Source organism: Hyperolius riggenbachi, chromosome 3, assembly GCF_040937935.1.
Source record: "Hyperolius riggenbachi isolate aHypRig1 chromosome 3, aHypRig1.pri, whole genome shotgun sequence".
Classification (NCBI taxonomy): Eukaryota; Metazoa; Chordata; class Amphibia; order Anura; family Hyperoliidae; genus Hyperolius; species Hyperolius riggenbachi.
The window spans coordinates 167,661,503-167,733,591 of NC_090648.1; the positions used below are offsets into that span (position 1 = coordinate 167,661,503).

The 72,089-nt window shown below is 44.5% G+C and overlaps 1 protein-coding gene across 1 annotated transcript; it reads left to right on the forward strand.

The window, feature by feature from the left end:
- The first annotated feature begins 16,617 nt into the window (after positions 1–16,617).
- Positions 16,618–42,448, forward strand: LOC137561216 (ras-related and estrogen-regulated growth inhibitor-like protein). The gene is made up of 4 exons (XM_068272472.1): positions 16,618–16,824; positions 17,247–17,300; positions 25,947–26,023; positions 39,414–42,448. The coding sequence occupies exons 1-4, from the start codon at positions 16,677–16,679 to the stop codon at positions 39,840–39,842; spliced, it is 708 nt and encodes a 235-aa protein (XP_068128573.1). The 5' UTR covers positions 16,618–16,676; the 3' UTR covers positions 39,843–42,448.
- The last annotated feature ends 29,641 nt before the right edge of the window (positions 42,449–72,089 follow it).

The window sequence follows — 72,089 nt, forward strand, 5'->3', positions numbered from 1 at the left end:
GTGGGTGACATTATAGCACAAAGTGGGTGATGGTGGTGCAGATAGTGGGTGTCAGTGTAGCACAAAGTGGGTGATGGTGGTGCAGATAGTGGGTGTTGTTATAGCACAAAGTTGGTGATGGTGGTGCAGATAGTGGGTGTCGTTATAGCACAAAGTGGGTGATGGTGGTGCAGATAGTGGGTGACGTTATAGCACAAAGTGGGTGATAGTGGTGCAGATAGTGGGTGTCAGCGTAGCACAAAGTGGGTGATGGTGGTGCAGATAGTGGGTGTTGTTATAGCACAAAGTGGGTGATGGTGGTGCAGATAGTGGGTGTCGTTATAGCACAAAGTGGGTGATGGCGGTGCAGATAGTGGGTGACGTTATAGCACAAAGTGGGTGATGGTGGTGCAGATAGTGGGTGTCAGCGTAGCACAAAGTGGGTGATGGTGGTGCAGATAGTGGGTGTCAGCGTAGCACAAAGTGGGTGATGGTGGTGCAGATAGTGGGTGTCGTTATAGCACAAAGTGGGTGATGGTGGTGCAGATAGTGGGTGTCGTTATAGCACAAAGTGGGTGATGGTGGTGCAGATAGTGGGTGACGTTATAGCACAAAGTGGGTGATGGTGGTGCACATAGTGGGTGTCAGCGTAGCACAAAGTGGGTGATGGTGGTGCAGATAGTGGGTGTCGTTATAGCACAAAGTGGGTGATGGTGGTGCAGATAGTGGGTGTCAGCGTAGCACAAAGTGGGTGATGGTGGTGCAGATAGTGGGTGTCGTTATAGCACAAAGTGGGTGATGGTGGTGCAGATAGTGGGTGTCGTTATAGCACAAAGTGGGTGATGGTGGTGCAGATAGTGGGTGTCGTTATAGCACAAAGTGGGTGATGGTGGTGCAGATAGTGGGTGTCGATATAGCACAAAGTGGGTGATGGTGGTGCAGATAGTGGGTGTCGTTATAGCACAAAGTGGGTGATGGTGGTACAGATAGTGGGTGTCAGTGTAGCACAAAGTGCTGGTGGTGCACCGGGCTGGCCCTACACTTTTTGCCGCCTGAGGCAAATTTAGAAAAAATTGTCGCAGACCCCCCCACCCCCCGCCGAGCCGGAGGGGTAGCGGGTAAGACGGGGGTATTGGGCCTAGCGGTGGGGAGGGGGGGTCGGACCCCCTTTCCCTCGCCTGGGTACCCCGATCTGCGCTCCCCTCCAGCTGTAAATAGTTAGGAAGCAGCCGATAGTAGGAGGCACGGGCAGGGATCACTCACCTTTTCCGCGTCCCAGCGTGCGCTCCACTGACGTCACTTCCTGCAACACCACCCACTGTATTGTAAGTGGACGGCGTTGCAGGAAGTGACGTCAGTGGAGCGCACGCTGGAACGCGGAAAAGGTGAGTCCTCCCCGCCCGTGCCTCTTACTATCGGCTGCTTCCTAACTATTTACAGCTGGAGGGGAGCGCAGATCGGGGGACCCAGGCGAGGGAGGGGGGAGTCCGACCCCCCTCCCCACCGCTAGGCCCAATACCCCCATCCTGCCCGCTATCCCTCTGACTCGGCGGCCACCCCCCCCCCCCCCCCCCCCCCCCGCACCCATGGACGGGCGGGTACCGCCCCTAGAAGTTTGCCGCCTGAGGCAAAAGTTTCACCCCGCCTTATGAGCGGGCCGGCCCTGGTGGTGCAGATAATGGGTGTCAGCGTAGCACAAAGTGGTTGATGGAGGTGCAGATATTGGACAATGGTGGTGCAGATACTGGCCTACAATGGTGCAGAGAGTGGGTGATGGTGGTGTGCAGATAGTGGGTGGTGACGGTGCAGAAAGCAGGATATGGTGGTGCAGATATTGGGTGACTCATACAAAATGAGGATGAGTCTGCATATGGGCATGTAGTGGGACAGCTTCCTTCCTGCTGCTGCAGCAACAACTTGGAACTCGATGCTCTTAAAGGGAACCTAAAATAAGAAGAATACAGATTTTTTCTTTTAAAATAATACCAGTTGCCTGACTCTCCTGCTGATCCTGTATCTCTAATACTTTTAGCCACAGCCCCCCAGCAAGCATGCAGATCAGGTTATCTGACTGAAGTAAGACTGGATTCTCTGCATGCTTGTTTCAGGTGTGTGATCCAGCCACTACTGCAGCCAAAGACACCAGCAGGACTTCCAAGCAACTGGTATTGTTTAAAGCCTCATCTAGCCCTCCCCCCCCCCCCCTACACACACACACACAACACCTCCCCATGATTATAAATGGATCTACAGTGACGCAACTAGAGTCATTCAGATTTCTTGAGTCCATAGTCAACAACTTAAAGCTAATGGGAACCGAAATAAAAAAAAAAAGTAAAATACTCACCTAAGGAGTAGAGTTGGGCCGAACGGTTCGCCGGCGAACGTGGTTCGCGCAAACTTAGGTGGTTCGCGTGCGGGTACCGCACGCGAACGTTTTGCGGAAGAAGTTCGGTTCGCCCCATAATGCACCTGAGGGTCAACTTTGACCCTCTACATCACAGTCAGCAGGCCCAGTGTAGCCAATTAGGCTACACTAGCCCCTGGAGCCCCACCCCCCTTATATAAGGCAGGCAGCGGCGGCCATTACGGCCACTCGTGTGCCTGCATTAGTGAGAGTAGGGCGAGCTGCTGCAGTCTCTCATATAGGGAAAGATTAGTTAGGCTTAACTTCTTCCTGGCTGCATACCTGTTCTGTTCAGTGAGCCCTCAGCCCACTGCATACCTGTACTGTGATCCTGCCACTGCATACCTGTTCAGTGATCCTGCCACTGCATACCTGTTCTGTGAACCCACCCACCACCACTGCATACCTGTTCAGTGATCCTGCCACTGCATACCTGTTCTGTGAACCCACCCACCACTGCATACCTGTTCAGTGATCCTGCTGCCACTGCATACCTGTTCTGTGAACCCACCCACCACTGCATACCTGTTCAGTGATCCTGCCACTGCATACTTGTTCTGTGAACCCACCCACCACCACTGCATACCTGTTCAGTGATCCTGCCACTGCATACCTGTTCTGTGAACCCACCACTGCATACCTGTTCTGTGAACCCACCCACCACTGCATACCTGTTCAGTGATCCTGCTGCCACTGCATACCTGTTCTGTGAACCCACCCACCACTGCATACCTGTTCAGTGATCCTGCCACTGCATACTTGTTCTGTGAACCCACCCACCACCACTGCATACCTGTTCAGTGATCCTGCCACTGCATACCTGTTCTGTGAACCCACCCACCACTGCATACCTGTTCAGTGATCCTGCTGCCACTGCATACCTGTTCTGTGAACCCACCCACCACTGCATACCTGTTCAGTGATCCTGCCACTGCATACTTGTTCTGTGAACCCACCCACCACCACTGCATACCTGTTCAGTGATCCTGCCACTGCATACATGTTCTGTGAACCCACCACTGCATACCTGTTCTGTGAACCCACCACTGCATACCTGTTCAGTGAACCCGCCACTGCATACCTGTTCTGTTCAGTGGACCCGCCACTGTATACCTGTTTAGTGAACCCGCCACTGCATACCTGTTCTGTTCAGTGGAGTTTGGTGTGTCAGTGTGAAGCAGTACCTTAATTACACTACCTGATTGATGTATACACATGCAAGATGTTTTAAAGCACTTTAGGCCTGTCATTTAGCATTCAATGTGATTTCTGCCCTTAAAACGCTGCTTTTCGTCAAATCCAGATTTTTCCCGGGGACTTTTGGCGTGTATCCCACTCCGCCATGCCCCCCTCCAGGTGTTAGACCCCTTGAAACATCTTTTCCATCACTTTTGTGGCCAGCATAATTATTTTTTTTTTTCAAAGTTCGCATCCCCATTGAAGTCTATTGCGGTTCGCGAACTTTAACGCGAACCGAACCTTCCGCGGAAGTTCGCGAACCTAAAATCGGAGGTTCGGCCCAACTCTACTAAGGAGAGGGAGGCTCTGGGTCCCATAGAGCGTCTCCCGGTCCCCGCTGTTGCGCTGGCTCCCCCGTAGCCGCATTTGACTGTTTCTGTAAAATACCGCAGTTCCCCCGCATAAGGGAGGCTTCAGAAATGCTTTGGGAGCCCAAGTACTCCCGAAGACGGGCTGCTCTACACTGCGCACACGCGAGCGCCCTCTATGACGCACTCACGCATGCGCAGTATGGAGCCGCATGTCTTCGGGAGGACTCAGCTCCCGAAGACTTTCGAAGTCCCTGCAGCAGGGGAATTGAACGGGGGAGCCAGCGCAGCACCGAGGGCACCGGAAGAGGAAAGGGAAGGCTCCATTAGGATCCGAGCCTTTCCTCTCCTTAGGTGAGTATCTGCCTTTTTTTTTGTTACATATGGATTCCCATTAGCTTTAAAATGGGATAAAAATACTGTGGCCTTCATGAAGAAAGAGCAACAGAGGATATACCGCCTACCACAAAAGATAATGGCGCAGTTCTATACTGCAATCATCATTAGATAATCGATCATGACATCATCTATGACTGTCTGATTTGGCTCATGTTCCGTACGAGAAAAGTTGAGATTGCAGCGCATCATCGGATCAGCACAAAGAATAATTGGCTGTAGTTTATCATCCTTGCAGGATCTTTATGCTAGCAGGTGCAGAGAGGGAGTGATCAAGATTGCCTCTGACCCCTCTCTCCCTGCTCACTCCATCTTCCAACTTATGCCTTCAGGGGTGAGATACTGTTCGGTGGAAACAAAAACTTCCAGGCATAGGAACAGCCTCTTCCCACAGGCAGTAGCCATGCTTAATGTGGAACCACGCTAAAACTACTAGGACTGGAGAGCATTACAGCACAGAATTGAAAATTAACACTTCTCGGCCTGCTAACTACTGTCCTTGACTTGTAATATCTACATTGTGTGTCCTTTTATCGTGTTGTCTGCGTCCGTTGAGCAACTGCCTAGTCAAATTCCTTGTAAGTGTAAACTTATTTGGCCAAATAAAATTGATTCTGAGTCTGAGAAAGTGGGTGGTTATAGCACAGATGGTGGGTGACAGCAATGCAGAAAGTGGGTGATGGTGGTGAAGACATTGGGTGACGTTAGTGCAAAACGCAGAGAAGGTGGTGCAGACACTGGGTGACAGTGGTGCAGTAGTGGGTGATGGCAGAGCACAAAGCAGGGGATTGTATAAGATCAGTTTCATGCAAGCAACCAAGAGGCAGTTAATCTTCAGCTGCTGGGGAGCTTAACCTTGCTTCAACCCTCTGTGGGAATGTAGCCCTGATTGTTTAAAACAGAAGTGTCTTTTGGTTCAAAGGCAACAGAACAGGAGACAGCATCAGCAGGTCCTCCAATCACATCTAGGCAGCATTTCTTCAAAATAACAAAATTAAGCAGGTATTTCTTCCAAATATCAGCCCCCTGTAACAAATAGCTTCAATAACTGGCTGTATAACTGGGACTTTCATTGTTGTCCTGGTCCATCATCTTTGTTGCTAATGGTTGTAGAAGAGTTGCATCACAGAGCCAGCTGGACTTCAACACCCTGGAACACTGTGTGAACACTGAAACCAACTTAGTGCAGTCCTTTTTATTTTAGTGCAGTCCTTTTTATATTATACAGTGCGCTATTTTGTTTAATTATCCCCCCCCTCGCATCATTTATACTATTTTTCATGCTCTAAAGCAGGGGTCCCCAAACGTTTTTGGTCAAGGGCTGGGTCAACCCACTTCAGACTGCTGGGGGCCCAGAACGTACATAAAATGATGTTGAAAAACATTGCATTGAATCTAGGTTTTGATTTCCCCTTCTCATGCCTAGAGGAGAACTCCCAGCAGCAGCCATTCAGTCATGCGGCGCCAGAAGAACCTCTTTGTGCACCAGACAGTGAAGCATGTCCAGATGACAATCTGCCATCCAGGTGAACAGCAGTGTCACCTGATGCAGAATTGGAAGCTAGTGAATGACTGCTCGCTGGCTTCTGCAGTATGTGGATTGGTGGTACCAGCACTGCTATTCTATATGCGGGCCACCAATATTTAAAGGTGCTGTGGCCCACATCTAGAAGTTATACATTTTGTGTTTGAGGGCCGGTAAAAATGCCTCTGAGGGCCACATTCGGCTCACGTGCCTTAGTTTGAGGACCACTGCTCTAATCTAAAGTATAAGAAATATAGAATTTTGCCTCTAAAATGCTCCCATAAAAACTGTGTGGGATTTGTCCGTCATCTTCCGCTAAAAAAACGTGGTTGTAAATCTTGGTATCTGTGGGCAATGGACAGTGGGGTTGTTATCATTGTCTGTGATGACCCTTCTCAGCTGGCTGGTATCTACATTGCTGTCCTAATACCTGGAAAATCTATGTGCAGAGCAAAGCTGAGTACTCACCACCCAACAGGTCCAGCGACGTCCCCTTAATGACGAGCGTTCAGCGACTCCTCTTCCTGTTCGCAACGTCACGTGACGACAGGCCTAAACGTGAAGCCAAGCGATTGCGGTACTTTGCACAGAGTCATCAGAATCTCAAAAATCTGCCATGACGGTTGTTATCGTTGTGTATCGCTAAATGTCGTTCACGTGATCGCACGCCTGTACTCACGTTGCAAGATCGCTGAAAATCACATGGTGGGTACAGGCCTTAAGGTGGAGCAGATGACCATCAAATGTTATGAAACCCCAAGGTCATTAGTCATAAGTATTGTTTATTCCAATGACAAGGACATCAGCTATGTAGACTTGAGGCAAAGTTAAGACCCCCACCCCCACCCCTTCCCTCATTCAGCCACACATGTAGTGGAATATCAACCTCACCTCATGGAAGGGCCAGCCATTCCATAGAGGACCACACATAATCCATATTTGCCTGTTGTAGATGTTTATTTTATGCAAGATCTTCTCCCTCTCTCTGTCATTAGGTGTGTTTCATTGGGGCAGCTCATCTATTTTTGGGAAGCTTGTTATATGGTGAAGCGGCAATTATGTTGTACCCATGAGCATTTAGGAAGCCAAGCTTGACAAGTTGATTGCCTTTTGCTTGTTTAAACTGCATTCTAAGGAATGGGAGCTATGCAAGCCTATAATGAGTTATAATAGAACATACAATGAGTGCACTTACGAGACCCCCTAATACATATGGAACATAAAAACCAGAGAGTTCCAATCTCAGAGCAATTATCTGCTCCTCATCCTTTTGCTTTTGTAATGAGTTACCATAAACACACAGGGCTGAAGATTTATAAAGATAGGCTCCATGCAACTCAAACAGGAGCAGATAGTTATGTTCGCATGGCTGCTGAGGTGCAAGAGAAGCACTTATAAAGGACATTGTTGGAAATGTCTGTAAATTGCTTTTCTCAGTACACGATAAAAGTGGAGTATTAGCCAAAAAACGTTTTAGATTTTTTTTTAACTTTGAGATAGTAAAGGGAATGGTAGCAAATCGTACATACCGGTATTTTAACAACTTTTTGAGATTCCATTTAAGACATATCTCATTATTTTTTTCTAGTTTTCTTCTTCATCCCAAAAACCTTCTGGTGGCTAAACTGGCCTCTAGACTATAGTAGGAATATCAGACTGTGACTAGGGTAGGAACGTTACATGGTGAGTTACTCTATGTACTCTGTAATGAGCTGCCGAAGATGTCATTGCTGTATGAATGCATAATACTAATAATAAATACCTGTTCTTGGTGACCTTGTCATAGGAAATTAAAAGTGATCAGAAGCTTATCAGCAAGCTTAGACAGCAATAATAATAAATAAAAACTTGGTCTCTGGTGCTTAAAAATAGCCCCGTGACCGACGCGACAGCCGAAGGGACCAAGGGGCTATGAGAGTCTGCTCCTCCTCCCATCCACCATGCAGAGTATTAGTGATGTGCTATGTGCATATAATGACATGATCATGCTGCGTCATGTGTGCTCTTCCTCCTGACAGCCACTCGCTCTGTGCTGCACGCATGATCTTGATTTCATGGCTCCTGATGACTGGAAGCTGTGCATGCAGCACAAATCGAGTGGCTGCTGGGAGGAATAGGACACACGAGGTGAAAGGGTATACAGAACAACATGTCATTCATAAGATATGGTCAATATAATAATCGTGAACCACTCTTCCCCCTTCCCCCCCAACAAAAGAAGGGACCACCATCAACCTAAAAAAAGAATATTCCATGCCGCATCCAATTTCCTAGGCCCAGAAGTTTCCCCCCGATCTCAGAAATTTCACTGGGCCACAGGGCACATAGATTCGTAATACCTTCAGAGGGAAGTGGGATAACCATAAATTCCCAAAATTGCCCTTCAAAAACATTAGTTAGAAGAGCCTGCTTAATCAACCACATCTAAACATCCCAGGGTCCCGCTATGCGTTTAAATACCATTTGGTATTTTTAAAAGTAGAATATTTGGTATATTTAAAAGTAGAAAGTGATATAGGTCAGGGGATAAATGGTATCATCCTGAATCAAAACTTCTTGCGTATACTGTATTTAAAAAGGTTCCATAACTTCTAATAACTCAGTTCGTATGGTGTAGTGTTTAATGAAGGGGGCCCATATCTTAAAGAACTTGGCTGTGGACTTAGATTTGGACTGCTCTGCATCAAACTTGGCTACATACATTAGCTTTCTCATTATAACCACAGTTTTGGTGCCTAGGAGGGATCGAGTATACCCATTGCGTTAGGATACATTTCTTCACTGTCAATAGTATAAAATGCTCTATGGGCTTAAGAGGGCAAATAGTGGACAGCGAGGTAGGATCTAAACAATGAAATAAAGCACTCTAGGGGCTAGATGTCCTGGACAAGGAGGTCACACACGTGCACATGGTTCATACTCTGGTCCAAAAATGCTGGATCTTGGGGCAAAGCCAGAGAAGGTGATATGGGTCTGGGGATGTTACTCTGCATTTTGGGCATGCTGACAAATAATCTATTTTTCCAGTGGCACCCTAAAATTAAATGCATAATAACCCTTGTATATTATTTTAAGTGGCATCTCTCTCCAAGTCTCCCAATTATTTTTTTCTTCAGATCTACCCACCCGTCTTTCATATGTGGACCCCTGTCTTCACAAGTGGCTGAACATATTCGCCCAGTAACTAAGGGGACGTTGTCACAAGCCCCCTAGTGGCCAGACCGCACAATGCCTTCCAATCGGCAGACCATGCAATCTGTGGTCGCAATCGGTGCGCAGAAACCGCTGGGATTTTGGCAGCAGACCGACTAGAAGGGAGCTTGTGAGTTACTGTACTACAATTCACACACAATTTCAGGGTATAACTGCCACCACCTCTGTTACCATGGGACAGAGGAGCCCACTGACTGGCTGACTCTAGACCTGCAAATAGAAACGGTTAAACACGCTCTATTTTATCTAGCTATCCACAATAGTAGCCACTCTTCAGAAGCCAGGGTTCCGTTTTGTGTTGCTGAATAATAGGTGTAGCCGAATAAATAAATGACGTTAGCATCGTTTATTATAAAAGCAATATAAATAATTAATATATACAGAAAATCGTTAAAATCAACAATTATAGAGACAAATAATAGCACAGTATGGAAAATAAAAATAAGGGAAGAAAATACTTAAGTTCGTGGAAATATGTCCATCCTGAGAAAAGAAATGCAAAGTCCTTGGTTTCAAAATCATAGGCCTTTAGGCATATTTTGTAATCCAAGCAGATGTTATGGTTCCAAGATGGTTGCTGGGTGGTCCTCTGCCCAGCAGCAGGTCTAGTTGTAATACAGATAATGTTAAGATAGAGGACTGAAGTCCGCCTGCTGGCAATGTGCTTTAGAAGAAGCTGGTTTGGGGGTGTGGCAAGGCCTGCCCCTCTCTGAATTACCCACCAATGACAGCCCACCTCCTCCTAAGGGAATTTTGAGCTTAACTTGTAAAACACTGTAACTTATAAATGATAAATGTCATATTTAGGCGGACAGCGGATCCATAATTCTCAGAAAATACCGATTAATATGACATCTTGCATGAGTGCGTTAGGCTGTCTTGTCCCCGAGAAGGGTCGTACACCATAACTGGACGGGTTATTGTTAGGAATTTTATATCAGCAGATTTTAACTAATAAGACTATATGAATTTCATAGCTGTGCTCTACACGGTTTTCATTTAACAGACAGAAATCATAACCCACATGCATTTAAGTCTGTTCCCCAGCGGTGCCCCTGTGTCTGAGTTCTTCAGTGGACCCCTGTGGAGCTAGCTTCCTTTGGCTTCCCCTAGATGAAAGCCAACTTTTGGTGTGTTAATTATCATCTAAGCATGACCAGCTAGAACAACCTTTGAGTATTACACCAGGATTCCAGCTGGGGTTTCACACCTCTGATTAACAAGTCACAGGCAAAAGGCTTCATGAGCAGACTTCCTCTAATAGCTATGAAAGCTAGATTTTCAAAAGAAGACCCCAGGCTGACTGCCTGGTATCCATATACATAAGATTCTGATATGGCACGTCAACGGCAATCGGTGCAGAAAACCGAATTCGAGCAAAGCGGCAATCTCTACAGGCCTTACCCGGGAGGCACGGGGGGAGAGCCCGTTAATTACTCTGAATGCTGTACCAAACCGCCATGTTTGTGAGTACTTTTATGGAATAAACTTTTTCTACTTTTTACGGAGTTATGCTATGGAATGTTTATTCTTTCAATGAGGTATACAGTGAAACATATTCATATTGGAGACATTATCCCATACGGACAGCATACGGACAGCACGGCCTGGGCAACCAGACGGACCGAATGTGGAGGACTTTCAAAACTCTATTGACCAGTCTAGCAGTGGTCTTCCAGGACGGGTGAGTGCGGTTCCTAAGGGGACAAACCACTTTTCATCTACATTCACTATTGTGGAGCGCTACCTTATACAGAAAACTTGCAGAAGGGATTTGCTACATCCTACAGAGAAGCGCATACACAGAGACTTTTACTAGAACTGAAGTGGAACTATTTTCATAAACATTGCAGCGCTATTTGATATAATCACTAGTTTCCATTTTGAATGCGTTCGTAAAAACAAAGGATTCTTGGACTCCCGCATGGACTGGACCATCATCATTAAGTATTAATTTTCTCTGTTTTCCCTTTTATTTAATACTGTGGCTACTGTCTTCACAATTATTACTTATAATAATTTTCTGTATATGTTAATCTTCTATAATAATCCCCCTGTGTCCTCCTTTGTCCCTGTGTTTGGCTTACCGCACATGCACGGCACACGGGCAGACGTTGGGACAGCAGGACAGGGGCGGGCATGCACGTTGCGTGTGCGGGTACGCATCACAATGCTCACACGGGCATGCATCAAGGCCATGCGCGTGCAGGCGTGCTGACCTGCAGGCGATGCAGCGGCGACAGGGGCAGGATGGGAGGGGGGTTGTGATGGGAGAGGCCTAGCGCCCTTAGGTCTAGTTATTTATATTGCATTTAATAAAACAACTTAAGGTAATTTTTACAGCTATGTACCTGATTTAAGTACCGCAGAATGAATCCTAGCCTTTCCGAAGATTCTCTGCCTGAAGTATTGTATTGTTTCAGTCAGACTGGAGCGTGCTAACCATTTTATCTGCAGGCTTAGATTAGTCAAAGGTTTCTCTCGTCCCTTATAATCAAGGATGGTGGCAGCCTACCTGAAAATTGTCACGTGGTTGTGCCGCTCGTATGTTCCCTCCTGGCCTGTCTGTTTGCCCGATTCCATCAGTTTCAGCACATCGATCGCATCCATGAGATTGGATGGTCTGTGGGCTGAAGCAGATGGGGAGGCATTGAGTGATCCGGCCAGCAGAATGCATGTAACAGGGGGCACATTTGACATAGGGTGGGACAGTGCCGGTGGTTTAGTTGCCCGTCCCAATATCGCTCGCCATTACTACCGCGCACCCGATCAACCATGATGACCCGACATCTTGCTGCATGTCCTATTGATACATGCAACCAATTTTGGCCTGAATGTAGTTGCATCGTCAATTGGACATGCTCTTGGGGGCACAAATTATCCTCTGATTCGGCAATAATAAGTAAATAAAAAAGGACTATAATATACATAGTCTAGATATCGTCCCCAAATCGTAAATTTTGCGCAAATTTTATGTCCTTCAAAAAATCACCTCATTAAAGAGAATCTGTAACGACAAAACGGCCCCTGGGGGGTACTCACCTCGGATGGGGGAAGCCTCCGGATCCTAATGAGGCTTCCCACGCCGTCTGCCGTCCCTCGGGGGTCTCGCTGTAGCCCTTCGTACAGCGGTGACGTAATATTTACCTTCCTGGCTCCTGCACAGGCGCTCTGGCGGCTGTCGGCTCCGAAGGAGGCAGAAATACCCGATCGCCGTCGGGCCCGCTTTACTGCGCAGGCGCAAGTCTCCAGCGCCTGCGCAGTAGAGCAGACCCGACTGACATCGGGTATTTCCGCCTCCTTCGGAGCGAAAGCAGCCACAGCGCCCCCGCTGGAGCCTGCAAAGGTAAATATTGAATTGAACAGTCGGGCATGTCGCCGGCTGTTCGGAGGGCTGCAGCGAGACCTCCGTGGGACAGAGGACGGCGTGGGAAGCCTCATTAGGATCCTGAGGCTTCCCCCACCCGAGGTGAGTACCCCCCAGGGGACGTTTTTGATGTTACAGAGTCTCTTTAAGACACAGGTGTCTGTGCCCACCTGTGTTCTCACATTTTACAATAGAGGGAATAGCGCAGAGGGTTCTTTCACAGTCGTTGCTCCAGCTGATAACACACGCTGTTACTGCTGTACACCTGATCGAACAACTCGGCTCGACATCTTGCATACACCTGGCAAATTTTGACTTAAAGATACTTTTATTCAACCAGCAAGTAATTTTTTGATGGGAAATGACATAGGTGTCTCCCAAAAGATAATAAGATGATGTACAAGAGGCATTATTGTGGAAAAAAAACATTTCTCAGCCTTTATTTTCATTTGCGCAAAAAGTGTCCAGTCCAAAATTATTCATACCCTTCTCAATAATCAATAGAAAACTACAGCAATCAAACGCTGCCTATAATTGCAGACCAGCTTTTTGCATATCTCCACAGGTATTTTTGCCCATTCATCTTTAGCAATGAGCTCCAAATCTTTCATGTTGGAAGGTCTTCTTGCTATCACCTGATCTTTAGCTCCCTCCACAGATTCTTAATTGGTTTCAAGTCAGGACTCTAAACCACTCCAAAACGTTAATTCTGTTGTCTGCTAACCATTTCTTCACCACTTTTGCTGTGTGTTTTGAGTCATTGTCATGCTAAAATGTCCACTGGTGTCCAAGGACAAGTTTCTCTGCAGACTGCCTGATGTCATTGAAAATCCTCCTGTATTGCTCTTTTTTCATGTGATTAGTTTCCCTGGTCCATTGGCTTAAAGAGAACCTGAACTGAAAATAAAAAGTCAAAATAACCATACACAGGTCATACTTACCTGCCGTGTAGTCTACTCCTCAATCTCTTTCTCCTCTCCTGTGTCCCATTTGTCCACTGTGATCAATGGAATTCTCCATCCTCCATTTTAAAAGTGGCCAATACCCCATAACAGCTTCCTGGTCAGCACACTGTTAAACTGTAATATCACCCACTTGAGCTATAGTGAAACATGGACATTACCTTGCACATTCAGTTGTAACTGACAGCTGCTAATATATAACTGACAGCAACTGGTATATTCCAGTTATGACAAAATATTGTCAGAACTAGAAGAGATCACCGTAAGAAGAAAACGGTGAGCTTCTGAGAGGAACTGACGGCGTATGTATGTAATATTCATATGCAGCTACATAGCTACATCATGTATTTTAAATAATTTTACTCACTTAAAGGGAAGGTCCAAGCAAAAAAAAAAATGAGTTTCTCACACCTGGGGCTTCTACCAGCCCCATGCAGCCATCCTGTGCCCTCGCAGTCACTCACTGCTGCTCCAGTCCTCCGCTGGCAGCTTTCTGACCTCGGAGGTCAGGGCCACATTGCATACATTTTTACGCATTCCAGCTAGTGCAGAAACAAAAATTTACGAGTTGCACCACTAACGCGTAAAAATGTATGTGTTAATGTTCCTGCACTGGTGGGAATGTGTAAAAATGTACGCAATTCAGCCCTGACCTCCGAGGTCAGCAAGCTGCCAGCGGGGGACTGGAGCAGCAGTGAGTGACTACGAGGGCACAGGATGGCTGCATGGGGCTGGTAGAAGCCCCAGGTAAGTGAAACTCACTTTTTTTTTTTGCTTGGACCTTCCCTTTAAGGATCCCTTTAAAAACACCCCCAAAGCATTAGGTTCCCACCACCATGTTTGACAGTGGGGATGGTGTTCTTTGGGTTGAAGGCTTCTCCTTTTTTACGCCAAATGAAGGAAACATCATTTTGACCAAACAATTCAATTTTTGTTTCATCTGACCATTCCACAGAAGACCAGAAGTCTTCTTCTTTCTCCGGAAGAGCATTTGCAAAGGCCAAGTGGGATTTTGTGTGCCTTATCTGGAGAAGTGGAGTCCTCCTTGGTCTGCATCCGTTGAACCCAGCAGTGTGCAGTGTCCGTTGGATTGTCTGCCTTGAGACATTGCAACCAGCAGAGCCCAGATTGCCACAAACAGAGCCCAGAATCTAAGAGGACCACGTCCTCTGAGATTTTCCACAGTGTGGAACATCTTGTAGTTTTACAAAAATACTTTGCACTGTAGTCACTGGAACTTGAAAACATTTAGAAATGACCTTGTAGCCTTTTCCTGACTTGTGAGCAGCCACAATGCACAGCCGCAGGTCCTCACTGAGCTCCTTAGTCCTAGCCATGACTATTCACAAACCTACTGCAGAAAGCTGCTGTTTTTCATCTATTGAGTTGATTAAAACAGCTGTTCCCAGTTAATCAGGGCAAATAGAATGCTTTAGAACAGCTTGGACTATTTGGAATGGTATAGAACTTTGGATTTTCCCACAGACTGTGAAAGTTTGTGAAAGGTGTGAATAATTTTGGACTGGACACTTTTTACTAAAATGTAAATAAAAGCTGAGAAATGATTTTTTTTCCCACAATAATGCCTCTTGTCAGGCCCATTTCTAGGGCCGTGCAGCCATGCGGCCACCCTGAGCGCTATTGGGAAGGGGGCGCTGTAATGGAGGGGGGAGCTGCAGCTGCAGAGAGGGCAGCCCGACCTCTCCCTCCCTTCCTCTCCCCGGGCCGCCCTCCGTGCTCCCCCCTCAGACTGCAGAGTGAGCACACAGGGAAGCGCTGTAAATTTAATTTTAGCCTAGAAAGTGCACTGCCTCTTGTACATCGTCTTATTATCTTTTGGGAGACACCTACCTATGTCATTTCCCGTCAAAAAATTATTTGCTGGTTGACTAAAAGTAACTTTAAAGAGAGCCAGAGGTGGGCTCAAAAAATAAAAAAAAACGTAGGCTACCTGATCCGCAGGGCTGAGCGGATCAGGTAGCCACAAAAATCGCAGCTCCCCACCGCTCCTGTGGGCCGCAATGGCCCACTTTCACTTGCATGAACCCTAGGTTGTGGACTGGACGGTGTTGTCTCTCATAGCGTGCAGGGAGGCAGGGGAGCGGCAGGAGGCGCAGCCACAGGAGAGAGCTGCCCAATGGCAACTCAGGAAATCCTGTAAGAATGCCCCTGGCGGGCGTTTTAAACAGGAAATTCCTCTCCCCTCTGTTTACCTCCGAGTTAGCGACAAATCTTGTCGCTAAACTTAAGGGGCTATGGGGGAGGGGGGGGGGGGCATGGGGAAAGAAGCCAGAGAGAAGTGGTTGGGGGACACAGAGCCATGTCATTAGGCAGAGAACATGGCTCTGTGTCTCATCTGCCCCCCAAAGATCCACCACGGGTTCTCTTTAAGTCAAAATTTGCCAGGGTATATGAATAACTATGGGTAGCACTGTACATATGTTTATTTATTTTTTGCCTTGAGGGAAGAGTTCTAGCATAGATCAGAATGAATGAAGGCAAAACTGTAACTATTACATCTAGTGTTATTATAAAACACACAGTGTTTCATTAATGTATCCTGGACACAGTCCCTGTATTTGTTTTTTGTTTGTTTTGCATGCAGAATAGTACTTTTGGGGTTACCTCAAATAATGATCGTTCAAGATAAGATTTGATCCATCGTGTTGATCTTTCAAAATGCCCGATAATCGCTAAGCATCGTTCATTTTTCATTGTCCTTTGTGCATTGATGGCAAATGATTAATGAACGGTATCTTTGCCGAGCGATCGATGGATGAACGATATCGTTGCAGAACAATCGTTTTGGTGCAGTGAAACTGCTGGTGGTTACATGGCTTTAGTGAGTGACTATGCATGTCCTTCCCTGAAATTCTCTAGTCAGAAGTCAGATTAAGTGTACTGTACCAAAAGTGACTGATTTCACCCCCTGACAAGTGGAAAAATGACAACTGGCCCATATTCAGCAGCTACTCTAGGAATACAGTCTTGTGGAATATACCATAAACGAGCATCAGTATCTGTATGGCTTGACTGAACAGAACTTATGTTTTCCGTTGTTACGTTAATTTCAAGAGATAAAAAGCTGTTTGCTGTCCCACGAGAGAAATGAGCTTCTCTAAACGCCTCCTCCTGTGAGTCTGGTCTCCCCCACTGTGATGTAGGATGGTACGTCCCATGGAGATGCCTGCGCTGAGCTCTGTGCTGGGACGCAGCAGTCAGAGAGCTCGCTCACTCAGGGCAGGTCCTGCAGAGGATACACTGTAGGTCTGATCTGCAAATGGTTCTAAAAATCCCTCTCCGGAGATCTGTCAGCTTGAGCCCTGAACATCAGCCCTCTGTGTGCCCGTCGGAAATGACTGGACCCACTGCACTGAAAATGGAAGCAAATATCTTAGTCCTCGGTGCAGACGGTGTGGGGAAATCAGGTGAGTGTATACAGTACAGTGCTGCATCGCCTGGCATTAGGATAGGAATGCTGCACTATTGGTCCAGGGACACATCACAGATTATTACAAGATCTTTTTCCTTAAAACTTTCCTTGATCCACTTTTTATTAAATCTGGATATATATATATATATATATATATATATATATATATATATATATATATATATATATATATATATTACATTTTGCAAGCAAGAACATCATGACATTAGTCACATATAGCACATTTAAATACTTCCCATCATGTTATTATAAATGATTGCTTTTCATTGCTCTGCTCTATGTCTGCAAATGAGAGTTACAGGGAATAAACATAACACATAAAATAAATCCATCTGTTGCTGCCTCACTATTCTCGTTACTTCTTACTAACTGCATTTCTCATTGTGTTCTTTATAGCTTTGACAGTTCGCTTTCTAACCAGACGCTTCATTGGAGAATATGGAGATCTTGGTAATTATGCATTATATGATTATTACAGTTTTATTATGTCTGTTTATATTGTCTCATGTCATATATTATACTATCTCATTATATAATGATAGTATTAGATGTGCCACTCAATATATACTAAAGACCAAAGAAAAGAACCCCAGAAGTATGGCAGTACTGCAGTATACAATTGAATATATTCACTAGCTGTATTCCATATCAAAAAGAGATTAAAAACATATAAAATCACCTGTTTTGCAGACAATATAATAATCAATTCAATATATGTTAGAATACACACTGAAGCAAGGTTCAGGAACTTGTATAATAAATCTATATAGTGGCCCAGGAGAGGTTCAGAATACAAGCAATATGATATTCATATTCAATATGCATTCACAGAAGTGCTAAATTCACTGCACATTGATTGCTGTGTTTGTTGTCCCCGTTTTATTGCCTGAAGAAGTGGGTCTGTTCCCACGAAACGCGTTGCAGATTTTGAGATACTATTGAATAAATGTATTCGTTTGATTTGATGACAGACCTTGGTGTCTAATTATTGAGGGGAAGTCCACCACTTTCCCTCCCGGCAATTTTTGACAATTTTATATTAATTTTATTCTGCTGGCGCCTCTGATCACCTACCAGTATACTTGAGTCCACCCCAGGTGGAGGGGTGACCCTACCCCATTTTTTCTGATCTACAGAGAGCGACTTCTTAATCCTGAGTGAGGACAGGTCTAATCTCCTCACCTGCCTATACAGTGGTTGCCTGAGCGGTAACCCATGTTTGTGAGTATAACCATCTCACTTATTCATTTCCCTTCGTATCTCTGACATACTACACCATATTGGGCTCTCGATTTCTCTCTTTTCTACATCTGGGATTCATTGGACATGTAATTGTTCATAAGAAAAATGTACCACAGAAAACCATTATCAACTACCGTAATGACAAAAACTGCCATAAACTGTGCAGCACATACAAAACAGAACTAAATGTGTGCAGAGAGCAGCAAATAGAGTGGTAATAATTCTGGCCCCAGCGATGAATCAGCATATCATAATCATAAGAAGAACACATAAAGCATCACAAAAGTAGGAAGATCTATACGTGAGTATCCCCCTATAATACAAGCAGGACAGGATCCACCAGATGGTTGTGTGGCTGGAAATGTGGGGGAGAACGCCATTCCCATATGTTCTGGGGCTCACTCATGTCTTCTTTAGGATGGTACAATAATTAATATTATTATTGTTGTTAAATTTATGACATTTTTGCACAGACCTTTACAAGGTGCATTTAACAGCCCAGGTCACTGTCTTGCGGGGTTTGCAATGTAAAGTACCTGCCATAGTATAGAGACAATTTGGGGGTAAGCCAAGTATGTTTTTAGGATATATAAGGAAACCGTTCAGATACAGGGAGAACAGAACTGGGTCCCTGGGTTCAAATCCCAGCCAGGGCACTATCTGCATGGAGTTTGTATGTTCTCCCCGTGTCTGCGTGGGTTTACTCCGGGCACTCTGGTTTCCTTCCACATAGCCAAAACATACTGATAAGTTAATTGGCTTCCCCTAAATTGGTCCTAGGCTACCATACATACACTACACAATACATACATAGACATATGACTAAAGTAGAGCTTAGAATGTGAGCTCCTCTGAGGGACAGTTAAGTGACAATATGCTCTGAACAGCACTATGGAAGACGCCGGCACTATATAAATACTAAAATAGTAATAATAGGGAGGGCATAGACAGAGCGAAGACATTATTATTATTATTATTATTTATTGTATTTATAAAGCGCCAACATATTACGCAGCGCTGAACATTAATTTAGGTTACAGACAATATTTAGGGGTGACATACAGCAATATGACAATACAGGAATACAAGAAAACCAGATCACACAGCACAGTATTAGTACAAGGTAATGCTTAGTCAGTCACTGGATGAAGCATGGAGATTAGGCAAGTTAGGTTCACTCAAATGCATGGCATGGGTTCACAGTAATGGAGGTGCATGATCAGGTAGGACACAAAAGGAGGAGGACCCTGCCCAAAGGCTTACAATCTAGAGGGAGAGGTTAGGACACGAAGGGTAGGGGACCAGAGTTCAGCTGTAGGTTTAGAGCACTTGTGAGGGGTAGTAGGCCAGAGTGAAAAGGTGAGTTTTGAGGGCTTTCTTAAAGATGTTGAAGGAGGGGGCTGCCCTAATGGGTGGAGGTAGGGAGTTCCATAGTGTTGGAGCAGCTCTTGAGAAGTCCTGGAGGCGTGCATGGGACTGGGTGATGCGGGGGGCGGTTAGGCGAAGTTCATTGGAAGAGCGGAGTGAGCGGCTAGGTGTGTACCTCTGAGTAAGATCGGAAATGTAGGTTGGACAGGTTTTGTGGACAGATTTGTAGGTCAGACACAGTATCTTGAATCTGATTATGGACTGGATAGGAAGCCAGTGGAGGGATTCTAGGATGGGATCTGCCGTGGTGCAGCGATGGGAGCAGTGGATAATTCTGGCTGCCGCATTCATGATAGACTGCAGTGGGGCTGTTCGGGTCATAGGGAGACCAGACAGCAGGGCATTGCAGTAGTCAAGGCGGGAAATTATGAGGGCATGGATGAGGAGTTTGGTGGTGGCAGAGGTCAGGAAAGGGCGAATCTTACAGATGTTACGAAGGTGGAAGTTGCAGGACTTTGTGAGGTTTTGGATGTGGGAAGTGAAGGAGAGTGCGGAGTCCAGGGTGACACCCAGACAGCGGGCTTGAGAGGTAGGGCGAATGGTAGTGTGGTTAACAGTGACATGCACATCTGGGAGGTTTGTGGATGGCCGGGGTGGGAAGATCATAAATTCCGTTTTGTCTAGATTTAGTTTCAGGAACCTAGCAGACATCCAGGAGGAGATGGCGGATAGGCAGGAGGAGACCTTGTCCATGGTAGTGGTGGATATGTCAGGGGTGTGGAGGTAGATCTGGGTGTCATCTGCATACAGATGATAGTTAAAACCCATGGAGGAGATAACCTTGCCAATGGAGGATGTGTATAGGGTGAACAGTAGGGGGCCAAGGACCGAACCTTGGGGGACTCCCACCGAGAGGTGGTTGGGGGTGGACGAGGACTCATTGAAGGTGGTCGTGAAGGAGCGGTTGGAGAGGTAGGATGAAAGCCAGGACAGGGCGAGATCGTGAATGCCCAAGGACTGGAGGAACTGGAGGAGTAGGGGATGATCTACTGTGTCAAAAGCTGCTGACAGGTCAAGGAGGAGGAGAATGGAGTATTTACCTTCAGCTTTAGCTAAGGCAACGTCGTTGACCACTTTGGTGAGAGCAGTTTCGGTTGAGTGGGCAGGCCGAAATCCAGATTGGAGTGGGTCTAGCAGTGAGTTAGCATTGAGGTGGAAGACATGGAGAGAACATGCAAACTCCATGCAAATTGTGTCCTGGACAGGATTTGATCTTGGGACTCTGTACTGTAAGAAAATGGTGTGAGCCATTAGTCACTGTGCTACCACATAAAGATATACGAGAATGATAGAAAAAGAGATGTATTAACTTTCACATTGTGAGAGTATTCCCAGAGATAAAAGGGATGCTTATCTGTCAAACGTATGGAGGCATGAGGGGATAATATACACTAAACAGGATTAGGGCTTCAGGCTTACACGCCCAGCAGAGTATATGTATTTACGTCTGTACTGAACATTTAGGAATAATGGTCAGCCATTTGGTGAAATTATCAAAAACACCCTGTGAATATTTCTGTAAAAACCTTTTGCTCTCAAGCTCAGTCAGAACACACATTCTGTACCTCAGAGTATTTGCTGTGGAAAAACAAAACAAAAACAGCACTTCACATGATGGTAAATATTTTACATTTTTTTGCTAATAGTAAAATAGGTAGGAATTTAAAGGACAACTGTAGCAAGAGGGCTAAGGAGGCTGCCATATTTATTTCCTTTGAAGCAATATCAGTTGCTTGGCTGTCCTCCTGATCCTCTGCCTCTAACACGTTTAGCCACAGACACGGAACAAGCATGCAGCAGATCAGGAGTTTCTGACATTATTGTCAGATCTGACAAGAGTAGCTGCATGCTTGTTTCTGGTGTTCAGACACTACTGCAGCCAAATAGAATAGCAGGGCTGCCAGGCGACTGGTATTGTTTAACAGGAAATAAATATGGCGGCCTCCATATCACTCTCACTTCAGTTGTACTTTAAATGGACTATATTCAGCAATCCAGTACCCACTGTAAGCATGCAAAACCAAGAGGGTGCCAAGTCCAAATCTTCTTTCTTAGATGGAAAACTAGCATTTTCTTTCTCTATGCAGAAAAGCCAAGAAGCCATAGCCTAGGCACATGATTGTGTGTTCTGCAATGAGCGTACACATCAAATACAATCCATATAGCAGTGAACATTGCTGCTTTGCAGAGGATGTGCAAGATATTTTCTGTGCTGTGCCTGATTAAATGGTGATCTAGGAACTGTGCACTTGTATCCTGTAGTATGCTATATCGACAACTTCATTTCACTTACCCATACATAGGCAGAGCAATTGAAATAAGTCAGTCAGTGACCCCAACTTTTCCAGTTTGATAATCAGTATGATAGCAAATAGATCTCTCATAGCAGATAGGAAGTTGTTTTCAAGAGAAAAGATGACAAAAGCGCACCTACTAAGAAATTGCCTGAAGTCCGTTTCTGTTTTCTAGTACAGGAACAGCTAGAGTTGTTACCAATGTAAATGAGCTTCTGGAACAGCTTGTCAACTCAGTCCGGTTTCCTGAAAAGTAAATAGAAGCCAAAACAGCTGAGAACCATAAGATGATGCTTTTGATGAGGTTTTAGTGCTGACAAGTTCAAATGGTCATTACGTTTTTATTTCTCAATCAGAAATACAGATTTGTCTGCTGGTGTTCAGAAAGAAGAAGCCTATAATGAAGCCTTTAGGCTGAACATAAAAATATGAGACTTCGTTTTGTGTTTGATTTAGTACAACACATACAATTATCGTAATCATCTCATAACTTTGTTTTCACTTCAGGTTCATTTTAAGCAGTTGTTTCCAATAGTAGAGAACTTATTTTACCATCCATGCGCTATATCTTGTCTTGCCTTGTGCAGAAGTTAACAGTCCTTGATAAACATGATTGCGCATGGACTCCACTGAGATATATTCTATCTTCACTACATATATCCAGACTTATTCATCAGAGAATTTAAACTAGAAGCCACCAGGCGTGAATATATCTAATAATTCTGTCTTGCATGCGAATTTCAAGCAAACTGTAGGCGGCTTCGAATTAGGCCAGTCAAAACTGTCAAGAAGTGAATTTAATTGGCCTATTAACAAACTGCAACTTTTTAGATCCTATGGTCCATTCTCTAGCCAATTACACCCACCCAGAAGAATGCTATCTGCATTGATAGGTGCTTTTATTTTAATATTCTGCTTATCACCACAATCCACAATCTGATCATTCAGTTGACAATGTTGTGGCTAGAGGCATGTTCACATTACACTGTATGTGTAGTTTCCCAAAGCTTTTTCCACTTCTGCTCTACTCCCTCTTTTTAAAGAGTACCTGAAATCACTTAGAAAAATGCTTAATCCTTACCTCAGTAGGGGGAAGCCTCGGTATGGTCCTTCCAAAGCCCCCCCATTTATGCAATGGATCCCATTTTGCAATATTTGCTTGAGTACGAACACGACTGTGGTGCGCAGCTCCACGGATGGCCGCACCCTCGCAGTAGCATGGAGTTAATCATGCATGGCTTTTTCCTACAAGCTACTGCGCAGGTGCAACCGTCCTTGCGCCTGCGCGAATCTAGTAAAATAAAATGGACCGCCTGTTTTCCGTATGGACAAACTGAAGTCAGCCCGGTTCCTTTTTTTGTGATTGAGTTATACTTTAATAGTTTAACCACTTAAGTACCAGCAGTCTCTGGCCTCTTAAAGAGTACCGGAGGCGGTGCGGCGGAGGACAGATGGGATAGAGAGGCATGTTTTCTGCTTTAGGACTAGCCTCTGTGTCCCAACCATCACGGTATCACCCCGAAATCTCAAGGGGAAAGGAAAAACGCCCACTGGGGGTGTTCTTGCAGGCTTTCCCCAGCTGCCATTGGGCAGCTGTCTCTCCCTGGCCACTCCCCCACCTCCCTGCACGCTGACAGAGCAGCTACCTCTCCTTCCAGTGTTGTGACCCCAGAGGTAATAAAAATGAAAGAAAGAGATGCAGGCCACAGGAGCGGCGGAGATGGCAGCTACCTGATCCGCCCCTCCATGTTTTTTTTTTTTTTTTAATTATTATTTAATAAGTCAACTCCTCCAGTTCCCTTTAAAGAGATCTGTCGCAAAAAAATGTAAAATTTAGAATAGACACATATTCTCATATAGAGGCCAGCGATCTGGCCTCTATATGAGAGCACAGATTGGACTGTGTGTGGACTCACCAACCAATCCAAAAGGTGACTTTGTCTGCAGTTCTGACTGCCTTCAGGATTCCCTCAGGGTCTGAGGCTTTATGGTAAAGTGCAGCAAAGGGAACAGGAATTGGTGGGTGACTGCGCAGACGTTGATTTCTTCCAGACTAAAATGCACTTAAATTACATTTTCCTATGTTGCTTTCACTTACAGCAGGTAGGGGAAATTTGACAGATCTGACAGGTTTTGGACTAGTCAATCTGCACATGGGGAATTCTCCGGTATATCTTTATTTAGAAAAACCCTCAGACATCTAGGTACAGATCCTTTCCAGGGAGTGATTTTGTAAAGAGTAAAGGTAATACGAAGAATGCCCCATGATTGGATAGACTACTCCAAGATCTGTTAGCTTTTTACTATCCACTGAAAGTGACAGCTATATAAGAAAAAAAAGTAATTTATAGTGCATCTTATGCATCTTACTCCGAGAGAAATGTATGTTTATATATGCATACATTTTAAAATTTTCATGGTAGTAGTCCTTTAAAGAGACACTGAAGCGAGAATAATTCTCGCTTCAGAGCTCATAGTTAGCAGGGGCACGTGTGCCCCTGCTAAAACGCCGCCATCCCGCGGCTAAACGGGGGTCCCTTCACCCCCAACCCCCACCCCCCCGCAAAATCAACGACCAAATTGGTCGTAGATTTTGCTGCTCCTAGAGGCAGGGCTAACTGCTGCAGCACAAAAGAAGAGCAAATGGTTGGCACTACAGCGGTATGACATGCACAGCTCAGCTTGAAGGGCATGCAGACTGCACAGGAGGATTGGAATAAACACACTCCTTCTCTAGAACCTCTTCAGCGTGCTCAAGCAAAGCATCAAGTTGCAAACAAACAGAAGAAAGCAGGAAAGCTGGCACTGCCGCAAGTGTTCAATTTATTATACCGTGGATAAAGTGCAATTCAGCAACATCTTGCAAAAATGGTCATAGATAAAACACATACCCTTGTTGGAGGAGGCGTGGATGGTGGTGGGTGCTGGGCACAGGATGCCTGACGGCCGTTTCGCGCTAGATAGCGCTTCTACGGAGGCAGCCTCCGTAGAAGCGCTATCTAGCGCGAAACGGCCGTCAGGCATCCTGTGCCCAGCACCCACCACCATCCATGCCTCCTCCAACAAGGGTATGTGTTTTATCTATGACCATTTTTGCAAGATGTTGCTCATTTGCACTTTATCCACGCTATAATAAATTGAACACTTGCGACAGTGCCAGCTTTCCTGCTTTCTTCTGTTTGTTTCTAACTGCTGCAGCCCTGCCTCCAGTCACGTCTATCAGCGGCGCATCGCAGGGCTGCGGCGGTTAGCCCTGCCTCAATCAGGAAGAGATCCCCGGCTGCACGGAGGGGATTTCGGGGGGTAAGGGACCCCCGTTTAGCTGCGGGATAGCGGCGTTTTAGCAGGGGCTCACATGCCCCTGCTAACTATGAGCTCTGAAGCGAGATTTATTCTCGCTTCAGAGTCTCTTTAAGAACCAGAGACGGCTGGTACAAAAACCGGGCAACTTGCCACCCAGACCCACCACTACCGCCATTTGCGCCGCTATCCTGTTCCTGAAGCTCCCTGCCGTTGAACTGCAGTGGCTGGAGAACAGCGCGATCGGCGGTAGCGGTGGGTTTGTGCAGGGTGGAGAATGCAGAAGTTTAAAACTACGCCCTGGCAGGCTTAGGCGGACATAAACAGGACGTAGATTTCAACTACACTCGTCCAAAAGTGGTAAAGTATAGAAAATTGTGATTTGGAATCCTCAACAGAAGGGAAGAGCCTTTCAGTAGTCTTATTCAGATCCACATTTTCTACCGTACTGATGCTTGAAAGGCTTCAATAATGTCATTACTGCAAAGTGCACTGTACCCGTTGTTCTCCTGTTTGATGCTAATGTCATAATAAAACTATTTTTAGATGCTGCAGCTCATCTGAACTAAAGGAGCTGCCTAATTAACTTGGAAACTGCAGGGTAACATAATTTGTCTGAGTTTCACTTAGCAGTTCTACGTATAGACTTAATGAAATAAAGCCAGGTTATTAAGATGAACAGAAGCAGATGTGGCTGCTTGGATATTGATGTATTCAAGTTGTGTCAGACACGCAAGCAGCCTTTCATGCAAACCAAACACTTGCAATATTCATTTCCGTTGAGTGATCACTGTTGTGAGTGGCCTAATGTTGTTGTTTTTTTCTTTTTCAGAATCTATATATAGTCACAGTGTTTTGGTGGATGGAAAGGAAGTCATCTTTAATATTTGGGATTTTCCATATTCAAAGGTAGGTTTATACATGTGCCTATATAAACCTTTCCTACAATGTTGTGATTGTGCAAGCTTGTGGCATGTCACTCTATGGTCAATTATAGGCAGCCGCATCGCACTTCAAGGGAACTGAGCACATTCTCTTTCAATGGAATCTCTCCTGGCATAGAAGCTGCCATGTTCCCCCCCCCCCCCCCCCCTCCTCTTCTCAGAAGTCAGAGATGCTATCTTGACACATTGACACAAACTAGGTCTTTGAAGAAACGGTCCTAATTACTAACCCCCTTTGTTGTCTAATAGCATTGTTTACCTCTTGGTAATTAGCCCAATAAAACAATTAGGAACCTGAAAGCTCTGCGGCCGGGGACGGCCGGGCAGCCCTGCTGAAACAGGATAATTAATCTACTTTGAATGTAAAATACAAGGTAAAATGAAAGTTTATTTTAATAATGAAACAGATTGTCGGCATGCATTTTTCATGTGCTATAGAAATGTCCTGAATGATAAAAAAGGTGCTCGGTTCACTTTCAGGCCATTCCACATATTCCCAGTGGAGGGCCATATATAAATGTTATATGTCTTGTCTTTGGGGGTTGTACGGACCCACTTCCTGACAGATTGTACACACGTGAGATGGAAGTTGTTCAAGACGAATGAATGATCGACCCATTATTGTTAAAGTGATCCTGAATATCGAGATCAGAATAAGGGCCTGTTTCCACTACACACGGATTCTGAATGCAGAAAAACTGAGTGTGTACAGGAATCAGTAGTTCATAAATGAAGCATCTGCAAAGCGTGTCAGCTAATGAGAATTACAGCTTTAGACAGCTAATTAGCCAAAAAAAAATGAGGTAATTCAGCTGCGACAACTTGAAGGGGGAATAGTATTTAACACGGCCCTGAGTTTCAGCGGGAGCAGGCTGTGCCGTCCTTCGGCTTGACCTTGCGCCCGAATTTGACCATGCCCATTTTACATGTATGCCTGCAAAGTGCAGTTGTGTGAAAAGGAGAAGTGCCGTTTCCAGCTGCTCCTGCAAATTATGTGACAAATCTTTGGTGGTTTACATTGTTGAGTGGATGCACACCATCACTAACGACGCATTGCTCATGACTAGGTCGTCAATAGTTCATCAGTCTTTATGAACTTCCATCTGACGTGTGTACCAACCTTAAGGCATTGATGTCTGGGATATACTGACTTCCAACTCCAAGGAAAGGTCATTCATTTATAGCTGATCTTCCATTTCAGCACTGATTGAAAAATTGCTTAAGTTTACAGGGTTTCCAACCAACCACCGTTAATCCATTGTATTTAGATTGTAAGCTATTTCTTGAATGGATCTCTGTTTTTATACCCCCTTTGTCCTCCTTTAGTTGCCCAGATCCATCTGTCAGTGTACATGCAGTTGTATTTAATTAACCAATGTTCAGATCAGGAAGGAGGTGAACTTACCCATAGGCATTATACTGTTGGCTGACATGGCTGATATCTGTAAAAAAAGATTTTTTTATATTAGAAATTTTGGGATTGATTTCCGGTATATATTTTTTGGGCAATGTTGTGGAGATGGAAGTGCCACGACCTGGAGACGTTCTGGATGTGGGGGTGAAGCAGTTGAGGGTGACGCCCAGGCAGCAGGTCTGAGGGACAGGATGGATGGGCATGATATTTGATAGTAATGGAGATATCATGAAGAGGACTTGATGAACGGGTTGGGAAGATTATGAGTTCAGTCTGATCAGCTGAAAGGAAGTAGATCTATTGGGGTCATTCAAGGGGATATTAAAATCTCTGAGGATGATAGCGGGGAGGCCGGGGGATAACATGTATGGGAGCCAGGAAGCAAAGTTGCCAAGAGACACACGGGGCAGGCAGTGGAATGGAGGAGGAGGATTGCGTGTGCTGTTCTCCATTGTACTCTGTGTCGTTCTCCACTGTCAAGGGGGTAAACACTGGCAGTCTATAATGGGTTGATCCATTTAAAGGACAACTGAAGTATAAAGAATATGGAGACTGCCATATGTATTTCCTTTTAAACCATACCAGTTGCCTAGCAGCATTGATGATCTATTTGGCTGCAGTAGTGTCTGAATAACACCAGAAACAAGTATACAGCTAATCTTGTCAGATCTGAAAATGTCAGAAACACCTGATCTGCTGCATGCTTGTTCAGGGGCTAAAGCATTAGAGACAGAGGATCACCAGGACAACCAGGCAACTGGGATTGCTTAAAGGAGTTATCAGGCATTTAAAAAAAAAAAAGCTTTACTCACCTGGGGCTTTCTCCAGCCCCTTGCAGCAGACTGTCCCACACTGACCGCTCTGCTCTCCGCCACCATCCCGGGCTCCCCGCACAGTGCAGAGGCCGACCCGGAGGTCGTCCTTACTGCGCCTGCACCGCTGCTGTCAATCAAGCCCACGTAGTACTGCGCAGTAAGCTGCGGACAATGTGGGCTTGATTGACAGCAGCGTTTCGCGCAGGCGCAGTAAGGACGACCTTCTGCACCGTGCGTGGAGACTGGGACGGCGGCGGAGAGCAGAGCCGTCAGCATGGGACAGTCTGCTGCAAGGGGCTGGAGAAAGCACCAGGTGGGTAAATCTTTTTATTTTTTAAATGCCTGATGATTCCTTTAAAAGGAAATACATAAAAATACCATTCTACAACACTTTTCTGGTGAATAGGCCTTCTTTATAAATAAGCCCCTTAGTGCTTTGGATGAATAAGCCTGCAGGAATCAGAGAGTGCTTTGAAAGAAAGAAGGGGATGAAGAATTCAGAGCAGTGTCTGATACATCTGTCAGCACGTGGAAGAAATTTCCTTTAATGTCAAACACCTGTGCAATAAAACATTCATTTCAGTCGTTCAGATCCATTTACACTCACCATTTCAACTTCCTGAACCTCTCAAGCAAGTTGCTCTTGACCTCTGCTATACAGATTTTAGTGGTTTAGGAATCTTGGTTTCATTTAACTAATGTATATCGTGCTGACAGGTCTTCTGCAGCACGATAAAGAGATAATGTCAACACTCACATCACACTTTCTTCCTCAAGGGGCTCACAGGCGGCAGCATTTGATCTCTTTTTTCAGCTGCATAAATTTGCGTAAGATTATTTGCATCTTATTGACCATCCCTAGTTATGATACATGATTTCCAAGACTATAGAGTTGATTGAGCCCCCCTTCACACAGGACACAGGGTGCTAGACGCTGATTTTGTTCTCACTTGGCCACTGGAAAAATGTGCTGTAGTACATACAGCTTTGGCAATGTTGCGGTATTCATTTAGTGTGGTTGTAGTTTAGCAGGCAAAATAACAATTCAGTTTGCATACCAGAAGTAGGAAAGACCTAAACACGCATTTTTACCCTGCAGAATTAAAGTAATCCAGAAACCATGGCCTGAGTTTGGTTTTTAGTTGGGGAAAGCTTGCATCTATCCCACGAAGCAGGCGGTTTTGGCGTACGGCAATCAGTGCTGAGCGCCAAAACTAGGTGCCCCATAGCAGTAATACTATACTGTACGGGAGGCGTAAGGGTAATTTGGGGCTCATGCGATCGCCAGACCCTGAATTACATCTTCCTCCGATTTGGCGACTGGTAGAAGGAATAGTATTGTACGCCGCCGTTAATTTGAGCGGCAGCAGGGAGAGCCATCATTCAGCTCACCCTGCACCCAGCTCACCGGCAGCGTACGTATTCGTTCGCCTCTCCCTTGGGTCATATCATAATAAGACAAGGAATACTGAAAAAATAGAAAATCAGAGTTTGTACTATTGTCCATAACAAGCATGCATCCACAGCAATACCTATAATAAGTCAGGGCCCCCAGTGTTAATAAATCAGGACCCATATTTTATTGTTTGTTCACTTTGAGGTATGATTGTTTGGTGCCGATTCACCAGAAGTAGACCCCCAGTGGCATTGATGACAAGTAATATTGGAATAAAATATTTTATAATGACATAACATGTACAGTGGGCTGCAGTGCATAGAGTGGCCACTAGTGAAGAGATTAGGCTGTTTGGTCTGTGCTGGTTGCTAATAGGACAGAGGACAGGTAGGCTGACTCAATTACTAGCTGAAAACTTGTGAGACATTTCGATCTGATTGTGTGCTCATCTAGAAAATTTGCAGCGGCTACTGGCGCTACTGTTACGCCACTGAACCCCAATGAGTCTAGTTGCTATAGGCAACAGCTCCAACATTAGCTCTGAAATAAATCTAAAGAATTGCAAATTAAAGCCCATGGAAACCTGCAAAGACCTTCCACGACTGCTCTTGTCATATGACTGGGAAAGCGAGGACTTTTCTTCACCACATTATTGGGCTTCTTCTCTTCAGTCAGGACCACAGCCTCTTCCTGTGGGCTGTGCAGCCATAGACTAGCGTTGGATAGGGTTCACATACGGATGAGAAACTGATCCGTTTTCTGCTTAAACTAATGAGTTTGTTATATTGGGCATTAGTTTTCCATCCAGTTTTCCTTTCGTGTTGCCACCCACCCAGTACCTGTTGTCACATTCCTCCGTTGCCACCATCCATTTGGGTCCCTTCTAGAAATGCTGATATACCTATCCCAGTGCCCCATCAGAAGCATCAACCTGATTGGCTTACAAAAGTCCATTAGGAATCCACTTTGAGCACCAAGAAGGATTTTCATTGGTCTACTACTCAGTAAGGCCCGGTTCACACTTGCGGTGGCCCTCCGGAATCGCCGTGCCGGAGCCGCACCGCCTGCAGAACGGACGGAACGGACGCACGGCATAGCAATTAAAGCCTATGCGTCCGTTCACATGGGTCCGTTCTGCAGAACCGGAGCCGGACCGGATCCGGGCCGGATCCGGACTCCGGCCTCCGTTCCAACATGCGCTATTTTTTCATCCGGCCCCTCCAGCAGCCGTATCCGGGGCGGAGCCGGACTGCACCATCCGGCCAATACAAACAAATGGGAACCGGAGGCCGCACAACACACTGGCTGAGAAATCCGGATCTTCTACCCCACTTCCTATGCGGATTTTTGCGGCGATACTGGCTGGGGACACATGGGCAAGCATTTTGGAGTGGAGCAGCACGAGCTGGAGGTGTTGGCAGGATGTTGGCAGCATGTCGGAGGTGGAGGTGAGTGCTAAACAGCAGAGGGCCTGATTCCACAGGTCCCCCTTCTGCTGACCTCCCAGACCCCAACATTTTTTTTTTTTTTTACGTATATTTTGCCAAACGGATCCGGATCGCATCCTGATTACCACCTGATGCAACCTGACCGGATCCGGATCGGATCCGGATCAGAACCGTACGGTTCCGATCCGGATCCGGTCCGGATCCGGTCAGGTCATCCGGTCCGTTTGGCAAACAACCGCTAATGTGAACCGGGCCTAAACCAACGAGAATCCTCGCTGGAGAGGGACGATTCCAGTTGGTCTATAGCAAACCAGTGGGAGCCTGTTGCTTCTTACAGGGACCTGACTGGACAGCAGCAGGTAAGTAAATTCCGAACATATGTGGCGAGTAGCCTAGTGAGAACGTATTGTTTTGCATAGGTTCCATTTGCATCCATTTGGATCTGTTCTGTTTCGTTCCTCTAAACTAAATGTAAGAGCCACATGGCAGTGCTGAACTAGTCAGCACCAGCCTAATTAATTTATTTTATGATTTAGGTTTACATTTATTCTAAAATGTTAGACTAATGCAGACTATGATACGGACTGCAGTCTCAGTAACACTAGGCGTTTGCAGTGCTGTACATTCAGTTATACCGAGTGAGAATAGCGCTGTGATAAAAATAATGTGTACTGCAGTGCTTTACTGTCGACCATGACAGTGCAGCAGGGGAATGCCAGAGACATTGCTTGTTATGAATTACTAGTGACCTTAGCCCATTTAAAAAATGGGCTAGGTCTTTCACCGCTTATCCACTGCACGCGCACGCCCTCCGCGTGCTCACGTGCACGCACGCACGCCCGCCATGTGCGCACGCCCGCCCCTCCTTGCCCCTCGCCACGTCATTCCCCCAGCTCTCCTCAGTGTCTCTGCGTCCCTCCCTGCATATGCGCACTGCAAAAAAACACACACACAGGGACATGGGACGCAGAGACACTTGCGTTTTATTAGGTAGGATGTGATGTCCTTGCAGAGACGGCCCTTATGTGTGACAATGGTGTTCCACGCTGTACCATACACAGTGAGAGCAAATCTTTGCTGTGGAGCTTTCCCTTTGTCACCTCACTCAGACCAAAGTTGTTATTGGATAAAGTACTTACAATCAATATTTAAGTAACGTTAAAGATACTCGAAGGTCTGCTTGACAGGTTTGCTTGCCCTTCTTGACACAATAAGACACACAGAGGTATTATTGATCGGTCTGGTCTCTTCAGAGAATAACAGTTGCCTTCAGACAGCCATACCAGCGTGCACAGAATGTCAGGGGAGGTGAGGAGAATTTCCATCATCTCCACGTTGCATGCAAAATGTCAGAAGAGAGCCTCACTAACACTTTTTGAAATATTTTCCATTTAGATTTGTGAGTGAAGAATGTGCTGTGTCGAATCAATGAGAAGATTGTATTACTGTAAACAGGCCTTAATTTAATCAAGAGGACTGTCATCCACAGAGTGCACTGATCCACAGCAGTCCATCAGCCTGATTTCATCTAGGGGATAAAATATGATCTTTGTAGCTGTAATGTTCCCAAAGTACATTAAGCCATTAGTGGCGCTTGGTATGATTTGAAGACCTTTTCTAAAATGCAAGAAAAGCATTGCTTAGATGCTGCAGTCTTGATGCAATGAACAGGCCTCTCACTGTTAAGGTCAGAGCAGGATCATTCGCCAGGCAACCTAGGCAGGTGTTTGGGGCCTAGTCGGTGGCAAGGGGCCACTTACCACCTTCTTTGACCTCTTCTCACTTCAGCTTACCAAACGACCACAAGGCGGCCTGGTTAAGGTAGCCATAGTATAATGTTGATTTTTTTCTTAAAGCAGAATGTAATTGCTGCTAACCTCATTATGCCATGTTACAGAGAACCTAAACTGAGAGGGATATGGAGGCTGACATTTTATTTAATTTTACACTATACAAATTGCCTGGCTGTCCTGCTGATCCCCTGCCTAACACTTGCAGCCATAGAACCTGAACAAGCATGCAGATGAGATGTTTCTGACAAAAATCTGACATGATCAGCCGTATGCTTGTTTCAGGTGTGTGATTCAGACACTATTGATGCCAGAATTATCAGCAGGACGCAGGGCCGGCGCTACCATTAAGGCAAAGGAGGCAGCTGCCCCAGGGCCCCAGAGCTTGTAGGGGCCCCCAGTGGCTACAAGAGGAAAAAAAAATTTTGCAAATCGGCCTTATAGTTTTTGAGAAAATCGATTTTAAAGTTTCAAAGGAAAAAAACAAAACACATTTAAAAACCTGTCGACTTTAATGGTTAATAGCAAATCCACCTTAAATGCTAGAAACCCTAAATTTGCAGGATATGTTAAGGAGATCGTTAGGAATAAGAGGAAAAAACAATTTTTCAAAAAGACCTTATAGTTTTTGAGAAAATCGATTTTAAAGTTTAGAAGGAAAAAAGTATACTTTTAAATGCGGTAAATGTCACTTTTAGTAGCAAACCTAACGGTAGTGTCATTTTACAGGCATCAAACGAAAGCGCAATAAATTTTCTGATGGGGTTTCCAGGGGGTCTATACGCAGCCGCAGTGCTTTGGCCAGGGATCGCTATACAGCCGCAATATGGCTGTATGAAGATCCCTGGCATTTTTTCCTATTTTCCCAAATTTTTTTTATGTTTAGAGTGTGGGAATTTAAAAAAAAAAAATTTATGTGGGGTCCCCCCTCCTGAAACTTTTTAACCCCTTGTCCCCCATGCAGGCTGGGATAGCCAGAATGTGGAGCTCTGACCGATTGGGACTTCACACCCTGACTATACCAGCTGCAAAAAAGGTCCCCTAATGCCGATTTTTGTTCCGGGGTATATGTTAGGGGGCCCCCCAGGTTTATTTTGCCCTGGGGCCCCATTGTTGCTTAAACCGGCCCTGGCCAGGACGCATATATTTTAAAAGGGCGCAGGTAGACTATCGGTAGTTTTACCGATATTCTACTTCATTCATATAGTAAAATATCGGTTATATTTACAGATATTTTACTATGACCTAACCTCCTCCCCCTACTCTCTCACACAGAACCCTCCGCTGGTGGTGCCTAACGCTTAACCTACAAACTTCAGCCGCTATTATAGTGGGAGCCTTTTTAAACAAGAAGCGTCTTTGCGCTCTTAACTGCTCCTGCACTGCCATGCAACTGGTATAGGTTAAAAGGAAATGTATATGGCATCCTCCATAACCCTTCACTTCCGGTTCCCTTTAAAGTGGACCTGAACTCTTGTACAGGACAGAAGGAAAATGGAGAGAAATGCACCCTGTACATATTCAGAGAGTTTAGCCTGTCTAATTCCCCCTCATCTGACTAATTTCAACTGTAATTTGATCTCTGAGCTGTGTCAGCTGGCTGCCTCAGCAAAGCAGCTAATTTGTAAACACAGGGTGTTAACCCTATGTTTGCTTCCATGAAAACAGGAAGTAGATACGCTGCAGATTTATTGCAGGATTTGTATCCAGCTGTAGAAAATGTTTTTCTTTAAAGGTTATTATGCTGTTGCTTATCATTTAGAGCAGAGAGGAAGTTCTGAGTTCAGGTCGGCTTTAAAAATAATAAAAAAGGACCATGGTGCAGCAGTTCAGGATGATAGGTGGAGGCCTTAAACTCATTTTCTTACAAGGACAAAAAAAAGCTAGAAATTGTAGTTCATGCATCAATTCCTTTAAATGAGCAATACTGAGCCCTGCAGTCCTTGCAGAAAATAACGTTTTGGTTCTTTCTATCCAAATATACAAAATCCTGATGGTTCTGGTATCCATGCGTCACCTGTGTACCCTATTACAGAGCTACAGATATGCTGCCTTTATTTGCTGGCGGTAGGCGGACTGCTCCATCAGCCAGCCTGTAATTAGGCAGATGCGGCGTACGTTTAAGTGTCACTGTATCAGCAGATAGGTGTCAGGTGAGTGTACAGTGATTAATGGGTAATATCTATCCCAGTAGATCAAGCTTTCAGTCTGCAATTATCTCCTGTCAGGTGTGGAGGACACACAGCTCGGGTCAATGCTCAGCAGAGCCAGTCAGCGCTGTCTGGGCTGGACAAGCAAAGTATCATGACTATGGCCACCTTTTTTTCGTGAGAGGAATTATTAGTGCCTAGGTGCCCATTCATGGTATAATATTTTCCTTAGATCATTTAATCAGATATTTACAATCAAATTGTACAGTAGGTGGAGAGAATCAATGTGACACGATTCTATGGTCAATTAGAATACAGAATTTTTTTGTCGATCGTAAAGTTGGATTCTATGATCGTATCTAAAGAGAGAAAGTGCTCTAACCAACCTGTTTATGAGAACAATCGGTAATTAACTGATTACTTACAATCTCCCAAATCTGATCGCATCTGAGGAAAATTTAGTACGGTTATTGGGCACCTTTTCACTGATGGTTGTTAGATTATTGTAGCCATAGCAAATGGAACTCAGTATGACTGTCCAACATTTTTATGATTTAACTGCCATTTTTTCATCAGGTTACATAGTTACATAGTTAACTTGGTTGAAAAAAGACATACGTCCATCGAGTTTAACCCGTATAAAGTACAACACCAGCCTGCTCCCTCACATATCCCTGTTGATCCAGAGGAAGGCGAAAAAACCCTTACAAGGCATGGTCCAATTAGCCCCTAAAGGGAAAAATTCCTTCCCAACTCCAGATGGCAATCAGATAAAATCCCTGGATCAACATCATTAGGCATTACCTAGTAATTGTAGCCATGGATGTCTTTCAATGCAAGGAAAGCATCTAAGCCCCCTTTAAATGCAGGTATAGAGTTTGCCATAACAACTTCCTGTGGCAATGCATTGCACATCTTTATCACTCTTACTGTAAAGAACCCTTTCCTAAATAAATGGCTAAAACGTTTTTCCTCCATGCGCAGATCATGTCCTTTGAGAAGGCCTAGGGACAAAAAGATCATCCACCAAGCTATTATATTGCCCTCTGATGTATTTATACATGTTAATAAGATCCCCTCTAAGGCGTCTTTTCTCTAGACTAAGTAAACCCAGTTTATCTAACCTTTCTTGATAAGTGAGACCTTCCATCCCACGTATCAATTTTGTTGCTCGTCTCTGCACCTGCTCTAAAACTGCAATATCTTTTTTGTAATGTGGTGCCCGGAACTGAATTCCATATTCCAGATGTGGCCTTACTAGAGAGTTAAACAGGGGCAATATTATGCTAGCATCTCGAGTTTTTATTTCCCTTTTAATGCATCCCAAAATTTTGTTAGCTTTAGCTGCAGCTGCTTGGCATTGTGTATGATTATTTAACTTGTTGTCGATGAGTACTCCTAAGTCCTTCTCCAAGTTTGATGTCCCCAACTGTATCCCATTTATTTTGTATGGTGCTAGACCATTAGTACATCCAAAATGCATGACTTTTTTTTCAACATTGAATTTCATCTGCCATGTATGTGCCCATATAGCCATCCTATCCAGATCCTGTTGCAATATAACACTATCTTCCAGAGAGTTGATGATTCTGCACAGTTTTGTATCATCTGCAAAAATAGCAACATTGCTCACTACTGCATCTACTAGGTCATTAATAAATTGAAGAGCACTGGACCCAGAACAGACCCCTGTGGGACCCCACTGCTAACAATCTCCCATTTTGAGTACGATCCATTGACCACAACTCTTTGTTTTCTGTCCATTAGCCAGTTCCCTATCCATGCACACAGACTCTTCCCCAGTCCTTGCATCCTCAACTTTTGCACCAGACTTTTGTGGGGAACAGTGTCAAAGGCCTTTGCAAAGTCCGAGTATATCACATCTACAGCATTCCCAATATCCATATTAGCATTCACTACCTCATAAAAGCTGAGCATGTTAGTCAAACAGGACCTGTCTTTAGTAAACCCATGTTGATGCTGAGAAATAAGATTATTTTCTACTATGAAGTCATGTATAGTATCTCTTAGTAACCCCTCAAATAGTTTGAATACAACTGATGTTAAGCGTACAGGTCTATAATTTCCTGGATCTGATTTTTTTGCCCTTCTTAAATAATGGGAAAACGTGGGCTGTACGCCAATCCACTGGGACTCTGCCAGTTGAAAGAGAGTCACAAAAGATAAAATAAGGGGTTTATCTACAACTGAACTAAATTCCCTTAGGACCTGAGGATGCATGCCATCCAGGCCAGGTGCCTTGTCTATTTTTAATTTAGTCTTGCCTTCACTTCTTCCTGCGTTAAGTATTTAATATTACAGTTAGAAGATTGAGACTCTTCCGCCTCTGTAATTTTCACCAGTGCTGTTTCTTTTGTGAAGACAGAAGCAAAGAAAGCAATTAATAACTCTGCCTTACCTTGGTCATCCACCATTGAGTTCCCACCCTCATCCTTTAGGAGTCCTATACAGTCAACCTGTCTTTTTTTAGGGTTAATGTACTTGTAAAACTTTTTTGGGTTAGATTTGATATCCCTAGCGATTTGTTTTTCAGCTTCAATCTTTGCCTGCCTAATTTCTTTTTTACAATTTTTATTGCACTCCTTATAATTGCTTAGTGCAGCCTCGGTCCCCTCCTGTTTTAAGACCTTATAGGCATTCTTTTTCCTCTTCATTTTATCTTTAACCTTTCTATTCATCCATAGAGGCCTTTTTTTATTCCTAGATATTTTGTTTCCATATGGGATATACATACTACAATATTGATTGAATATAAGTTTAAACGCTTGCCATTTCCCTTCAGTGTCCTCCCCTTGTAGTACATTATCCCAGTTCACCAAACTTAGTGCCTGCCTAATTTCATTGAACTTTGCTTTTCTAAAATTCATAGTTTTAGTGGTCCCGCTGCCCCGTGGCCTATCAGTCACCAGATCAAACGTTATCATGTTGTGATCACTATTTCCCAAATGTTCTTGAACCTGCACATTTGGTACATTATCTGGTCTATTAGAAATGATCAGATCCAGTAACGCATTCTCCCTAGTTGGTTCAGTTACCATTTGAGTCAAGTAATTGTCCTGTAGTGCTGCCAGAAATCTGCTGCTTTTACCAGAATGGGTAGCCTCAATACTCCAGAGTTCCTCTATGCCCCCTTTTCTTAGGCTTTGAACGTACTTATTGACACAGCATGTCCATGTGTGTGCTTTCATGTTCAAGTCCTCCATGCAAGGCCGGATACATACTTTTTCTGCCCCTAGGCCAAGTATGCTGGGGTTCCTCTTCCATGTGCAGCAATGCCCCTCCCATTCCATGTACCGCCCCCTCTTCCATGTGTAACATTCATGTAAGCTCCCTTGGGCATCAGCTTTCATTTTCAAGTGTTCCCCATTTGCAGCTTTTATCTTTTATTTGTAGTAACCCCTATTTCATGCCCAGGTGCCCCCTTGGGCTGCACCCACCCAAGGCCCGGACCTTCATGGCCTTTCCAGAAATCTGGCCCTACCTCCATGCATGGGGAGAAGAGGGTTGCATTGACAATCAAACACAATGGGCAGCACATTGAACACATTTTATAAGAACTTGTAAATAACTCATGAAAGAATAAAGTCACTTTAAAACCAAGCACACCATTGTTTTTCTTGCGAAATTCCCAATAAGTTTGATGTGTCACTTGATCCTTTTCTTATTAAAAAAACAAAAGTTGGATTCAAAATGGCCGACTCAAATGGCCGCTATGGTCACCACCCATCTTGAAAAGTTTTCCCCCTCACATATACTAATGTGCCACAAACAGGAAGTTAATATCACCAACCATTCCCATTTTATTAAGGTGTATGCATATGAATGGCCCACCCTGTACATATGTAATGCAGATTTTACTACAGGCGTTAATATGCACACCCGATGTGAAGAAGACCATTGATTAAAATAGGCTGTCAAAACTTTTTTCTTCTTCACCCATTTACATACTTGTATAAAGATTGGGCTCTTACACAAATGAGCACATGCACAGCACTACCCACCCATATAAGTTTCATGTCTGTAGGCTGTTGTATGGGGTCAGGGTGATGGTATCGTTTTGGAAATAATAAGTGCTATTATCTTCAAAATGAAAGCGGCACAAATCTTAATTTTTGCAGCACAAATGGGCACAATTGTAGCACTAACCAAGCATGATGGATTTTTCATTTGTGCTAATTTTAGGGGGGCCAGCTTCACGTAGCTCACGCAGACAGCTACAGAGTTCTGCAGCTAAGGCTTCTGTAGGTCTATAGTTGATTTTATGTGTTCATTTTCATTGTTTTCTTTCTTTTGACTTTATTCATTTTGTTTTAAATCCTAGGAGCCAACTGAGGAGAGCTGTGCTGAAGAGGAGAAACGTATTCAGTGGGCAGATGGCTTTGTCTTAGTCTACAGCATTTGTGACAGGGCCAGTTTCAACATGATATGCCAGACTATTCAGCTCATCAAAGCTTCCAAAGACTGCTTAGGCCCGGAGAAATTGCCTATAGTCATAGTGGGCAATAAGCGTGATCTGCACCACTTGCGAACAGTGTCCAGTGAAGAAGGAAGGCTCTTGGCTCTGTCTATGGATTGTGAATTTTATGAGGTTTCAGCAGCGGAGGCCTATCACGGAGTTCTCATGGTTTTCCATGGCCTGGTGGACAAAATTAAGGAGTCCAAGCTAGTTGCCAAGAAGGGGACGGGAATAAGAGGCATTGTAAAGAGCATGTCAGCTGTGTTTGCCAGGAGGAGAACAGACTCTCTGTAGTGCCTGACATAGAAGTACTTTGCAGACAGTCTGTGACATCTGGGACACTTATTTCTATTTCCCTTCACACCAGTCAGTCTACCATGGATCTCCCCATGCAGCCTCTAGTATGTCTATGCCGAACTGGTGTGCTGAACTGGCTCATTTCACACAGTACGGTTTAGTCAACAGTTTCTAAAGTCATCAGCACAAGTGGAAAATGAGCCTAACCCCAGCTTATCACAGCGAAGAAGCCTTTGTTTGATAAGCTGAACACATCAGGAAGATCTAAAGAGTCTCCAGCTTTCATCTACACTTTATCTCCTCTCGGACCTGTCCTCTCACGTTCCTGCGTTCTTGGCTTTGCATTTTATTTCCAGCGTTATGCTTCCTCATCATGTAAATGCGCACAGTGGTGTAAGGATGCAGCTTACAAGTGATTTAGTGTTGCTTATTGGAAGGAGTGTACACATATTACTGTTGTAGCTTAGTTTATGTGTTCTTTGTGTTTTCACAGCCATGTCCCTTGTGTGAACTGAGAGGAATGCACTTTTATGAGGGTATTGGAATGTGTGCAGCAGACATTCCATGCTGTGACAATAAAGAAGCACCTCATTGCTAATTGCAGAAATCACAATTAATAGATGCCTGTGCTCAGTGAGGTTCAGCCATAAAGCCATGTCCTTCATTCTGAAATCCGGGAATGCTAAGCGGTAAAGCTTGGTACAGGGATGTCAAACTCCAGTCCTCAACAAGGGCCAAGGTCCTCACACATTTTTGGCACAACTCAAATTAATAGACGGGACTGAATCAGGAGAGGCGCGGTTCTTGAAGTAGAACACGCTTCTCTGTTTCTCAGTCCATCCTAAACCCTGTCATGGATATATCCCTTGAGGACTGGAGTTCAACACCTGTGCTTTAGATGCCTTCCCTCTTTCTAACCAGTGACCAGGAATGCTAGTGCAGGCAAGATGTGCTTTCTAGCAGGGCTGGCATTACCATAGAGGCAATGGGAGCAATTGCCCCATAACCCCTGAGCGCCGCTGTGCCCCCTAGGTCTCCCCTCGACTTGTACTCCTCCCTGCAAAGTTTTGTCAGCATAGCAACTCACCTGCCCTAGTGTGCTGATCTGCCCGTGCTCCCTGTCCTCATGCCAATGGCTGCCTCTTCTCCATGCCTCTGTTGCATGTCATAACACGCGTTGGGTCACTGACGAGAGGCAGGCAGTGGTATGAAAATAAGAGCGCATGAACTACAGCCATGCTCCAGGACAGGTGAGCTGCTATGCTGAAAATGCTGCAGAGGCCCCAAGAAGCACAGTAAAGTTGAAGGGGAGGTACTTGGTTTTGCATATCATCAACTAAACTGTTTGAATTATTGATATTGGACGGCTATCATGCTGAGGCCAGTGTGGATCATGAAAAAGAGCTAGATGGATCTCACTGTGGCTACTAAGCTTTATTTATTGGCCCAATGCAAGCAACAGTGGCATGCGGTTATTAAGAAATAAGCTGTAATATGGAGAACAAGAATTACCAAAGAGCAGATTTTTTTACTGGTTTTATTGTTAGGAAAACCATGAAAAGAGCATTATCTGTGTCAACACTGTGGGATGTATGGTCAAGGAACACTATAATGCTTAGTATAAGTAGAGCACACTTTTACTATGCGCAACGTATTCTTGCACTTGTTCTCATAGGGGGCTATGGGGGCCAATAAACCCATTTCCCTGTTTACTGGGTTACAGTAATCCCGGTTCATGTCTGCAGTCTGTAAATGATCAGATGCCTGGTTGTTAGTGATACAGTGTGCGACATTACTGTAGACTCTACAGGTTCGTACACACGCACTACCGCTGGCAACGACGGGTCCTTCAAACCCTCCTTCTGGGCGGACGTTCAGCCAACAGTAGCATGCTTGTACGCGCTGTCGGCGGACTGATAAGGCCTTATCAGTCTGCCTGACAGACTGTACACACGCTCTACTGTCGCTGGAACGCCCGCCCAATGGGAGGGTCCGGCGCGGACTCGTTGTTGCAGGTGGTAGTGTACGCACCTTTTCAGTATGCGGGACCATCTTGCATGGGTGTGGACATTATAATCTTCACACCCATAAGAAGTGTAGCCACAAAAACCCCTGATCTGAAGGATGGACCCCTTTATTGGAGGAAGTAGCAGTTGGGGGTCCCCTTACAGCTCTGGCCCCCTTGCAGATGTTTCTCCCCTGAAGTTATGCCACTGCTTTTGGGAATATCTACAGGATTTCCCACAGTGGGGCACATTCCGTTGCTCCTCCCTCATTCCCTGTATAAGGTGCAGTACATTGTGTGTTCTGACACCTTTCTTTAGTGGTCAGCTTTGTTTTTCAGTAATGAATGCTGGGGCCGTTGGGCTAGCTTTGGCCCTCCACACATATCAGACTGTGGTGCTTATGATTCTGTTACCGTTCATCCCTTGTTCTTCCTTTTTACAGTTACTGCTTCATACTGCCAATACTCAACAAGGCCTGCTGTTTTGGCGATGCTCTGATCCAGTCATCTAGCCATCACAAAGCTGATCAGATCCTTATGCTTGCACATTTTTCCTGCTTCTGACATATCACCTTAAAGAGACTCTGTAACAAAAATTGCATCCTGTTTTTTATCATCCTACAAGTTCCAAAAGCTATTCTAATGTGTTCTGGCTTACTGCAGCACTTTGTACTATCACAGTCTCTGTAATAAATCAACTTATCTCTCTCTTGTCAGACTTGTCAGCCTGTGTCTGGAAGGCTGCCAAGTTCTTCAGTGTTGTGGTTCTGCTATGAACTCCCCCTTCCAGGCCTTCTCTCTTATCTTTTACAAGCTGGATAAATCGTCCTCTGAGCTGGCTGGGCTTTCACATACTGAAGAATTACAGACAAGGGCAAAGCTGTTTGCAGGAAGAAAAGAGCAGCCTGAAACTTCAGTGCATGAGAGATGCAGGGGGAAAGAAACACACAAATGATCTCTTGAGATTCAAAAGGAAGGGTGTATACAGCCTGCATGTGTATGGATGTATTTTCTATGTGTGGACATACTGTACATCAACCTACTTCCTGTTTTGGTGGCCATTTTGTTTGTTTATAAACAAACTTTTTAAAACTGTTTTTAACCACTTTTAATGCGGCGGGGAGCGGCGAAATTGTGACAGAGGGTAATAGGAGATGTCCCCTAACGCACTGGTATGTTTACTTTTGTGTGATTTTAACAATACAGATTCTCTTTAAAGAGAATCTGTATTGTTAAAATCACACAAAAGTAAACATACCAGTGCGTTAGGGGACATCTACTATTACCCTCTGTCACAATTTCGCCGCTCCCCGCCACATTAAAAGTGGTTAAAAACAGTTTTTAAAAGTTTGTTTATAAACAAACAAAATGGCCACCAAAACAGGAAGTAGGTTGATGTACAGTATGTCCACACATAGAAAATACATCCATACACAAGCAGGCTGTATACACCCTTCCTTTTTTTCCTTTTGAATCTCAAGAGATCATTTGTGTGTTTCTTTCCCCCTGCATCTCTCATGCACTGAAGTTTCAGGCTGCTCTTTTCTTCCTGCAAACAGCTTTGCCCTTGTCTGTAATTCCTCAGTATGTGAAAGCCCAGCCAGCTCAGAGGACGATTTATCCAGCTTGTAAAAGATAAGAGAGAAGCTGCTCTAATCCAAATAACACACAGGCAGTGTGCATAGAGGGGCCTGGAAGGGGGAGTTCATAGCAGAACCACAACACTGAAGAACTTGGCAGCCTTCCAGACACAGGCTGACAAGTCTGACAAGAGAGAGATAAGTTGATTTATTACAGAGACTGTGATAGTACAAAGTGCTGCAGTAAGCCAGAACACATTAGAATAGCTTTTGGAACTTGTAGGATGATAAAAAACAGGATGCAATTTTTGTTACGGAGTTTCTTTAAGAAACTTTTATTTCCACTCTAATATATCTCACCCTTGGACATGTGCCATCACACCAAGTTAGTTTTAATGCTGTGTCTGACTGTTGTGTAAGTCTCCTGTGTTCTCCAAAGAATTTTTTTCCAGTCGGGTGGCATGAAAAAGTAGCTGGGCGGGATGCAACAGGGGAATGCAAGGCCGTTGCAGCTCTGCTTACAGAAAAGGAAGAAGAGGAGGAGGTGAGCCAATGACAGCCGGGTGCTCACCAAAACTAGCCGGGTGGAGCACTTGGCTAAAAGAGCCTGGGGAGAACACTGGTCTCATTTTTTATAGATGTTAAAATAGGAAAATAAATCAGTAGCTGCTTCACCTCCAAAGATGGCACCCATGGTGACTGAATATACTGTATTGCACAAAGCTATTGCCTTTTATAAATATAGTAAATAATGTGAAGTCAATGAGTCTGTACTGTGTTACTGTGTCATTTGTATTGGACTGCCAGTGCTATGTAAAGTATACATTACTTTGCATGTAATAAACAGTATGTATATATGTTGTTGTATATTTGTACAGTCCAAAGGGCCACTCTTATCTATATTAAATCCTCCCTTTGAAAATGTTAATGAAAAGTGTATGTACATATCAAATTGAAATCTATTTTAAATGCTTTGTAGAATATATGCAATGTATAAATAAATATTCTTTATATATATATATATATATGTAATCATGTCTGTTTGTGGTAGCACCCTTAGCTGTGTCAGTCTGGTATTGAGATAAATGTTTAAAGTGAACCAGAGACGAAGCACCCTCATGTATTTTACCATATATATCAGTGGGATCATTAGAGAAAACACCTTCCCTGCTCTCTGTTTCATTCTTCATTGCTCAGCCTGCTTCTAATCAGCCCTGATGAAATCCCCGATTAAGCATTCAGTCTGGCTTTGCTCAGGAATCATTATAGCTGAGTCATTATAGCAGAGCCACAAGGGGGCAGGCTTGGGCTTGAAAAGACATCAGAGATGACTGACTCAGCTATAATGATTCCTGAGCAAAGCCAGACTGAATGCTCAGTCGGGGATTTTATCAGTGCTTACTAGAAGCAGGCTGAGCAGTGAAGAATTAACCTGTGGCCGCGGCGGCAGCACCAGGACTGCCAAACGCCAATCGGCGTAAAGTCCTGGGGCTCTGTTTTGCAGGAGATCGCGCGCAGGGTGCGCGCGCATCTCCTGCTTGGTGGGCGGAGCAGAGCTCCGCCTTCAGTCTCCGAGCGGCAATCGCCGCTCAGGAGACTGTTAGATGGCAAAACCGCCATCTAATTACTGGTACATCGCTGCGATTTGAGCCCTGGGCTGTTTTTTTAGATGCGTTTGGGCAATTTTGGATTTTCATTATTTATTATATAGCACTTTCAAAATTTTGGTCCTCATGGTTTTGGTGTGAGGAGTGACGAAGATGAAAGATGATGAACAATTAGGGTTTTGAGTGATGTAGGGGTATTAAGGGATGAGCTAAGCGGAGGTCAGAAAGGGGAGGTTAGGGGGAGTGGCCAGGAAGGTGTTAACATTGAGGGGGTTGGTAGGGGTTTGGCATCAGGAAGGTGTTGACATTTAGGAGAAAGAGTGACAACTAGCAGAAGCAGGCCATTTCGGCTTGGGCTCTTCCCCGCGCTGCGTCTGACCTGGGCACTGCCATAGACATAATGTTATGCCTATGGCCACACAGCAGTGTAATGAGGGTGCTGGCGATTGCCGGATCCCAAATTACTTTTCCCTCCGAGTTGCTACATCTCGGAGGGGGAATAGTAATTAACGCCGCCCGAATTTTTGCAGCAGCATGATGGGCGTCGAAATGCCATGTATGCCAACTAGCGGCCACTGTGCTATCCATTTTCTACAATGGCTACTAATGATAAGGTTCAATTGGTTTAAGTAGGTCAGAATTTTATCAAGATTCTTTAATGAAGAGAACATACATGAGCAAAGTAAACCTAGCCTAGTCTCATCCGTAAGAGCTTTCTACAACTCTGCGTGACTCGCTGGTTTATAAACAAACATATAGCATGCATGATAGCTTTGTTTATAGGATATATAAGAGTAAAACACAGCGTGAAACTTCATTATCTCGGTCTGAATCAGTTACAGATGTGAACAGGCAAATTCACATAAAACAAAGTCACTGGCGTACAAGTGGAGGCACAGGGCCTTGTTTACTTTTAGCATCATTATTGCAGAACCAAACTGTGAAAAGAATGCCTTGGTATGACTGCATTCAGCAACCATCTAACATTTTCCTATGAATGTAACGCTCCTCCAGGAGGTTTGTAAACAGAAGGCTGCAGCACTGGGATGTTTGGAAGTGGAAGGCACTTTAGTCCTGAGCGCAGAGCTGTCGTGACAATGCCTAGTTAATTGGCTCCCAAAAATCAACAAACACAGCCCTGACAGACCTGTTTATTCACAGCAGATACTACTCTGCCTCAACAGGATCTAAGTGTCTGGCATGTGTCATTCGGTTACATGTATGTATGGGAACATTTGTTTTTTTACTTCCACGATTAGATTATAGTATTACCGTATATACACGAATACAAGTCGACCTCGTGTATAAGTCGACCTCGTGTATAAGTCGACTCCAATATTCAATCCTCTTAAGCTGGAATTTTTTATTGTCTCAAGTATAAGTCTACCCAGCAAAGCTAATGGCTGCACTTGGGGCCCAGGAAGGGTTAATGACTGCACTGCATACAGTATTCCTGCCATTAACCCCTGCTGTCTCTTAAGTGCAGCCAATACCTCCTCCAGGCCCCCAAGTGCTGCAATTATACACTCCCCTTCCTGCAGCCCAGAATTCCCCCCCTCCCCCCCCCCGCCCTTTTCCTTGATAATTGTTGTGGCCAGGACTTTCAGACCTGTGTTTTCTTGGCATTTCCTTTCCTCAAAGTATTACTTAGCACTGGGTACATTGCTGCAAATGGGAATGTCACTATTAGTGCTCAGTGTTGCCCATGACTTGTATATAAGTCGACCCCTATACGTTAATGAAGTGAATCAGACCTAAATTTCTAGACTTGTACTCGAGTATATACAGTATTCATAGCTCCCAACTGTCCCTCTTTTGGAGGGACAGTCCCTCTTTGAGAACCAAATTCCTCTGTCTCTCTTTCTTCCTTATTTGTCCCTCTTTCAGGACTGATGTACAGAATGCGTTAATACAGTATATGTATTTTTGTACTGAAAAATGTGATTAACCGACTCTAAACTTTATTCCCATCATACTGTACTGTACTGTAATGGAAAAAAAAAGAGTTTAACTCACCCGGGGTTTCTACCAGCGCCCGCAGACATCCACCGCCCGCGCCGGGACAAAACGATCCCCCCCAGTCCCCAACCACAGCTCATTTCCGGTATTTGTGACTTTAATGTCGCACGCCACTGTGCCTGTGTGGCCCTGGCTGCTCACGTCCTTGCTTTTGCTGATGTTGCCGGGAGTTTCTTGCGCAGGTGCAGTACACGTATTATGCCTGCACAGGAAGCTCCCGGTGACGTCAGCAGAAGTGAGGATGCAAGCGGTCAGGGACGCGCAGGCGCAGTGGCTTGCGACATTAAAGCTCCAAATATTGGAAGCAAGCTGCGGCGGGGGACCAGAGGATTGTTTTGTCCTGGCGTGGGGGCAGGATGTCTGTGGGGGCTGGTAGAAACCCCAGGTGAGTTAAACTCTCTTTTTTTTCATTACATTACTCCTTTAATTGATGGGAATAAAGTTTAGAGTCGGTCCTCCTACTGGGTAATTCTGGTGCTTAGTTTAGTATATAATGAGTAAAACCAGTGTTTTATTGTATTAGGGACTGGACAGACTTGAAAAAGGTCTTATGTTTGCCATACACTTGTTTATTGCCACCAGATCGACCAACAGATAGATCCCTCTCTAATTGAATCTGATCAGACAGGGATCTAATGGCAGCTCAAACACTGCAAACAGATTTTGAATGGATTTCAGCATGAAATCGATTCACAACCTGTGGAACTGCCGCTGCCGCCTGCCTCGAGCAATACATTACCTGTCCGCCGTCTCATTTCTTCCAGCATACTCCTCCATCTTCGCTTCACTTCCTGTCAGTGTCCCGTCTGTCACAAGCAGAAAGTTCAAACAGTAGAGCGCCCTCTACTGTTTGAACTTCGCTTTCTCACAGGACGGGACAGGAAGTGAAGAGAAGGCGCCGGAAGAAGTGGGAGACTGCATAGACCCGGGGACTCTCGACGGCCAGACAGGGATGTATTGCTCCTGCTATGCGTCGGTCATCGCCGTATCGAACGCCACTTACGACACGCTCCCGGCCCGATGACGATCGAGTGAAATTTTCCGCCTGGACAGATTGACAGAATCGATCAATTTCGGATGTAAATCGGTCGATCAGTCCGCATTTGCATTATCCATTTCACAGTTCGAATCTGTTGTATATCGGCGGGAAATTGCGTTCAGTATATTGGCACTTTTACGCAAACGCAGAATATTCAACAGATTTCCATCCGAAATTGATCGATTCCGTCGATCTGCCCAGGCGGAAAATTTTGCTCGATCGGCGGCGGGTCGGGATCGCGTCGTAAGCAGCGAGGCAGATGGCAGCTGCAGTTCCACAGGTTGTTGATCGATTTCATGCTGAAATCGATTCAAAATCTGTTTGCAGTGTATGGGCAGCCAATAGATCCCTCTCTGATCAGATTCGATCAGAGAGGGATCTGTCTGTGGGTCGATCTGGTGGCAATCAACCAGTGTATGGCAACCACAGCAGATTCGATCACAGTGAACAAATCTGCTGTATATCGGCAGGAAATCACGTTAGTGTACGGGCACCTTTACCAATGCTCCGAAACGTCGCCATGTATTGCTCCTTTCCCTAAATAAAAAAGAGCATTTAAATACAAGATGGTGCTGGCTCCTTCCCTCTGATGTATTGGTCCACAGTGCTGTGTGGTTCTTGCTGTGGCACATCATATACAGTTGGCATTCTGCTGATGTGCTTCTCTGCATTCACCTCTATTGATAAGATGTATTAATATCACCTAGGAGAAAAAGTGAATTGGATCACAATGCAACTTCCCGCCCTCATATTTCTGACATGTCCGATCGGCTCCCAATCGAAAAAGTGATCAATTTTGCAGACTTATAATTGGAAAAACGATAGCTTTATCGGGGGCACTTTGGACATGTACACAGGATGCAACTTCCCTTCTGATCAACCATGAATTGGGCGAGAAATTGCGTCGTGTGTACTCAGCATTAGACAGGGGCAGTCAGGGTGACTGAGGCTGACAACCACACTGGCACATGCTTGTTTGTGGTTTCATTCCGTCACTACTGCAGCCAAAGAAATCATCAGGATGCCAGGCAACTGGTATTGTTTAAAAGGATATAAATATAGCAGCCTCCATATTCTTCTCACTTCAGTTGTCCTTTAAATGGAGGTCTAAATAAGGATGCTGAATCAAATTACTGTATATCCCTAAGAAACAAACTTGAAGCATATCTGAACTGACATGCGATGACATAAACATAGGTACATAGCGTACTAGCCCTACTAATAACTTATCTAGGGTCCCATTTTAATTATTTTTATCGCAAGGATTAATAAACCAGTATTTTATTTATGCAAATTAGGCACTTTAATAGTTATCGAAAGCAGCCATGGCTCTCCTAAAGAGAAGCCAAAACACTTTTACAAGGCTGAAGAAACACTGTTGATAACAAGACAACACTGTAAAGTTCAAAAAGCTGTGATTATGTTTGTTTTACAGCTGGATGAAGCAGATGTTACATTGGACTGTTATGTCTGGTGTTAAGAGCTCAGTCTTAAAAATACAGACCTAAATTGTTGAAAAGAAAGATAAGAGACCCAGAAAATATTTTTTTTTTAAATATATGCTCATCTGGAATTACTGTAGATGTCAGCATCACTTTTTCTTCTAACATCACACTTAAATGTTTGGGAACGGAGGAGATCAGTCGCTGTAGTTGTAAAAGTGAAATATACAGTGGCTTGCAAAAGTATTCGGCCCCCTTGAAGTTTTCCACATTTTGTCACATTACTGCCACAAACATGAATCAATTTTATTGGAATTCCACATGAAAGACCAATACAAAGTGGTGTACATGTGAGAAGTGGAATGAAAATCATACATGATTCCAAACATTTTTTTACTATTAAATAACTGAAAAGTGGGGTGTGCATAATTATTCAGCCCCTTTGGTCTGAGTGCAGTCAGTTGCCCATAGACATTGCCTGATGAGTGCTAATGACTAAATAGAGTGCACCTGTGTGTAATCTAATGTCAGTACAAATACAGGTGCTCTATGACGGCCTCAGAGGTTGTCTAAGAGAATATTGGGAGCAACAACACCATGAAGTCCAAAGAACACACCAGACAGGTCAGGGATAAAGTGTTTGAGACATTTAAAGCAGACTTAGGCTACAAAAAGATTTCCAAAGCCTTGAACATCCCACGGAGCACTGTTCAAGAGTTCATTCAGAAATGGAAGGAGTATGGCACAACTGTAAACCAACCAAGACAGGGCCATCCACCTAAACTCACAGGCCGAACAAGGAGAGCACTGATCAGAAATGCAGTCAAGAGGCCCATAGTGACTCTGGACGAGCTGCAGAGATCTACAGCTCAGGTGGGAGAATCTGTCCAAAGGACAACTATTAGTCATGCACTGCACAAAGTTGGCCTTTATGGAAGAGTGGCAAGAAGAAAGCCATTGTTAACAGAAAAGCATAAGAAGTCCCGTTTGCAGTTTGCCACAAGCCATGTGGGGGACACAGCAAACATGTGGAAGAAGGTGCTCTGGTCAGATGAGACCAAAATGGAACTTTTTGGCCAAAATGCAAAACACTATGTTTGGCAGAAAACTAACACTGCACATCACTCTGAATACACCATCCCCACTTTCAAATATGGTGGTGGCAGCATCATGATCTGGGGGTGCTTCTCTTCAGCAGGGACAGGGAAGCTGGTCAGAGTTGACGGGAAGATGGATGGAGCCAAATCGAGGGCAATCTTGGAAGAAAACCTCTTGGAGTCTGCAAAAGACTTGAGACTGGGGCGGAGGTTCACCTTCCAGCAGGACAATGACCCTAAACATAAAGCCAGGGCAACAATGGAATGGTTTAAAACAAAACATATCCATGTGTTAGAATGGCCCAGTCAAAGTCCAGATCTAAATCCAATCGAGAATCTGTGGCAAGATCTGAAAACTGCTGTTCACAAACACTGTCCATCTAATCTGACTGAGCTGGAGCTGTTTTGCAAAGAAGAATAGGCAAGGATTTCAGTCTCTAGATGTGCAAAGCTGGTCGAGACATACCCTAAAAGACTGGCAGCTGTAATTGCAGCAAAAGGTGGTTCTACAAAGTATTGACTCAGGGGGAAGAATAATTACGCACACCCCACTTTGCAGTTATTTATTTGTAAAACATGTTTGGAATCATGTATGATTTTCGTTCCACTTCTCATGTGTACACCACTTTGTATTGGTCTTTCACGTGGAATTCCAATAACATTGATTTATGTTTGTGGCAGTAATGTGACAAAATGTGGAAAACTTCAAGGGGGCCGAATACTTTTGCAAGCCACTGTATATATATATGTATATATATATTGAGCTTTGGAGTTCCTGTGACAGCCCACAATTGCTCTGGCCACAGTGAATTGTGGGGGAATCACAATAATTTTTCATGTTACTTTTCTTAAAGTATTTTCTGTGTATTTCCTTAGAATAGTGACCCCGTAGCATTTGCTCTGAGGATATGACTGTTTTTATTTAATCTGCAGATCTATGATGAATGACCTGTCAAAGCCAGCGAGGAACATCAGCTCGGAATCTGACCAAGAGCAGACAAACATCTTGGAAGCACACAATGTTTCCAGTGGCGCTCCAGGATCTGCTTTCTGCAAGACTCCCATCAGTAGTTTTTCTATCTCTGAGGCCTCTTTCACAGTGGGATGTTGCGTTTTGATGTGACGTTAGAGTTGCCATGCAAACTTACAACGCAACGCCCCAAATAAGTCCCTCCGCAACTTAACCCTCCTGGCGGTATGAAAAATTCCGCCAGGAGGCAGCGCAGCAGTTTTTTTTTTTTTTAATATATCATGTAGCGAGCCTAGGGAAGCCTCGGGAAATCCCGTTTAAAGAACGGGATTTCCTGGAGGGCTTCCCCTGTCGCCATGGCGATGGGGCGGGATGACGTCACCGACGTCAGCGAAGTCGTGACGTCATTGGGAGTCCCGATCCACCCCTCGGCGCTGCCTGCCACTGATTGGCCAGGAAGAGCACGGGGTCTGGGGGGGGGGCGCGCGCCGTGTCGGATAGCGGCGATCGGGCGGCGGCGATCGGTGTGCTGGCGCAGCTAGCAAAGTGCTAGCTGCGTCCAGCAAAAAAAAATTAAGTAAATCGGCCGAGCAGGGCCAGAGAAAACCTCCTGCGCGGCTTACCCCGAACTACGTTCGGGGTTACCGCCAGGAAGGTTAATGCCCTGTTATCGTCGCATATAGTAGAGCATACAGACAATGAAAAGTATGCTTCCAAGTCATTACTGAGCATGTGCAAACAGTCCAACGCAGCTAATAACGTGTATAACGCACAGCATGCAGCACTTTCTAATAATGCCACATGTTACACACAAACGCAACGTGTGCACTGTGAATGTCGCACAGACTTAGTATTGCTGTGTGTTAGTCTGCGCTGAAACATTTTCTAACGTGCGACTTTAACATTGCACTGTGAAAGAGGGCGAGGCCTAAAGGAAACTCAACTTATTTCCTCAATTAGAAAAAAAAATAGGGGTTAAAAATTTGAACAGTTTAGGAAATGGCCGCACATGTAATGTTAGGAGTAAAATTTGAGGAGGTCCATGCAGTGCAGAAATTGTCAAGGAGATTGCTAAAAATATTACAATCTGACTCCAACAGTGCAGACATACTATTTGCGAAATAGCGTGTACAGAGGAAAGTACAGTAGGATCTCTATTACACTGCATGGGCTATGGCTATGTTCACAGTGGAAGCTGTACAACATCCCTGTAAAAACAGCAACATAACAGAACAAAAAAGTTACACCACACGTTATACGACCTTTAGGTTGCATACAGTGAAGCATGCAGTCAATGAAAAGTAAGCTTCACTGCCTCTGTTAACGCATGTGTTGAGGGGTAACGCACTGCATGTGTTACCATTGGGCGAAAAGGGATAATTTGCATATTCAGTAGCAGTGCATTGTGGGTAACCACAAATGTTCACTTATAGCTGAATTATTGCAAATTTCCTTCTGTTCTAAATAAGGCAAATTACACCAAGCTTTGCTTATTTTACTAGGAGGGCTTTTTGGTCCCTTTTATCCCCCTATACATTCCTAGTAGTTTGGGTCACCCTGAGCTGCTTGGTTACTGTGTTGTACTGGTCCAAGCCCTATCGCATATAGCCTTATCAATCCCTGCCATGTACTGATGAGGACCAAAAGTCTGAAACAAGCTGTCTACATGTGGGTTTGATGTGGCTGTGTAAAATTTAAAGCTATAGGTGGTTCAGGATGCTTGCTTGGCTTACCAAGGGTGAAAAGGAATAATTTGCATATACAGTAGCAGTGCATTGTGGGTAACCACAAATGTTCACTTATAGCTGAGTTATTGCAGATTTCCTTCTGTTTTAAGAAGGCAAATTACACCAAGCATTGTAAAATGCACATACGTTTTACATGCAGCCCATAGACTTTCATTAATGCCCAAAACAAGCAATTATGCCTAGTGTGTTCCTACCCTGAATGTAGCCTCAGGGCTGGTTTACACTGAATCAGTTGCTGTCAGTTATAACTGAATGGACAACTAATGTGCAGCCCAGGTGAAGGAAATGTTCATGGGTCAGTTTACATCTATGCATTTTAACTGAAAGCTTTTTCACAGTGCACTGCTGCAGGAAAAGTGATCTGTTAAAATGCATCAGTTTTTCAGCATTCAATGTAAAGGTGGCCACTAACGATCCAATTTGTAGCGAAAAATCGTTCAAGCGATCACAAATTCTGATCGGAAGTGAAATTGTTCACTACACCATGAACGAATCAATCTTTTCTTCCTATCTATTACAGCCAACAAAAAAATCCAAATTTTGGTTTGATAAAAAATCCAATCTGACGACTATTTTTAAAATCGTTCCTAATCGATTGTGTCCATCAACGCAGATTATTTACAACCAATCCAATCAGAATTTCATCCGTGGCCACCTTAAGGGCCCGTTTCCACTATCGCGGTTTCCGCCGCGATTCCACAGAGTTTCCCCGCACATGAATCGCACGGGGAAACTCTGCCATAGGGAATGACGGCGCTGCGGCGGAATCGCTTGCGGGAGTGATTCGGCCGGAACCCCCCACAGAATTCGCGGCGGAGACTGCGAATCCCATAGCCGTGCATGGTACGGCTCATGGGATTCGCCTGCGATCCCGTTCAGTGCCGGCGTGCGTCTGCGAGACGCACGCCGCACTAGTGGAAACTAGCCCTAAGAGTAGGTCCACACTGGTCAGTTGTAGATCGGATCCGTTTTTGTAAAAAAAAATGTTTTCCTCCGTTTTCCCAGTATTTAATAAAATTGAAGCATACGTTTCCAGTCCGTGGAAACGTATGCCCAGCATGTGGGATTAGGGGGCCGCCATGCTGGAGGTGGTAGCAGCCAGGGTGGGGTCAGCAGGGAGGGGGATCGCCCACCCCCCTCACCTGGGTCCCCCGTCCCCGCTCCCCCACCAGCTACTTGCGAAAAAGTTCTTAAAATTTATTTAGGCAGCGAGCGGAGCTTATCTTCTTTACTTCCTCCGCTTGCCGCTAGACTTCCTGCAATGTCGCCCTCTATACTTTGGAGGGCAGCATTGCAGGAAGTAATGCGGTGAGCAGAGGAATTAAAGAAGATAAGCTCCGCTCGCTGCCTAAATATATTTTAAGAACTTTTGCGCAAGTAGCTGGAGGGGGAGCGGGGATAGGGGACCTAGGTGGGGGGGGCAACCCCCTTCCCCGACGGCCCCCCCTTCCTGGCTGATACCACCTCCAGCATGGCGGCATCCTCCCCACGCACAGGCTGGGACACAGAAAACGGATCCGTTTCTGTGTCCAGAGCTGTCTGTGTAGAGGAGGATCCATTTTCCTATTGCCCTTCACTACCCTTCCGTGTATCCAGATCCATGTGCGGTCCAGGAAAATGTTGCAAATCTGGATAGTCCATTTAGTTTTTCAAAACGGATCGCCCTGAACGCAGGCAGATCCGGTTTTTCTTTGAGTGAAGAAGGCTGCTATTTCTTGCTATTTCTAACATTGGTATCCGTAGCTTTGTTTTTGATCCGGGCCAAAAAACTGAGCAACGGATACGTTTCTAAAACAAGTGTGAACCTACTCTAAGTGAGTGCATTTCTTGTTTTTATTTTTAATTAGATTTTGGTTTTGTGCTATGTGCAACTGTTTTTTTGAGGTACTCACATTTACTTTTTGAGGAGCCTGCCATACTTGATAGTCTGCCATGTCAGTGAGCCCTGGGTGTGGGGAGTCTTGCATGATTTGTGAGTACAGGCCCTTTCTGTGGTGTTTCATGTACCGGGAGTGTGGTGAGGGGGCAGGACTAAATCATATAGTGGCATATCATATAATATGTCATGTCATATCATTTATGATTTACTGCATGTATATAAATCAGGGGTCTCAAACTAGCGGCCCGCGGGCCATTTGCGGTCCTCGATACAATATTTTGTGGCCCGTGCCGGCAAAAGCTTCCTTATAGTTCGCTTCAGTGCTCCCAAGTAATCCGCTGCATCCCCGCCGCTAACCGAGGGCTGCAGAGCCCCCAAATCGCCCGGGGGGGGGGGGCAATCCGCCGGCATTTCCTGGAAGGGGCAGAGCTTTCAGCTTCAGCTCTGCCCCTCCTAACGTCAATCGCCGCACGGATCGCCGCCTCTCTCTGTGAAGGAAGAGTGACGTCAGGAGTGGCAGAGCTGAAGCTAAAAGCTTTGCCCCTATCAGGAAATGCCTGCGGATTGCCCCTTGGGCGATTTGGGGGCTCTGCAGCCCTCGTTTTGCGGTGGGGACACGGTGGATTACTTGTAATGGGAGCACTGAAGCGATTTATAAGGTAAAATAGGCAAAATAGTTCGCTTCAGTGTGAATTTGATTTTGAAATAAAAATCAATGCAAGGGACGGGAGGACACGGGGGGGGGGGGGGGGAAGTTTGCTGATTGTGAAATCCCTTATGCGGCCCAGCCTCATCCTGACTTTGCCTCCTGCGGCCCCCAGGTAAATTGAGTTTGAGACCCCTGATATAAATCATATACTGTCAGTGTTACATATCAGTGTTTATTCTGTGGGAACTATAGTGACTTTTTTATATCTTATATTTTTTTTATATTTTTGAGACTTTTTAGGAACTCAGTAGGAGCGCGACCTCTATATCCTTTCTCCTTCACTTTACTCCCCTTATTTAATGTACAGAATGTACAGCGCTGTGTGACATGTTGATGAGTTATGCATAAAAGATAATAATAATAATACGTAAATCAAATGTTATATTAGAAAATTCCTTAATTTTGTATTTAGTAAATAACCCCCATGCTACCTCAAACAGCAGATGTTTCCTATTACTTGAGTCTATACTCATGTATGTAGCATGCAGAAACATACAGGTAAGGACTAAGGAGGCAGAATGAAGGGCTGCAGAAAGATGTTATGTAATATCTCTACTTTCACTGGCAGCCTCGTGTGACCAGGAATATGCAGGTTCTGTGCCTGTCACGGCATGTCCTGCCTTATCCTGCATGTGCGTGACAGCCAAATGCCTTTCCCTCATGATGTCATTTAGCAGGTCACCTTTGTTAGCATATTCCCGTAACTTATATGCAAATAAAAAACACAGTCAAGTTTAAACGTCTCCTAATTAGAAGATATTTGGACCAAACAGAGTATGCAAACCTTTAACATGCAAACAGAAAATCATAAACAGAAGCGAGAAAAAGGAAGCCAAGCAGCAAAAAGGAATAATGTCAGCCCCTCACTGCTGCACCACAGAGAGCCTGAGGCAGTCTGAGGGAAAACAATTGTTTGTCTTTATACAGAAAAGAGTTTGAATCTCTTAGGGCCTGAGCCCACTGACGCAGTTGTGTCCGCTTTTCAGTTACACATCAATGTTACAGATGCTGAAAAGCGTACAGAAGCGGACACAACGGCGTTAATGGGCTCAGGCCCAAAGTATGAACCACTTTTCTATTTAAATGCTGTCTGTGACTTCCCGTGGGAGTTGAGAGAGTTTCCTTATTTTTCTGTTTCTGGAACAACCATGACTTTAATTTTAACAGCGATGGTCTTGTGGACATGAAACAAGGATCAGCAATGCATATTTCATGAGGGTTCTAAAGCTAGGCCTACACTGTACAACTGTTTCCACAGATTAGTCATTAGATTTGATAAAAACATTAAATCTAGTGAAAATCTAAAGGAAACCTGAGATGTTTAATAGTGGTGTATTTATACTTACCTGGGGCTTCCTCCAGGCCCATTAGATGCATGGAAAAAAACTTTTAAATATTGTTTTGGTGCGCAAAATATATATAGAGTAAATAAGGTAACATGTAATGATCTGCTCAGCTGCCTGTGCAGGCAGGCAGCTTTTTGACCATTGTTTAGGTTTGCATGCTGCAGGACTCTGGAAAGAAGAGCTTCTGTCAGTTTTGCAGCTTGTGCTTGCTGAGGAATTTGCATACGTTGTCATGCAAATTGCCTGGCCACATTCATTGGAGGCGTGTACTATAAGTACTATGTGTTTCCCACAATGCTTGGCTGGTCATAAGGATTCCTTCCTGTGAAACACTCCTGGAGGAGTGTCAGCCTTACTCTTTGTTTGAAGTTCAGCTTAGAGTAATTTCTGAAACTGCGCTAGGCAGGTTCCCCTAGTGCAGTTAGGATTGCTTATCTGTTTTTGTTTGTTCTGTTGCGATTGTCCTGTCCCAGCGGTGGTCGACAGGAAATCGTTCTGATCTCTGTTCTTGGAGTATAGCTGGTGCAGCGGTTGCTACCAGCTATCTCTTCTGATCTGTCTCACTTGGATCGCACTAGCATCTTGCGCTAGCGCTGTGGATCCTTCTGTTCTGTCTCCTTGGATCACACTAGCCACTTTCCGCTAGTGCTTTGGATCCTTCTGTTCTGCCTTCCTGGATCGCACTAGCATCCTGCGCTAGTGCTGTGGATCCTTCTGTTCTGCTACTCTGTCTGCCTGGATCGCACTCGCCTAGCGCTAGTGCTGTGGATCCTTCTGTTCTGCTACTCTGTACCTGGATCGCACTAGCATCCTGCGCTAGTACTGTGGATTCTTCTGTTCTGTCTTCCTGGATCGCGCTAGCCACTTTCGCTAGTGCTGTGGATCCTATCTCTCACTTGTCCCTGTTTTCGTGTGTCTGTCTTGTCTGCTACGAACGCTTGCTGGAGGCTCGGTGAGGTAACCGTTAAGCAAGCGCTCGCGTCCTCTGTTACATGTTTGTCTGTCGATGGTTAGTTAGGCGTGCTTGTCTCTATTGTGCTTATAGCGTGGAGACCGCGCATGAACGCGTGCACTGTTGCGAATGACTGCGGTGTTCGCGTTCAGTTAGCGTTTGTTATTTTTCCGTATCTCCTCATTGTATGATTTGCTGTGCCTTTGCTATCCTCATATTCTGTTCTGATCTGCCTTGTGTCACTTTTGGCAATCGCCTTTCTTGCGGTTGCGTTTCTGTTTCGTATCTGCTGTTGTGTGTGCGCTGTCGCGGGGTGGCGACTAGGTTGGTGCACACACATACAACCTGTCCCTTTGCTCGTTCTCATTCACAATCGCTTCCCTTGCGATTGCGTTCTGCGCTTCGTACAATTCCTGTCTGGCATTTGTGGAGGTACAGAGGATTGGTTCCTCTGCACTCCTCAGCGCCATCTGCCGACACCATCTGCTGGGTTCCTGCAATTATACACTTGTGGAGGATTTCCGCCGTATCAGTGCACGCGTTGTGCGCTGATCACGGAGAAAGTTCCGCAATCGTTACATAACAATTATAGGTTTGTCCACAGGTGGTGCGCTGATATTATAACAGAAGTACAGTAGGCAAGTATATAGCGCGACACAATCCTGTTACTTTGGGTTACAGTTCATCTAATACAGTCTCAGTATATAGCAATCCACTCTGTATCCCACTTTGTGGACCTTCTGGTTCTCTACACCTCCACCACACCCGAATATGGAAAGGGACTCACCCTTTACTAAGACCACCAGTTTGGTCTTAGTTAGGCACTGGGGTTATTCCCGGGTCACCCCCGACCACTGCGATCTATAATGGGTCCTTATATCTTGCTCTCATATGCACTGTTCAGTGGTTACCTCCAAATAAAAACTCCACATAGTGTGATACTGTTTCAACTTATAAAACTTTAAAATTTATTGCACTTACAAATGTCCACATTTGGCGTGGAGTGTAGCGAGCGGACGAACGCGGGGTGTCCATAACGGCTGTGCGTGCGGCAGCCATCCTGCGGATAATACGCTCAATTGAGGGAGCCCACCAGTGGCCACCGATGCGGGGGAGAGCCCGCTGAAAAACTCATGCTGGATTTTAAAAGTGGAAATTTGTAAGTGCAATAAATTTTAAAATTTTATACGTTTAAACAGTATCACACTATGTGGAGTTTTCATTTGGAGGTAACCACTGAACAGTGCATATGAGAGCAAGATATAAGGACCCATTATCATAGATCGCAGTGGTCGGGGGTGACCCCGGGAATAACCCCAGTGCCTAACTAAGACCAAACTGGTGGTCTTAGTAAAGAGTGAGTCCCTTTCCATATTCGGGTGTGGTGGAGGTGTAGAGAACCAGAAGGTCCACAACGTGGGATACAGAGTGGATTGCTATATACTGAGACTGTATTAGATGAACTGTAACCCAAAGTAACAGGATTGTGTCGCGCTATATACTTGCCTACCATTAGAAGCATGGGCTCCCTCGCCTTCCTCCTGGGTGACTCCGTTCTCTCATTATCGCCACTGGTAATCTGTCTGGTCTCCCTCTTCTACACATGGGCAGCTTGACTGTGCGACCCCACAGTTGCGCTCGCACACTGCGCAATGGGGACATGAGGCCCTTGAGCTCCCTCACCATCCTCTACAGCAGCGGCTGTAGAGGATGGTGAGAGGATGTTGAGGGAGCTCAAGGACCTCATGAGGCAGGAGGAGCCCAAAGTAAGTAATATAAATACACCACTATTAAACATCTCAGGCACACTTTAAGAACTTAAGCCCCATATACACGCTTATACACCCTAGATGAAATTTGTCCAGGGCCGCCTATAACCACCACCTCTGCCAAGAAACCAGCATGTATGTGTACCGCAGCCCTGAGCCACATTAATCAATGCCATGAGGATCAACCAGTCCGAAACAGTCCGTATGCATGTTGGATTATTGTGGCTCTGTACACTTAACAAGCTTACACATCGTTGCATTCCAGCAGATCTGGAGATGTGTTTAGCTTACAGGGACAACAGAGATGATTTGCATATTCAGCAGTGATGCATTGTGGGACACCTCATATGCTCACTCCAACTTGAATAATCGCAAATTCCTTCTGCTTTAAGAAGACACATTTCTGTTTAACAAGGCGGAAGAGCAGGTAAAGGATCAACATCAGGAAATATATTGATTGTTTACCTGATGATCTACCACGGATCATAGAGTGTGTGTCCGGCCTCAGTTCTATTAGTTAAAGGGAACCTGAAGTGAGAGGGATATGGAAGCTGACATGTATTTAATTTTAAACAGTATGCAATGCCTGGCTGTCCTACACAGTACTTGTAACCATAGACCCTGAACAAGCATGCAGATTTTAGGTTTGTGATTCAGAAGCTATTTAAGCCAGTAAGATCAGCAGGATGCCAGGCAACTGCTATTGTTTAAAAGGGAATAAATATAACAGCCTCCATATATTAACCTCTCACTTCAGGTTCAAGATCCTCTGCCCAGCCACACTTGTATAAATCACTCAGCTCTCCCTGGAGCGCAGGAGAAATGTCACATATATGTATAGTAGGAGTGGAAATTTTATTTGAGCTTCTTAAAATAAACTTGAGTAATTTTCCTAAAGCCCGATTCCAAGAATATAACTTATTTTAGTTTTGGATCATGTGGAAAAGGGTTAGAAATGCCTGTGTTTTTTTTCTTGCTGTCTGTGCTCCAGGTAGATATATATCACTTCCAGCTCATATGAACTCTATAAAGATTTGCAGTTTTAATATAAACTCTGGTAGTAACAAGCATAAAAATTACTTTTTCCTCTTCTACGTTATCATAGCTCCCAACCGTCCATCTTTTGGAGGGACAGCCCCTCTTTGGGAACCCAGTCCCTCTGTCCCTCTTTCTTCCTCATTTGTCCCTCTTTTTGGACTCATTGTCACGGAACAGCCGCGAGAAATGAAAACGCAACCGCAATCAGTTTCCTGCCTCAATTGCCTTACGCTGCCAAATCAGAATCTCATGTCTGTGGATACCATTCAGTCCAGCCTGGAAGGTCTCTGCTGTCTTCATAAGAGCAGCAGAGTTCTTTTCATGAAACCTGGTGCCTGTGACCTGTTAGCCAGAGGTGTAAACTCAAAGCTTGTCCCAGCTGATTTCACATTCAGATGCTAATTAAAGTAACCAAAAGGTCGCTTTCATACAGGGCTATCCCAGGAAGCTAGTCACAGATTGAAACTAGACATCCTGGCTGCAGCAAAAAGCAGGAAGAAATGAATGTTGTATATGGTTTTTTGCATATTTAAGGATTACCGTTCAGGTGAGAAATGTGAAAGTTATATCATTCTGCTGGTCCGGATCTTGTGAGTATTTTGATATTAAATTGGGGCCACTGGCATAACCAGAACTCGGGGGATTCCACCGTTGTTTAACTGGGCATGCAAACATGCCCAAGTTTGGTATCATATGAACTGGCCTAGTCTGAGAAATATGAATATGTGATGGTCATGTGTGTGCGGAAAGCGTAAGCCGAGATATGGCAAATGTCATATTTGGTGGGCCTAGAGCACCCCTCCAGGGAGCACACCGCCCCTGTCCAACCCCTGGGCTGTACATGAGGCTCCACCCAAAGGTGGGCATTGTTCAAAAGTGTTTGCAAGGGACCACTCCCTGAGTCCTCCAAATTCCACCTTCACAAAAGCACTCTGCCAGCCAGGGGACCATGTGGTTGGCGGCCATCTTGTCTGAGCTGAAACAAAGGACACATGGCTAGCGGCCATCTTGATCGGCCATCTTTGCTGAAACTGAACAAAGGACATTTTCCAGTTTGCTTGGATTTTAAACTTTGCTGAAACTGAACAAAAGGAACTCTACAAGTTTTCCCAGAACGGACATATTTCCACAAACCCTAAGTATTTTCTCCTTTTTTATTTCATACTGGCTCTTAATGTCTCAATAATTGTTGATTTTAATAATTGTCTGTATATATTAATTATTTATATTGCTTTCAATAAACTGACGCTATCGTCAGTAGTTGTTCTAGCTACCCTATTATTCAGCATACACAGAAACTGATCCCAGGTCTCTGAAGAGACGCTACTATTGTTTGTTGTTGGCTAGACAGAATACAGCGTGTTTTAACCGTTTTTATTTGTAGATCTAGGCTCAGACAGTCAGCGGGCTCCTCTGTCCCATGGTAACAGAGGTGGTGGCAGTTATACCCTGAACTAGTGTGTAAGTTGTAATTACAGTACCTCACGGGCTCCCTTCTGGTTTGTCTGCGGCCAATTCCCAACGGTTCCTGCGCATTGACTGCGACCAGAGTTCGGAAGGCCATTTGCGGTCTGACCACTGGGGCTCCTGTGACACTTATGTACAGAAATATCTAAATATCTGTAATTTTCTACTGGACAACTGTCTTTTAATATACTGTAAATGTTATTTATATCCTTTAAATTGATATATTTTTTCTTGTTTTCTAATGTTAATATGAAGTAAAATGAACCAGGACAGAAAGACCAGTGTGGTTTGAATTATAAAACAACATATTTTTCCAATGAAATCTTTATGGTATGCGTGACTAGGGGTGTGTTGGGGGCGTGATTAGGGGTGTGGCCTAAGTGTCCTTCTTTCTTATCTCAAAATGTTGGGAGGTATCCATTATACAAGAAATGCCAAAAAATTCAAAAGAAGATCCAACATCCAAATAATTATCTCTCCCTAAAATTAGATTTAAACAACAAATACAGGCCCGGTCCGCCCATGATGCCAAGTGAGTTGACGTCCTCAGGCGGCAGAAGTCTGGGGACAGCACCAGGCAGAAACAGGAAGTGAAGAGAATGCCTGGCCAACCTATACTGGGGGCAACTGTACCTAGCTACCAACACTGGGTGCACCTATACCTGGCTGCCTACCTATACTGAGGGTGTTTTTTGGGAGGCTCACCGCAGCTGTAACATGCAGTGCAAATTGTTGGCTGCTGTGCGATCATTCCAAATCGGTGGGGGCGCGGGGGCGCATCTTCACAAGTTTGCTTCAGGCAGCAAAAAGTCTAGAACCGGCCCTGAACAAATAGTTTACATTTCTGGCTCACATCAATCTCAGTGATTTGAAATACCGTAAGCATCCCAATATAATACAAGAAAAAACATTCTCAAAAGGTTAAAACTTCTAGGTTATGTTTTTGAATGCATATTGCCTGAAATATGGCATTTGATCCGTTGCAAATAAATCATTTTTGCACTACAGGTAATCCATGTAGGTGAAGCAGGTGGTGGCACCTGACCCCGAGCACCTGAGCTGGGCACCGTTATACTACTAATGCTATAATGTAATTGCTGAGACTCCAAATGACTTCTCCTGCCAAGTTGCTACAACTTTTAAGCGGCAGCAGGGTGAGCGGTGTATTATTACCCATGCCAGTGCAGAGTCACTCTTCATGCACCCCCAGCTTTGGACTAGCCCATTCACACTGGCCATGCATACGTAAGACCCCCCCATACCCAGCAGAATAAAGCTGCTCATGCATGTCTTTCTTCCTCCATGCTCAAGTGGCTCGTCCTACACGGACCTCACTCCGATTCCCTTGTACCCAGCCAATAACATCGGTGTAGCCGGCCGTTGTGTGTTGTTTAATGACTAGCAACTGAAGGATAAACTGGTTACAATAAGCCTAGCGTAGGTGGAACTTGAAAAGAAAATGCAATAACTGATAGGTGTCATATTCTTAGAAATTGAATGATTTCAACAGATTCAAAATAAAGCAGGATACAAAGCATAAAAATAGAGTATTATCCAATAAAAATAATGATAGGATTTCACTTCCTTGAGTATCCTTTCCATCCTCTATCTAAAGTTCCCTGTCATTAAAAATGTTTCACACTGATATACGTAAAGCAGATTGTATTTATGTTTTCTTGTCCAGACCGGTTACATTGTGTCCTGGCCTTTTTATGATTAATAAGAGCTTTGGCACATCAGGAAGCCTGAAAAAGATTTCCTGTGCAGAGGTAGACATCTCTAATTAAACGCTGAACTGGTGGAAGCTTTATTATTCCTGAAGGTAGCTAATGAACCTGCAGCAAGCCTAATAATAAGAACTAATAAAAGTGACGCATGTTTATTTTGGGCCACATTTCCTTACTGACTCATGACGGTGAAAATACACTATTTCACATTACACATTGTGAAGTCCATGAGGTACAGAATGGAATGGTCTTGGATTCAGACATGGCTAGCCAGCACAGATCATTGTATAGATGTCCCGTGATTATGTGAATGTTTGTTATGGAAAGTGCATTCTGTTTTAGATTCAAAGGTTGCTGTTGGTAAAGCAATGAACTGGTGAATGGCCATTTGCCAAGAAAAAAAAGTAAAACAAAAACAAAACCATACACTTTAATTGCAGCTGCAGGTTGCCATTTTTTAAAATGGCATAAATGGTAAACATACCCTGTAATCCGCTCATTGTCATTGAGGCTAATATTGTTTTACACTTTCAAAGTGACGAAAGCTATTTGGCAATCGATAAAGTGAGGTCTATGTTCACTGCTGCCTTATAAATATGGTGATTGTCACTTAGGGTTTGATTCACTTAGACAGAGAGCATGCCTTATCAAAGTTAAAGCGCCTTATCAAAGTTAACACGCCTTATCAGAGTAGCATAGCAAGCGCTATGAACTTATGCCTGCTAATTGGCAATGACGAGAGCTCCACTCGTCCTGCCCTGAGCACCTGTGGCTTCTTAGCGCTCGCTGTGCTACTCTGATAAGGCGTGCTAACTTTAATAAGGCATGCTATTTGCCTTAGTGATTCAAGCCCTTAGTGTCAGTAGTTATTAGCGACAGTGGTGAAAACAGGTAAACCAGTATAAACAAGAGGATAATTTAAGCTGCCTAATACTTCTGTAATCATGACGATCAGCTGATCTCCAGAAAAGTGCTGTTTATTCTGATCACCAGCTTTATAAACAGGTTCAGAAATTTAGCAAGTCAAGAGTTTTTAGTGCTCAAATGGCCCGTTTCCCCTAGCATGTATATCTGGCCGAATCTGCAGAGTTTTCCCGCAGGCAAATCTGCCATAGGGAATAATGGTGCCGCTGGCCGGATCGCTTGCCAATTGCCATAGCGACTCGCCCGACATTGCTGTCAGTTTTGGTGCAAGTGTCAGCGAATCCCATAGTCGTGCATGGCACAGTTTCCGGTATTCGGCTGCGCACTCGCAGAAGAGGAAGTGCCGCCGCACATCTTGTAGGACACATGGCAGCTAGAGGAAACCCAGCCTAAATCCTAAAGTATGCAAAGATCAGTATAATTACTCCACCCTATAAGTGAGTGACATGTATAAAAGCTCAATATTTAGGGGACTCTTAAACAATGCAAATTGCCTGGCTGTCCTGCTGACCCACTGGCTCTAATGTTTTTAGTCATAGACCCTGAACAAGCTTGCAGGTCAGGTGTTTCTGACTGACTGGATTAGCTGCATGCTTGTTTCAGGTGTGTGACCCGCCACTGCTGCAGCGAAAGAGATCACCAGAACTGCCAGGCAACTGGTATTGTTTAAAAAGACATAAGCATGGCAGCCTCCGTATCTCTCTCAGTTCAGATTACTTTTGAAGGGGACCTGAAATGAGATTAATATGGAGGCTGCTATCTTCAACATTGCCAGTTGTCAATACTATTGTGCCTTTTCATACAGAAGTAGTGGGCTGATAATTGCAGATCACCACCCTTTGCCTGTTATAAATCATATCACTCCTTTAAAGTGACACTGAAGCAAAAACAATTATAATATAATGAATTGTATGTGTAGTACGGATAATGGATAGAACAGTAACAGTAGTGATATAGCTTTTTTTTTATAAAATACATTGCATCATTCTCTCATATTTGCAATTACAAACCACACTTTGTATTTTATACAATACAATACAATACAATAACATTTCTATAGCGCTTTTCTCCCATAGGACTCAAAGCGCTTAGGCTCTCTCAGATTCAGTAATTAGTAGGATGAAGTATTCACACAACAAAAGTTATATTTCTGCAAATGCCAGACTGAACAGGTGGGTTTTCAGTCTGGATTTAAACACGTCCAGGGATGGGGCTGTCCTGATCTGTTGAGGTAAGGAGTTCCAAAACGTAGGGGCAGCATGACAGAAGGCTCTGGGACCAAAAGTTTCTAAGTGGACTCTGGGTATGACTAGATTATTAGAACCTGTGGATCTGAGAATGCGGGGATTGCTTCGCAGCTGTAACATATCTTTCATGTATCCAGGGCCTAGATTATTCAGGGATTTAAATGTCAGTAGGCCGATCTTGAATAGGACCCTCCATTCTATAGGTAGCCAGTGAAGGGAATGCAGGACTGGCGTTATGTGGCAGTGATGGGGTTGGTTGGTTAGCAGTCTGGCAGCAGTATTCTGTATCAGCTGTAGGCGGTACAAGGCCTTTTTTGGAAGGCCAGTGTAGAGAGCATTGCAGTAGTCCAGTCGGGATGTGATGAAGGCGTGGACTAAGGTTGGCAGATCTTCTGGGGGTATGAGGTGCTTGATTTTTGCAATGTTCTTCAGGTGAAAATAGGATGATTTCACCACAGCAGAGATTTGAGTTCTGAAGTTTAAATCCCCATCAATTAGAACTCACAGGCTACGCACATGATCAGAGCTGCGTAGATCCGTGCCTCCTATTCCCAGTGGTGAAGACTGCAAGTTAAGTTGTTTTGTTATCATGCTCTGCCCTCCAATCAGAAGGACTTCAGTTTTGTCTGCATTTAGTTTCAGCCAGTTGTCATTCATCCATTGCTGTAGTTCACGTAAGCAGGCGTTTTAAACAATGAAACAGAGCAGAGCTAATGACCCTTTGAACTCCACCTTCAGTAAAACTGTGACGGATTGCGGAGAAACCGCAGCGCGTTCTGGCAGTGAGGCGGCGGAATCCGCGCACAGAGCGGTGATTTCCCCGCAGCAACATGCTTCTGGTTTGTCTGGACCTAGTAGTGCACACAGATGGAGAGCTACGCGCGTGCGCCGCAAGACAGGCTCTTTATGCCAATAGGAGAAGGGTCAGCTGATCGAGGCGGTCAGCTGATCCCAGCTCAGCAGGTGATTGGTTGATGGGAGCTGGGCGGCGCTGTGAAGCGCTTTACTATATATATCTCTTGCTGTTCAGTTGCTGGTTGTCTGGCGTTGCGAATACCTATGTGTTAGCACTCAGACCTTAGTCAGATCCTTCAGTGTGGTGGAACCAGGAGGACCTGGGAATCCACACTTAGCCAGTTCACTGTATTATTATCTGTGTATTCTCTAGCATAGTTCCAGGGTGTAGAGACCAGGGACCTCACACCCCAGACTAGGAATGTTGTATATCATCTGTGTTACTCCTTAGACCAGTTCCAGGGTGTAGAGACCACGGACCTCACACCCCAGACTAGGAATATTGTATATCATCTGTGTTATTCCTTAGACCAGCCCCTGGGTGTGAGACCACGGACCTCACACTCAAGACTAGGCATTATTGGATATCTGTTTATGAATTGTATCTCTCCTGACTTCTCTTCTGTTTTCTGATACGGTACCTTCGCACATCTGATCTACTGTTGCCGACCCTGCCTGTCCTTGGTTACCGAATCTGTCTCCTGTCTCTGTACTTTATCTGCCTGTGTGTTGCCGACCCGGCCTGCCCGACCCTTCTGGCTGTCACCCAACCTTTGGGTGCTCAGTCCTCCTGCAGGGGTTCCCTGCTCCTCAGATGGGGGCCCTGCTGCAAAACCAGTCGGGGACTCTCCCTCCTGCAGCCCTTGACTGCAGTAGAGTCTTTCTCTACTTATTGGACCACCTGCTACCCCGGGGGTTCAATTCCTACTGTTACACCAAACACTTACAGGCTTCCGGTGTCTAGAAGTTAGTACTATATCTGTATTATTGGTGATTCTGCAAATCATCCATAATCAGGTATAGATCTGTATTCTTGGTGATACTGCAGATCACCAATAATCAGATTCTCTCTGGTTGCTGACACCTATCGTTACAAAAACCTTATCTGTTTCTTTAATGTATAAGTGCTTAAGAAAACAGGACGGTCTCCGCCCCAAGTTGGGTCAGAAAGCTCAGAGAAGCTCTTTTCCATAGATAACTGAAGTTTCTTAACTCTTTCTGTACTGGAAACAATATGAGACTTGTTTCTTTGCTACTAATGTTCTATTCCTTAGATGTACTACACATACAATGCATTCTTTCATAAGTTTATTTTCACTTCAGATTCCCATTAATACTGCTGTATTTATAAAGGGTAAATGCGATTAATGATGGTAGCAATCAGTATTTTGCTCACCTACCAAAATTAGTCAGGCCCAAGGAGAAAATTGTGGCCTAGTTGGGGTCAGTGTTGCCAACTCATCCCTTTAATTACTGACACATCTAAGTTATATAGGTTCTGGGGCTATTTGCACATAATCAGTACCTTAACTGCATCTACCTAGCCACAAAACCTGTATAATTCATATGTGTCAGTAATTAAAGGAATGAGTTGGCAACACTGGTTGGGGTCACAAGGCAGGGGTATATTTTAATTTTGCAGGCCCTGAGCAATGCAACTTTAATATGGCTACCTACTACTACAATTGGCTCCAGAGCTCTCCCAGTTCCAGGAACATGGAGAGCAACAGGGAGCCATAAATCATTCCTTTTGAAAGTGTTACCACGAAAGTCACAAATGGGTGTTTGAAAAAACTTTCTATTTACCACTTTTCCTCACTGTAATAAACTGCGTTCTGTGCTACTGCTATTAAAGAGACACTGAAGCGAAAAAAAAATGATGATATTATGATTTGTATGTGTAGTACAGCTAAGAAATAAAACATTAAGATCAGATACATCAGTCTAATTGTTTCCAGTACAGGAAGAGTTGAGAAACTCCAGTTGTTATCTCTATGCAAACAAGCCATTAAGCTCTCCGACTAAGTCTAAAGCAGCCCATACACTCAGCCGATTTTCTGGCCGACCGATCGATCGATCAATCGATTGCAAATCGGTTGGCCAATCGACCGATCGACGGCCGATTTCGATCGATTTCGATGGATTTCCATCGAACTTGCAGGGTGGAAAATTTAGGTCGATCTGATGAGATTGCTTATCAGTTTGCATTGGCCTTAATGGAAATCTGATGGCAAAAAAATGCCATCAGATCGAATTTCAATAGATTTCAAACTGAAATCTATTGGAATTCTATCCTGGTAAAAAATGTTCTAAAAACGCATCAGATAGATCATCAGATGCATTTCTTATCTATCTGCTGCCAATCTGACGAGTGTATGGGCACCTTTAGTCGTGGAGAGGGCTGTTATCTGACTTTTATTATCTCAACTGTAAGTGAACTGTTTACTTTTTCTCTGCTAGAGGAGAGGTCATTACTTCACAGACTGCTCTGAAAGACTCGTTTTGAATGCTGAGTGTTGTGTAATCTGCTCATATTATAGAGTGATGCAATGTTAGAAAAAACACTATATACCTGAAAATAAAAGTATGAGAATATTTTCTTTGCTGCTAATCTTCTAGTAATTATTCATAGTACACAACCAATTCACTATATCATATTTTTTTTTCGCTTCAGTGTCTCTTTAAGTCAGCTATAAATCAATGCAATCGTCTGACCGCTATTTTATATATAAGGCAATGGCAGTTTTTCCCAATAATTAGCAGCAAAAGTGTCGATCAGAGGAGAATGAGAAATCCTAAAAAAAGAGACGCTCATGCCAATTAGCATCAATTGGCATGTCTATGAATGTGGTGATCAGCCGGCATCCAGAAAAGTGCTGTCAGTTCTGTAGAAATAGCATTTTTCTAGTGATTAGCTGACTGGCACATTTATAACTAGGTCCATTCATTGCTCGTCAATTAACTATACATGTTTCGAGCTCATCTAAGCTCTTCCTCAAGGTAAAATGAGTCACCCACCCTGGGAGAACTGGGTAGTAAGGTACAAGGAGATAGGTTGGAGGGATGCAGATAGATGGACAACAGTGGTGGACAAGAATAATGAATGGGCTTAGTGGGCTCAGTGAAAGTATTGTGCTTATACTTTTATGTTTAGATGTAACAGAAAGGACACTTTCACTGCACTGCTGAATCACTAAATCGCAAAACGCTAGCGATTTTCAAATCGCTAGGTTTTGCTATTAACATAGGAATCGTGGTAGGTATTTTCCACTAACGCGATTTGATTTTGCCCAAAGCAAGATCACATTCGGGAGCAATTTTTAAAGCGATTTTGCAATGCAAGTGCAATGCGCATACAAAATCGTGATCGCGATCGTGTAAAAAATTAGTGATAAAATTGCTAGTGGAAAAGGGCCCTAACACTAAGTAACACTAAGGCCCTCATTGGAAGAGATCGGGTACATTTCTTCTTGTTGCTGATTAGGAAGGACTCACTTTTATATATTCTTGTGGCTTTTCTTTTCAGACGCACAGATTGTCTCTGACGTCACAGATGTAACTGAACCTTTGTGCAATATCTCTGGATGATTTCAGTAGATCAAGTTGTACAACAATTAATTTGAATTTATTTGGAACTCTGTTCAATATTCCTGGCATTAACCAGTAAAGTGACACTGAAGTGGAAAAAAAAAACTTATGATGTAATGATTTGTATGTGCAGTACTGATGATTGATTGAACATTAGTAGCAGTAACAGCTGGGTCAGCCAGCACACTTGCGGTGCGGTTCAGCGGGCGTTTGTGGGTTTCTGGAGGGTGAAATTTAGCATGCCAGGATATTTGTGCCTATAGGCTCCTGTGACGTAAATCCGGGCCTGACTGGAAACGATATCTGTGCTGCTAATGTTTCTTAGCTGTACTAACAGCAGGAACTTTAGTGTTAGGACATCTGCTCTGGAGATTTACCTCAACGTTGGTGCAGATGTCCAGTATATCTATATTTTTGCATGCAAAACTATGATGGAAGCTAAAATTTCTCCATAGACCAGTATTGCATTGTTTGGATGCGGGCGTACATTTTAGTCCAGGGGGGGCGGTGTGCGCCACAGCGATTAACCATTCAATTGTACAGTATTGGGTCAGGATGCGCAGCCTTTTACCTATATTTTGTACCCACAGTTCTGTAACTACCAGGCTAGCAGCACCCATTGTGCTATCCTGTTTTGCATGGTAAGTATTTAGTTTAGTTTTGCATATGTTTTGCATCTGTCTGATTGCTGAGTGTGTATTTGAGCTATTTAAGCGGTGCATATGAGGTGGTGAGTCATTCAGATGCGGCCCATATTGGTGAGCGCTTGCTTTGTTTCCTGCTGTCTGTATTGAATGTAAGTTACACATTTTAGCATAGCAGCTGCCAGGGTAAAGACATTTGCTTTTAACTTAGGTCAGTTTAGTGTTAGGACATCTGCTCTGGAGATTTACCTCAACGTTGGTGCAGATGTCCAGTATATCTATATTTTTGCATGCAAAACTATGATGGAAGCTAAAATTTCTCCATAGACCAGTATTGCATTGTTTGGATGCGGGCGTACATTTTAGTCCAGGGGGGGCGGTGTGCGCCACAGCGATTAACCATTCAATTGTACAGTATTGGGTCAGGGATGCGCAGCCTTTTACCTATATTTTGTATCTTAGCTGTACTACACATACAAATCATTATATCATACATTTATTTTCATTTCAGATTCCCTTTAAGGGATGAAACTGAAAAAGGTTTGTGCAATAGATTGTGGTGTGCTGAGGGGTGTTTATTGACACCAATCCTAGAATTTCACAGCTGCAGAACATTCTGAGGCAGTCGCATAGCTAAGGAGCTACGGGCCCC

Excerpts from the sequence above, each read along its gene's own strand:
- LOC137561216 (XM_068272472.1), top strand. The coding sequence starts at position 16,677 with ATGGTTCTAAAAATCCCTCTCCGGAGATCTGTCAGCTTGAGCCCTGAA. Across the intron at positions 17,301-25,946 it reads TGGAGAATATGGAGATCTTG|AATCTATATATAGTCACAGT; the intron begins GTAATTATGCAT and ends TTTCTTTTTCAG. Across the intron at positions 26,024-39,413 it reads GGGATTTTCCATATTCAAAG|GAGCCAACTGAGGAGAGCTG; the intron begins GTAGGTTTATAC and ends TTTAAATCCTAG.